Raw genomic sequence first — 60,948 nt, forward strand, 5'->3', positions numbered from 1 at the left:
TAAGCCAAGTAGTATATTGTGACTAGTATTAACCAGGGTCACATTCTCTCAAGCCAAGCAGTATATTGTAACTAGTGTTAACCAGAGTCACATTCTCTCAAGCCAAGCAGTATATTGTAACTAGTGTTAACCAGAGTCACATTCTTTTTTAAGCCAAGTAGTATATTGTGACTAGTATTAACCAGGGTCACATTCTCTCAAGCCAAGCAGTATATTGTAACTAGTGTTAACCAGAGTCACATTCTTTTTTAAGCCAAGCAGTATATTGTGGCTAGTGTTAACCAGAGTCACATTCTCTCAAGCCAAGTAGTATATTGTAACTAGTGTTAACCAGAGTCACATTCTTTTTTAAGCCAAGCAGTATATTATAACTAGTGTTAACCAGAGTCACATTCTTTTTTAAGCCAAGTAGTATATTGTGACTAGTATTAACCAGGGTCACATTCTCTCAAGCCAAGCAGTATATTGTAACTAGTGTTAACCAGAGTCACATTCTCTCAAGCCAAGCAGTATATTGTAACTAGTGTTAACCAGAGTCACATTCTTTTTTAAGCCAAGTAGTATATTGTAACTAGTGTTAACCAGAGTCACATTCTTTTTTAAGCCAAGTAGTATATTGTAACTAGTGTTAACCAGAGTCACATTCTCTCAAGCCAAGTAGTATATTGTGACTAGTGTTAACCAGAGTCACATTCTCTCAAGCCAAGCAGTATATTGTGACTAGTATTAACCAGGGTCACATTCTTTTTTAAGCCAAGCAGTATATTGTGACTAGTGTTAACCAGAGTCACATTCTCTCAAGCCAAGCAGTATATTGTGACTAGTGTTAACCAGAGTCACATTCTCTCAAGCCAAGCAGTATATTGTGACTAGTATTAACCAGGGTCACATTCTTTTTTAAGCCAAGCAGTATATTGTGACTAGTGTTAACCAGAGTCACATTCTCTCAAGCCAAGCAGTATATTGTGACTAGTATTAACCAGGGTCACATTCTTTTTTTAAGCCAAGCAGTATATTGTGACTAGTATTAACCAGAGTCACATTCTCTCAAGCCATGTAGCATATTGTGGCTAGTATTTACAAGGGTTACAATTCTAGTTAAATTTGAATTGAAGTTTTTTGTCACTGTAGCTGATGTGATCTTTTGGATTGATCAGCAATTTAGCAGGTTTGCTGTTACCATGACTATGATGCTGTTGCCATGACTATGATGCTGTTGCCATGACTATGACGCTGTTGCCATGACTATGATATTGGTACTTTGACTATGATGCGGTTGCCTTGACTATGAAGCTGTTGCCATGACTATAATTCGTTGTCATGACTATGATAATGTTGCCATGACTATGATACTGTTGCCATGACTATGGTGCTGTTGCCATGACTACATTACTGTTGTTGTAGCAATGATTATGTTACAGTTATCATGTGAAAAATAATTAATGTTCAAATGAAGAATGTAAGTAAATATTATCAAGGATAATCAAGGAGAATGTCACATATCAATACCAGTTTGGGTCATTTGCAGTATCAGTGTGTGATATGGAAGAATTTTTTTAGTGAAAATAATTCTGTGCATATAAAATGTTGTTAAGTTAGATGTTAAAATAAAATATAAACATTTCTTTTATATAGTAATTGCAAAACAAACTTATATTAATCATTCTTGTTGGAAGAGCAAAGAGGCCTTATCTTACTGTGGGATGAAACCAGAGTACCTAGGGAAAACCCACATGGTCGGACAAGTGACCCCCATACCTTTTTACATCCGTTATGGTAATCCAGCCCCGGATGCCTTAAGAAAAGCAAGTTGCATTATGATTGAATAGCTTGCTTACATAGAGGAATATATTCAACTACAAGTTGTTTTTTTTTCAATACCTATATACATGGATGTAGAACTGACATGACCTATGTTTGTAGATGGAGCCAATCAGAATCACTTAGTCCCTTTTCTGTTTCTTTTCTTCATTACCTTTGATTTTGAGTCATGAAACAGTGTTATTTACATATCAATATTATTGAATACATTATTTACATATTCCCATTTTAAAACCCAATACTCTTTCTATATGCACATTACAACATTACATGATGATATCTGTCTATATACTAGGTATATTTTCCTGATATTTATATACACATGTTTGTTGTCTGCTATAGGAAACCAGTCTGTTTTATCCCCTCTGATGGCCTCATTTTTCTCAGCTATAGGTAATAGTAAGCACATTATAGTTTGCAGCATGAGTAAGCAAGTTGTGTGAACAACCTTTAACCTCACGTTTCTGTGGTGAACTCTGACCTTCCCTTTCTGTGTGAACTCTAACCTGCCGCTGTACACATCAACAATCTGTTACTACTACACACACTACATACCTAACCTGACTCAGTCAGTCAGTCAGTCTGCCAGCTAGCCAGGATACAGTACAATCCAGGGCTGGCATTACTACTGAGAGCGCCCAGCTGATTGGTGCTGTTAGCCTGGCCCAGTTTGTGGGGTAGCTTTTCCCACTGTTGCTCTTCCAGTACTGGAGAACTGTACAAGAAGACACTACTACAAAGGGGTGACCTGGACTGTCTTTTTCACAGAACCACTGTCAGGTGTCTTAATGCCTCATGTGTATACCTACTGGCCATATCTATTGATTACAGACCCACTGGACATTATACTCTGCTGCTGTATCCTCGTATTCATTATTTCTCAACTTTCCTGTGTGCCACAATATAAAATCTTTATTACGGTGCTGTTGACATATCATTGATCCTCAGAGGAGTACCCTAAGCATCAGGTGGTAGACCCTTTCCTGGAAACTGACACATCACACAAGGTAAGGCTTCATCATACCAAGAAAGACTATTCAGTGGCTCTCACCTTACATCTCATCTTTTCAGGGATACATCTCAGATAGCACCTATTCACCACAGATGAATAGGGATTCCCATGTAATGTAGCCTCAATCCTTTCCAGCTGCTACAGAACGCAATATTTATGTTGTTCAAATATCCTGTATGTAATAGAAAATAGGAAAAACTCTCTTACTGATAAAGTCATGTTGCTCACTGAAAAATAAATTTGAATGTAATGGGTCTTTAGATGTTTCAGTTGTACAGAAGTTTTCGTAACTGATTAATTAGATCTTTATGTATTTATGATCTGTCCTATTAATACCTCATTTACGGCAGATGATAGAAGGAAATTGTGTTATTTACCATAGCAGTAGGAAAAACAAACCATTGTATCCATATGCAACAGATTAAAAAACTAATACTTAATTATGGAGTTAGTTTCAAGGAGTTTCAAAGCAACGAAAAGCTCTCCTCAATCTTCCAAATAAAAATATTTAAAACATACCATTCAATAGCAGGAGACTAGCAAAATGAACAAGAAAACTGTTAAACTGACACAGACTAGTAAATCAAGAAAGACATGTTAAACTGATGGAGAGAAGCAAAATATAAGAAAACTGTTCAAGTGACGCAGACTAAAAGATATAGAAAAACTGTTTTCCTGACGGAGACTAGAAGATATAACAAAACTGACAGAGAATAGCAAAATATTGAAGTAAAAAAAAAAAGTATAATTCAGGGAGACTAGAATATATAGAAAACTGTTTAACCGATGCAGACGAGGAAATATATAAAAAAAAAAAATAGTTCAACTTATGAAGTCTGTCATACTGAAGTAAATAATGACTGGTATATGTGTGAGATTGTCTGATATGCTGTTGAATAATACCCATCATAAATAGAACAAATAAGGCTGTCAATACTTTTCACCAACAGATGGTTAATTTCTCAGTTACAGCCTGCAGGTCATACAGAGAAATAGCAATTACAGCATTACTGATATCCTACTTTATAATCAATACTGTACAATAAAAATGCATTTAAAATCAGGATTGGGATTGTATGTATGATAAAACATTAAGGGATTGAAGGAGTTCTTAGATGGAATTTTATTTGAATTTTTAGGAGGTAGTATAAATATCTTCTCTGTGATATAATACTGACAGCTCTTCAGAAATGGCTGGTGTTTAGAAATGCCATATAATTATGCTATTTTACAGTATTATGATATCTGTAAATTGATACTGTGGTATAGGGATGGCTTTTACTTGTGTGATGTGCGTTAAATTTGTGTAAAATGAGAGGTGATGTTTTCAACACAATCTTTTGAATGCATTCAGTTTGTATTCAGACCAGAGGCTTGTAGCGCTGCAGTGCAGGTGCCTGCACTAATGTAAAACTCTGCAGATTTTCTCAGCCTACCTTTCCAGGTGCATTCTCACCTGTTCAAGTCTGTGTGAAAAGTCGTCAACTTTTTATGTCTGAAAATGTTTGTCTTTCATGCATTTACATATTGCATGTGTATCTCTATGATAAAGATCTGAAATTTCCATCTTACTAAAAATTAACGTAGAAAGCCAGATAGAAGTGAAGTGTAAACTCATGACGAGTTGGTCTATTAGGTCCTCCTTCATCCTCAATTACCAGTTTGATTTAATCCTGTCTGACTGCTAGCAAACTGCAATCAGCATAAGTAAAGAAGATGGTTATTATGTGAATTCAAACACCTGCATCATTACAGAGGTTACTAAGAACAGTGCTGCATATTGTTCTTTTGATAGGTACAACTCAAACATTGTTTGATTCATGAAAAACTTAACAAAATGGCTTTTAGATTGTTTCACAATAACAAGTTGTCAAACACAACTGTCAAATAGAACTGTGAAACACTTCAAATTCTTCCTGATTTCTTTTTTGCATCACCTCCAATTGATATATCCTCTTAACATCAAAGCAACACAAACTGAAGGTCAATCTCAGGTCTGCAAGTACTACTAATGGATCTGAAAGATTGAATGAAGATCCTCGTTAACTTGCAATAGGATAACCAGGTTAATGATCAGTTAATTTGCTGTGTTGTTCTATTTTCACTCAACCAGGTTCAGGTTAAGTCAGGTAACCAGATTAATCATCAGTTAATTTGCTGTGTTGTTTTATTATTACTTGACGTTAAGCTTAAGCCAGATAAAAGAGTTAATCTGTAGTCAGGAAACCACGTTAATCAAGAGTTTCTGACTGTGTTGATCTACAATCAATAACCGGGTTAATCTCAAGTCAGGTAAACTGGTTAATCAAGAATCAATTATCTGATTTACTGTGTAGATCTACAATCACTTAACCTGATTAATCTCAAGTCAGGTAAATATGTTTATAAATTAATTTACTGTATATATCTGCAATCATTAACCCAGGTTTAAACAGGTACACAGGTTAATTCTCAGACAAATAAATGTGTTGAACTACAATCACTTTGCATGGTTAATCTTTGGTCAATTTGCCCATATTTTTTTTCTTCACAAGAATTTGTTTGTAATCAGTTAAATTGTTTATCTCCAAATCAGGGAAGTCAAAATTTATTAATGCATAACCAGTGTGATACAGTAGCCATTTCCTGGCAACAGAAAACAACTTCGTATCCAGTGAATTACAGTAAACAGTCTATATAACCTGATTTACCATTTCAAATAACAAGATATTATCAAATTATCTCATGAATATTATAAGTTTATTAATGAATTTACTTCCTGGAAGGTTTACTACCTTAAGTCACTTCAGACTCTATATTTTCTTGTCAATTAACAAAGTTGATCTTCCATGAAGTATAATGAATTATATATAGCTTGTTCAAACATAAAGAAAAGCCACTAGTCAATTCATCCCCTCATACAGACACAGACAGTATTTGTTCATATGTGCAATTCACAGGCAAATCAAACCCATATACACATTTTTATGAGACAATGGCTATTTACATTTTCAAAAATAACTGATAATGGTACACAAAACCAGGCATGATTTGATTGGCAGTCAGTAAATGTAGCAAGGTAGTCTAAGTTCAGTAGAGTGCAGAGGGTTGAACTACTAAAACCAGTATAACTGCTTACAGAGACAGAAATAAATTTTAGTCACAAATCTTGTGACCTGAATGTGATGAATTGAAACAGCAATGCCACTGGTGACATATTTGTGTTTAGACAGTAATTCGCTGACACAAACCTCTGTTGATCTGATTTTGTTGAGACAGTGATTCACAGACACAAAACTCTGGTGACCTATGTGTGTTGAGACAGTAATTCACAGACACAAAACTCTGGTGACCTATGTGTGTTGAGACAGTAATTCACAGACACAAAACTCTGGTGACCTGTGTGTGATGAGACAGCAATTCACAGACACAAAACTCTGGTGACCTGTGTGTGTTGAGACAGTAATTCACAGACACAAACCTCTGGTGACCTGTGTGTGTTGAAACAATAACTCACTCAATTGAAACAGCAATGCCACTGGTGACATATGTGTGTTAAGACAGTAATTTGCTGACACAAACCTCTGTTAATATGTTTGTGTTGAGACTGTCATTTACTGATATAAACCTCTGGTGACCTGTTTGTGTTTAGACAGTAACTTGCTAACACAAACCTCTGGTGACCTGTGTGTGTTGAGACAATAACTCGCTAACACAAACCCCTGGTGACTTGTTTGTTTTGAGACAGTAACTCACTAACACAAACCTCTGGTGACCTGTTTGTGTTTAGACAGTAATTCACCGACACAAACCTCTGGTGACCTGAGTGTGATGAGACAGTAATTCACTGACAAAAAACCTCTGGTGACCTGTGTGTGATGAGACAGCAATTCGCTGACACAAACCTCTGGTGACCTGTGTGTGTTGAGACAGTAATTCACAGACACAAACCTCTGGTGACCTGTTTGTATTGAGACAATAACTTGCTAACACAAACCTCTGATGACCTGTGTGTGTTAAGACAGTAATTCACAGACAAAAAAACCTCTGGTGACATATTTGTGTTGAGAAACTCATCCTGTCAGATATCACATGGAGACCTGTGTTTCTTACTGTTACAACCCTATGTTATTCAGTTAATACTAAGGTGAATGATGAACAGCATTTTCAGAGCCACAGAGATGATGTGACCTGTTTGTAAGGGCTGGTTATAAGAATCACAAGCCAAAATTGATGAAAAAATGGGAACTCCAAGTGGTTACCACTCAGTGCTAAGATAATAGATCTGATCCCAGCATGGAGGACTACCGTATTCTGGATGGCAAACAATCATAAATTTTTAAACATTGTAACAATGATGTATTAATAGCAAAAGTACACTGCAATTGGGTGGCAGCATTTTTCAGTTGCGTGATGGAGATATTAGAATATCCTCCAATGCCTGCACCATTAAAACCAATTAACTGTGAAATTCCCTCAGTCTAATAATCATATGATGAATGACGCAGACCAAAATAATAGAGTGTTATTGAATGATGAAGTACCATTGTTTAAATTCTAAACCAAATTGATGTTGTTGGCAGTTTATTTAGGGGACAAACATCTGTGGTTTCTTCTTTGTTGATGTATGTTCGTGATTAAAAGCCACTGAGTTCTTACTATCATAGTTTTTTTGTTCTGTTTGATTAATCTGTAAAATTCCTTGTTACATCATGCACAAAATATAATTGAGTTTACTTGGTAGTTTTGTTCTGAATAGTTTACATTGTTATTAGTCCACAACCAGTTTCACAAGTCACACAGTTGTCGTTATTTTTCCAAGAGCTGTTGTCCTTTGTAACTTTGATCAAGTTGTTCTGTATATTTTCTAGTAAAAGCAACACTTAAAAAGTATTTATGTTTCCTCTTTTGAAATTTGGGAATTCCAGGGCAATGGGCTGATAAATGTATTTCAAGAAAAATATTTCAATAAATGTTTATTCAAGATATGAAAGGTACTAAATGCTTAGATTGTGTTATTTTTTTCCATGTGTTTGATTTTGGACTAACTTTATTATGCTTGAAATTAAACTATTCACAAAATTTAGAACTTTCTGAGAAAATTGATAAAGATTATCAACTACAAACCAATGCTGGTTGATGCTGTTTTATCTACTGCCATTTGCTGTTTTAATTGGAGATAGCCCAGTTCATCACATGATCTCTCTGAACCTCGATTTAACCAGACACTTCATGATGATTTCTAAATTTTCCGGCATTGCGCACAAACGAAGACATTGTTTAAACTCACGGAACGATAATGATATGAATGAGTGTTGGGTCGCTCCTATTTTATTTAATTTTTTTGATGTTTTTTGGTAAAATGGTTGTGCAAACTTTGAAATATTAAATTTAACTTAAAGTGCACAACTTTTAACAAATATTTAGCTGTTATAATGCTGTTTATTGGTTATGAAATGAAAGTTGTTGAGATATTGCATAGATTCTGACTATAACTGCTAAAGTTTTGAATTGTGAATTTAATCATATTCTGTAAATGTATTTAAAAGCTGATTTATCATGTACTGTAGACAATCACGTAAACTTCATCATTGTCATAATATTCTGACTAGAAGACATTTAATTGGACAGATTCTGAAAGTAATTTGATCATTACTGTACAGAATAGGTTCCTCTGTGTCACTGCAGCTCCTTCCATGAAGGTACTACAGTTCATTGAAATCTGTCAATAATTGTTCAGCACTATCTATTTATAGATTTCAGCTGGCCCTGTTTCTGTACAATTCAGCATATCCTGTTGGAATAAACTGGTGAAAAATAAAACTTGTCTTACATTTCTTCAGGGTGTTTTATTCTGTTGATGTAGACAAGGAAAAAATGTTGTCAAACAGACTTACATTGTTCAAATCTTCATTGCTTAACTCAGGAAGAAAATTGTAGATTTTATGGTAAAAGCAAACTACACATGTGTATTATTGATATATGTTTTTGTGAAGAAACTAAAACTGGGGAGGTTAAAGCAAAGAAAATAGATTTCAAAATATTCATAAATTTCGTATGCGGTTGTCCTTTTTCTAATTTTAATTTTTTTTCTGCCACTCAAAATGTTTTTAGATCAAATAATGATGTGATGTCCCAGTTTGTGTAGGACATTAGATGCAGATAAATCAACTACAGCTTGGAGATTTGTGTATCTCTCAACCAACCTCTCTGATGTTTATTATGTAAATGTCAGTCTTTTTATACCATAGGAGGGCTAAGGGAAAATTTGTCGACAATTTTGTCAGAAAGCGTGACACTTCAAGACCAAAGACTTGCATTTTGATTTGAAACAGTTGTTGCCGTTCTTTTGATGTATTCTTTTGTCTGTGGACCAAAACTTTCTGGAACCTTGAGGATGGACTGCATCATCAGAATGTTTTATTTACAGAACTTGAACACTGGTTTCATGCTTGATGTTTTTATTTGATTAAGTTATTTGGGTAAAGTTTCAAAGACTGTAACCTAGTGCATTTTTATTGTTTCTGTGCTGTATGTATATTGTCAAGCGTCTAATGAACGTGACACATGTCAGAACAGATGATTTTATTTAGGATAGTCACTCTTGTCAAAGAAACCATTCAGACAATTTAATCAACATTTCCATCATCATGCCTTATACATATCTTACTCTGGATTTCTCCCCTTGAGTTGGTATCATGCCTTTGATGTCAACCAACTAAATGTAAACATTAGCATTATACTAGACACAATAAGCAATTAGGAATTTACACAGTGCATAAAACTATATATATATAATTATTTTGCTCAAGTATATCTTTAGTCTACTGGGTATATGAAACTGAGAAATTCAGGTGACAATTTCATTCTATTAAGAACACCAGAAGTCTTTTGACTGCCTCATGGCGATGTACACGCATCACAATACCCAGGATCATCACCAAATACTGACCTTTAAATTGAATTTGAGTACACTAAATTGAAAAAAAAATTCTTGTATACTGTTTTTTTACTGTGACGACTTTTCAAAATGTGTGTACACTGTCTAGACAAATTTTACTACAGAATTTTCCTTTGTCAAGATAATTTTTTATATTTATCCTACTTTCTAGTATAAATTGGATCTTGATACCTGTGCTGTTTGGGATTATGTGTTGTTATTGATGGGAAAATAGCTATTGTTACCTGGTATGATAGGTTAATTATAGGGTGCAAATATAACTTGAGAGACCTGTTGAACTTGTATTGTTAGAATGTCACGTTTTACTACAATATACATGTTACTACAGTGGGTTCGGAGACTAGAATACCTGGTACAACAGTCAGAATAGTACTGTGTCCATACCAAGCCACATAAAATACAAGATTTAAGGTACTATAGTGTCATATGTCGATAAGTAATGGTCCCAGACTTCTTTGATCACCGATTTCTACCTACTAAATACCATTCATTCACAGCTCAAAGTCATTTACTGGCAGAATTAAAATTTTGTACAGCCTAATTTGTAATGTTATGAATGCTTGTCATTGAAGTTATTCTTCTTAATTACAACTGTGTAGAAATCCTGAAGATTACAGAAGTAATACATCTGTGATTGGATAACAAAGGCCATGCTCAGACGAAGCTCTCTGTCTTATAATAGCCATATCTGTCCCACACTCATTATCTTCTTTGTTCTGAAATTCTGGAAGGGAAATATACACTACTGTATTGTTATGGGACTTCTTCATTCCAAAGACAAGATAAAGGTAGCTAATGTTGGGGTGAGATTCGGTGCATTTCTGACTGGCTAAATGACCTTCATAGCGGACATTTAACACTGCACTGTGTGCACCAACCCACCCTTAATGTGAAGTCCCAACCCATTGCCCTGTACCCATAATCTCAACCCTCTATATATCCACTCCCTGCATGTCCTGTTCCCCAAAGCCTCTTACAACCTTGTCAGTACCTGGCACCCATGCAGTGATAGATTCCTTATTTATGAGTGATAAAGTCTGATTGTATGAAACCTTGAACGTGTGTACATTTTGTACTTGATCACTATTTAATGTTTGGATCATCGCTATCAAAAAACAACAGATCCTGCAGACCAAGCTAACGACCATACCACATGTATTCAGGTCTACACACCCTTTTACCAGCCACACCCACCAACTAGCAAATCCCACTTGTAATTCAATGACTGATAAAAAGTAGGTGTAAAAAGCAAGCATTTTTATAATCACATTTAAAATTGATAAGATTTTGTGTTGATCCAATTGTGAACTTTTGACCTGCATTTGTAGATTAATGCCACGCCCATCAGAACAGCCACCCACCACCATAACACTTCAAATTGCCCACACACCTCATCAAATCCTTCCTGGTCGTACCGAATCATCAGCTCAGTCTGTCCTTCTTCATGATCACTGCTAGAATATATTTGAATATGATTAAATAGGTGTTTTGATTGATGCATGCATTTGATGAAAACAAATGTTATATTAATGCTTCATATCCAATTAACTGCCAGGGTCATTTAAGGATGTGCCAGGGTGGATGGTGGACCACAGACCTGTGTCCTGTACCTGGGGACTGCCCCATGTAGATTTTCAATCCAGGACCTAAAGGTGGGGGGTTAGTGATAAGGCAGTCAGACGTCTGAACCACTCAACCACCACAGCCATGTTTTGAATTATTATTGATATAGAGTAACATATTTATTTAAAATGTCAAGATTCTTTGGAACTTGCATTTTTTTTCAAATTTTGGCTTGTCATGTGCTTTGAATTATAATATAAACATGCTTGTACAAATTTCAAAAGGGGTGTAAAACTATGGCTAGACTATCAGTTGTCTTTATCATAGTGGAATGTGTGTGTAACACAGTAGTTACTCTAGATACCTAAAACTGATACAATGATAAAACGTTTGACATCATTCCATTCATACGTCACAATAGCAGGGTGACATCTGGGTGTTATCTGTACAGCAACCTTTTGTGTGAAGATGCCCCTGTACCTGTTGCAGCCTTGTACACTGATGAGGTACCTCATGGGGTAAATGTAACAATCTGTTGCTCTTTCCTGGTGGTCCTCTCAACCCTATTAACTTACAACAATTGTTAGTTGAGTTGGCACACAAACAGCTATTTAAATTTGATTTGTTTGAAGATAAATCCTCCTTCTTTACAGCTTTCAGGATATGTTTTAAAATTCTTAACCTTACATTTGATATAGTTATGACTATTTGTTCACAAGAATTTTGAGGTAATGATGTACATTTAAATTATAAGGTATCTTTGTTTGTACTTGGTGTCTGATAGCTCCAACAGAGTTTGGAGTACATCTCCATATTGTCTGAATTGACTGACAGGTTTATAGGAACTTCAGTTCTCCTACATTCCTTGACCTCACTTTCTGCACTGTCATCTTCGTCGCTGTCACTATGCTGGTGTTGTAGACATATCGCCCACACAAAGTTTGTACATATCAGGCACTTTAATCTGGGGCAAATCATTGAATCTGCATGTTTACAATGGAGTATTTTAAACTTTCTCACACTAGGATGATGTAGACAAGAAATAAATCACAAATAAAGAGAGGGGGTACCTTGTTTATATGATTGATATCAATCATCCCAAGACACCATATTAGTTCTACATAATGTACAATATAATGAGCAAATAACCTGCAAATGTGCATTATAAGTCCCTCCTTGTGTTGGAATGATTAAATTCACCCACACCTCTGTTAGTAAATTTCAGATTCAGCCTCATAAGTACACTGTGCACTTACAAAATCATCGGAAATACAAGCTTTCATCAAGCATTCCTAACTTTCCTATTTCTGTATATGATACCATTCATAATGTGACAATGATTTCCATAAGTAATTTTGGTATTATGGAATAAAATGGTCATATTTACATAAAAGTATTCTTAGATCTTGTGTTATTAGAAGATGAGCCACCTGGTCATTCCAGAATAAAACCAACTATTCTAAATTATTTATGAATGCTAAGTTTATTTGCTAAAATCTGTCATTCTGTCTTTTAAGAACTAATGTTATTTGTCTGAATTGTTAAGTAGATAATGAATTTTGTGCACTTTTTCAATTCAATTTCAATAGAGGAATATAGAGTGGAAATCTTTGACCAATCTTTGTGAGTGAAAAATATGTAACTGAACCAAGGGGAGTAGCTATAAAACAGGCTGAATCAAGACTGTTTTATATTGAAATTACAATAATGAGGTTGTTTTATCATTTAGTATGTTCTTTTTGCTCCCCATACTGGCAATTTAGTATTATCTTGAAACTTTTGTAAAAAACAATGTATAGATAGAAATAGTTGGGAATCCTTGCTAACACATGTAATTACATATAAGAATGAAAACTTATAGTTGAGAGGAGTTGTGATTTACTTCAGATTTTATTTTACAAGATGTTATTACATTCATGGGATATGGAACTGATGATATTCACACCTCTGTATAACCTGGTCTTGGACAGAATAGTCACTACAACCTGTACCCTTAATCTTATTGTTCTTTGATCTATTGTCTTAGACTGTTATTGCTCAGTTACAAAACTGCCACCAGGATCTGCATGAGTAAAACATGAATGTTGTAAACTTTCAACAAAGTTAAATATTTCATTCATAATTGAATTATTTTAAGCTTTAAAACGAGGTGGTCCACTTCACAAGGTTTTATTTATTACTAATTACTTAATAAACTTTCCTTTAAGATTAAGATATTTCATTCATTAATCTGGATTTGGACTTTACAATGGAATTGCACTTATATATAGTTATGTAGATAGCTCTATTTAATTTGTATAACAATAAGACATTATTAAAAGTAAGAAAAGACTTCCCTTGATGTAGGAATGACCTATCACGATATTAAAATTAATCTTCACCCGTCACAAATTATACATGTGAATTCATTTGCTAGTGATAATGAAAAAAAATAACCCAAATATTCAAGCATATTTCATTGTATGATATTAATTTATTTAGTTTATCCAGTGCATTGCAGATATAGCCCTAACTTTATGTCTTGCCTTCAGTGTGTTTTTACCTACCAAGAGTAAAACTCTATTACAGTTATTAAGAGTGTACTTCATGTCAGAAAAACCAATGCTTTCATGCTGTGATAACATTACAAAAAAAAACACATTATATTGTTGAAAATATGTAGTTAGTAACAATGGATTAATTACAACAATATCTTAACAAGTTTACTGACGTTCACTGACACACCACACTGGTAATGATTAACAACACTACCTGAATGTTCGTTTGTAACTGACATTATTTCCTTATTACCTATTATTTCCTTTTTGTTTCCTTTTATGATATACATGCAGTATGTAAATTCTGAGAAACTGGAAAAGATGTAGAAAATGAATGGAATACCATCAACACCCCCATCACAGCCTTGCAGTACATTTTGACCTTGTTAATTCTGATACAGGATCGTGAAAAGACCACCAGGAACAAGACTCATCAATACTAGAACAGTATCAATTTCAGTGTCTTTACAGATACAGTCCTACCATGCCTGTTGATGAATGGAGTCAAAATATAAAAAGGAGAAAGATTAAAAGACAAGGTGATAGTGTAACTGGACAAGTCACATGTGTCCTAATAACACTTCATCATGATACATTTATTCAATGTGGACAAGTCACATGTACCCTAAACACTTTGTCATGGTACCTTTATTCAATGTGGACAAGTCACATGTACCCTAAACGCTTTGTCATGGTACCTTTATTCAATGTGGACATGTCACAAGTACACTAAACACTTTGTCATGGTACCTTTATTCAATGTGGACAAGTCAAATGTACCCTAAACGCTTTGTCATGGTACCTTTATTCAATGTGGACAAGTCACAAGTACACTAAACACTTTGTCATGGTACCTTTATTCAATGTGGACAAGTCAAATGTACCCTAAACACTTTGTCATGGTACCTTTATTCAATGTGGACAAGTCACATGTACCCTAAACGCTTTGTCATGGTACCTTTATTCAATGTGGACATGTCACAAGTACACTAAACACTTTGTCATGGTACCTTTATTCAATGTGGACAAGTCACATGTACCCTAAACACTTTGTCATGGTACCTTTATTTAATGTGGACATGGTACTTTTATTTTATTAGTAAATTTGATGGATAAATATAGCTTTTATAGGTTACTTTTTCATGAACAATTTAACATTTTCAACTTCTTCTCCAAAACCCCTTGACCGATTTCAAAGGAATTTTACAGAAAGCTTCCCTGGCTAAAGATGAACAAAAATCTTTAATTATATGGCCCCCACCCCACAGAGGCCTGAGGGATAGGGCCAAAAGGATCAAATTGGCTCATATTTCAAAAATCTTCTTCTCAAGACCTTGTTAGGATAGAATCAAATGGTCTTCATGGATGGAAGCATCTTAAGGAGCTTTACCAAAATTATGAATTTCATGGCCCCAGGGTCTCACATTTCTCAGTAGGGAGGAGGTAAATTTACTATAGTTTATATAGGAAAAATAGATTTTTGATCACAATTTTTTTAATTTCCATTGGAAATATTTCAAACTTGGTTAGAATTATGAATGAAGGATGAATGCTTGATAGTATGTCCATATTGATCCTGGTTGACCCCAAGGGCTGATGGGAAGGGCCAAAAGGGATCATATTGACTTAGATTTCAAAAATCTTCTTTTCAACACTCCAAAATGGTAGAATCAAATGCTCTTCATGGACAGAGGCATCTTAAATCTCCCATTGGGAGTCTCAGGTGACTGCAAGGCTGCTAGGCCTTTTGTTTAATGAAAAGATAGAAATAATGATTCCATAATGTGCTGTTTAAACATCATAATGGTGTTGATAATGCAGTATTCCTCCCTCTCTAGTTTGCATGGTATTGAAAGTTGAAATATTTTAATAAGAAATGATGAAGTTTAGAATTGTCAGCCTGTACCTTTATCGATAGACAACCTAGTTAATTGTGTAAATGTAGGAAAGTATGAGGAAGACAATGCTTGGGTCAGATGTGTGTATAAATATTGATGACAATGGGGGTGGAGTACTCTATCCTGTGATATGCTGCGTGAGGCTGATTAAACGGGTTCTATCATGTCGTGGGTGTTGGCCTTGGAAACTTGACCGGCAGTTACTCAATATGTTTAATGACATGTGGAAAATCTGTGGCTGTTGACTGTCAATTTAGTATTGACATTTTATTTTAGCTCTTGGTGTTATAGTGATTACATGCAGGGGTGAAGCTGCCTCATCCAATGTGACTGACACAGCACAAGGCACAGCTCAAAGAAACATAGCTACACTACCTCCTCGTTTCCTTCTCTTGACAATTTGTCATATAAACAAGCAGCTTAATGCAGAAAGTGTTACCCATAGCAACTATCAGTTGTCACATCAATCAAAAATTCAACATCAATACTGGTAGTGTTACTATAGCAACCAACAGTTGTCACATCAGTACAAATACTTGTAGTGTTACCATAGCAACCAACAGATTGACATAAATTCTTGTAGCATTATTCATAGCGATCACTAGTTTCATGTCAACATAAACACTGGTAGTTTACCTCTAGCAACCATCACATGTCACATCAGTCAACTTCAATTTTGGTAATGTAACCCAGTTTTTACACCTCATCCTAAATATATTTAAAGTTTGTAACAGCTGGTTTTACAGAACCACAGAAGGGATCTCCTTGAAGTACTCTAAACAGGTCCAGCATGAATCCTAATTGTGCTTGCTGCATCTACGATTTTGACATGTAAAACTGGTTACTGCTATTTTTGAAAGCATACATCCTCTGAAAACTTTGCAAACAAGTTCACTATGGGTCATTGTTGTACATGGCAGATAGACAAGTTGCTCAAGGTGGCTGCTGGTTGCCATTTTGGAATTTACTTAATTTAGAGCTTGACACCTCCATTGCAAAAGTGTCAAAGAGAAAGATCTTCTTGAAATTTTATGGACATGTTGTACATGCCACATTTTGAAATTACAAATTCATATTGATGCTTATTGTACTGGCCATATTTTGAGTTTGATTGGATGGCAGTGTCAGCAGGCAGTGAAAGTTTAATGATGTGAAGTTGTTGTTACTGCTATTTCCAAGATCTACTAAACAGAAAAGATTTTCAAGATCTCCTAAACAGAAAATTACCATATATTGTAGAACAAAAATTTGTCTTATGATAGTGTATGTTAAAGTAAGACTAGGATATCTTGTTTCCTAACTAAAAGTCAAATGCAATTTAAGTTTCATTAGTGAAAGTAAATAAAAGCTTCTGGGTTTTTTATTGCTGCCACACATGTTAACAACTTTAATTATCACATCCATATTAGCGCCATATGATATTAACAAAACATTATAATTATCACATGTACTGTTATCTCCCTGTGGTATCAGCATAAACAACTTGAACTTGACATTGGTAATAGTTACTCAAAGGTTGATGTGCTCCCTGAAAATAGAAGAAGTATATAGTTGCTGACTTGTCTTGTCTGTCTTTCTATCTGTCCTTTTTTGTGTCCAGAGCATAACTTTGCCCATAGTCAAGCAAAGACCAAGAAACTTGGTGTACATATCAGTTACACTAACACAATGTGCAATGTACTGGATTCAATGCCCACAACCCTTTATTTACAGAGTTATTGCCCTTCATTAAGATTTCATGTCTGGTGCATAACTTTGGTTGCATTTAAACGAGGATAATAAAACTTGGTGTTTGGAATGATAGTACTAAGATGATGAGCAGGCTAACTAATTCAGGGACTGCAATTCTATATGCAGTCAGTATTAAGCATCTATATTTCTGACTATATGCAGCCATAATCACATCATCTGTATGTTCCATATGCAGCCATGATTACACCATCAGTATTTCTAACCTTATGCAGCCATGATTACACCATCAGTATTTCTGACCATATGCAGCCATAATTACACCATCGGTATTTCTGACCTTAGAAGCCATGATTACACCATCAGAATTTCTGACCTTATGCAGCCATGATTACACCATCAGTATTTCTGACCATATGCAGCCATAATTACACCATCAGTATTTCTGACCTTAGAAGCCATGATTACACCATCAGAATTTCTGACCTTATGCAGCCATGATTACACCATTAGTATTTCTGACCTTAGCAGCCATGATTACACCATCAGAATTTCTGACCATATGCAGCCATGATTACACCATCAGTATTTCTGACCATATGCAGCCATGATTACACCATCAGTGTTTCTGACCATATGCAGCCATGATTACACCATTAGTATTTCTGACCTTAGCAGCCATGATTACACCATCTGCAATTCTGACCATATGCAGCCATGATTACACCATCAGTGTTTCTGACCTTATGCAGCCATGATTACACCATCAGAATTTCTGACCATATGCAGCCATGATTACACCATCAGTGTTTCTGACCTTATGCAGCCATGATTACACCATCAGAATTTCTGACCTTAACAGCCATGATTACACCATTTGTAGTTCTGACCATATGCAGCCATAATTACACCATCTGTAATTCTGATGATATGCAGCCATAATTACACCATCTAGTTCTGACCTTGTACAGCCTTAATCACATCTGTATTTCTGATGCAGCCAAAGTTACACATTATTTATCAATCATAATGATATAACACCATTGTGACCATTAAATAGCACCATGTGCTACCAGTTTGTTGACATTTATATTACTGGTAGTGTTCATTTGGTTGTCACATCATTTGAATTTCTGATGTCCCATAAATAGCAGCCACTTGTTGTGATGATGCTGAGTAGGAAGGAATTCCATGCTCCAGTATTGATGAAGCAAAATGGAATTTGGAATGAATTCCATGTGATGTTACTATACAGTATGAATCATGTTAGAGATGTGTACCCAAAGTGTGCCAAGGGAACAGTGCAGCTTGGCACAGGGGAAGGCATGCAGTACACATACAGGTCTACTGTAGGATGATTCATGCTGTGTATATGTAAGGCTGTGGATATAGTATATAGTAGCCCTAATGTGTAGTAGTATGTTGTCTAGTGGAATGGAGTGGGGCACCCTCTGCCAAAAATAACCAGACCCCACTGATAAAAAAAAACGGTGAAAGCGTGAGTAAGCACATGGCTTTCACAGCCCATAGTGTGTAACATCATCCAAAAATGGAAGGCCACTCGGGATGTCTCTAAGGAAAAACATTAATTTATCAGACTGTGTTTTCATTGCATAACTGATGCTTTGACCAATGAAGATGAAGAAGTAGGACATTTTAAAGATCTAAAGATCAGTGTAAAATAGTTGTCCTACAGATAATTGTGTGAAGGTGATCCCCGATACCTGGGGTGCTTGTCAACGAGCCTTACCTGGGGACAGGGCTGATAGTGACAGCAACAATCGTGGCTTGATGTTGTGTGAGACATGCCTGCACTGACTGACTACACCTCGGCATACTTTAGTCAGCTGTACATTGGAATTCTGCTGTTGTTTATAGTAGTACCTTGAAAGACGGATCTGAATTTTGTTTGAATTTAACTCTGATTGAAAAGTAAGTACCTGTGTTATCTCAGCTTAAAAGTGTAAATTTCAAGTTGAATTTCAGTTTTCAAATTCATTTCAACCAACTATATTTTCTGTTGACTATTTGACTTGACATTACAATGGTGGTCTGGTTGCTTAAGTTGGTCCCCATTCTTGTTACACATGCAGTCATCTTCATTGTGAAAACTTACAATGTCTTCTCGGTTAACAGGTCACAGCTGTGTGTAAAATATATTCATGGAAAGTAATAGCATTGGATGGATGGCTGGTTTAAATGTTTGTTTGAATCAAGTTTAGTGTCATTGAAAGATCGAATAGGATAATAGATATGATGATTTAAATCTTAAATTAAATCTCTTTTCAATTCTTTGTATTTTCTTAAACTTGTGATAAGAAATTGTAATAAAGTTTATAGGCCTGTTTAAATTTGAAGTTTTCATGGTGTTGTTAATAAAGCTATTTCTTTTATTCAGTATTCTCATGTTTTTCTTAAGCTATATTCATTGATATAGTTGTTTATTCATTGATAAGTGTTTTTCTGAAAGCTTTAATGCTTCTTTTCCGTAACAGGGGAGAAATATTGAATAGTTACAGTTGTGTTTTAACCTACTGCCGATTTTTACAAAGCCACTGGCAAAAAACTTGTAAGGTAATGAATTGGTGCTATTTTAGGTTACATTCAAGGATATACTTGAAATTTTAAAAGCATTTTGTGAAGCATAATTTTCAAATTTAACTAGCTGATAGAAATCTTGCACCAGTCAGTTCATTACATATATCTATATCCTTGTGTTGCCTGCTAGGTAAGCTACACTTCACATATCTGTACCTTTGTGTTGCCTGCTAGATAAGCTACACTTCACATATCTGTACCCTTGTGTTGCCTGCTAGGTAAGCTACACTTCACATATCTGTACCCTTGTGTTGCCTGCTAGGTAAGCTACACTTCACATATCTGCACCCTTGTGTTGCCTGCTAGGTAAGCTACACTTCACATATCTGTACCCTTGTGTTGCCTGCTAGGTAAGCTACACTTCACATATCTGTACCTTTGTGTTTCCTGCTAGGTAAGCTACACTTCACATATCTGTACCTTTGTGTTGCCTGCTAGGTAAGCTACACTTCACATATCTGTACCCTTGTGTTGCCTGCTAGGTAAGCTACACTTCACATATCTGTACCCTTGTGTTGCCTGCTAGGTAAGCTACACTTCACATATCTGTACCCTTTTGCTGCCTGCTAGGTTAGCTACACTTCTTATATCTGTACCCTTGTGTTGCCTGCTAGGTAAGCTACACTTCACATATCTGTACCCTTGTGTTGCCTGCTAGGTAAGCTACACTTCACATATCTGTACCCTTGTGTTGCCTGCTAGGTAAGCTACACTTCACATATCTGTACCCTTGTGTTGCCTGCTAGGTAAGCTACACTTCACATATCTGTACCCTTGTGCTGCCTGTTAGGAAAGGTACACTTCACATTTATCATATCTGTAAGTTATATGCTAGGAAAACTACACTTTATATTTGTCTATATCCTTATGTTGCATGTGAGGAAAGCTTCACTTACTTACAGTTGAACTTCTCCAAACCAACAATGTATTGAACAGGAATATTTGCCCGGTTAAAGGAGGGTTCAGTTTGCAGAAGTGAATGAAATTGACAGGTCCGGACATGAATTTATTTGATCTGTATATTACATTAACCATTAAGTTTGCTTTTAGCATTTACACATGTCATGTACATGTCTAACTGAACACAGAAAGAAACTTTATAGAGCAAAAATATTTTGAAAGTGTGAAAAAAAAAAAGATACATGTATGCAAAACATGCCTTCACTCGAAAAGAAATTACGCATTGCCCAGCAATGGCGGCACTTACTAACGTTGCACACTGTTGAAACTGGTCCCCTGTTGAATTGTGTGTTTTTTCTGAAAGTGTTTACATTTGATATATTTGATGAACTAGCTTTGTAGTTGATCAGCAAAATGAAATTGTATTTTAAAACAACACTCTATTAATGTTTCCATTTTTAGTACATGGTTAAATAACTTACAATTCGGATGCTAAACTGTAGCTTTCTAACTCTGCATAAGTACTATTCTCACTTTGTTTAGCCCCACACTATTTTCAGTAAAACAATAAATTCATTTGATGTGGTTTCATCTTGTCATTTGGTGATAATTATAAATAATGTTAATTTTAATCCTTCTGATCAGGGTAGATATATTGTGTGCAAAGCTCAGACCCAATATGTATGTACCCGAGGCACAAACCTTAAACAGTCTAACGGTCAGAACTTTGGTCTTGATTGCTCCGGTAAAGCTTATTTTCAGAAGTAGTTTTTTCAGTTTATTTTAATTGTTTTAGACTATTATTTTTTCAAAACTGTTGTTTTGAAACCTGCCTATTGAATTAAAATACGATCCCATTGTACTTAAGAGCTTGACTTAGTAGCTTGTAAATGTTGTATAAGTGTATTATTAAATATCATTTTAGGAAATCAGGGGAGATGATCAAGAGAATCTATAAAGGATTAATTTTATCAAAATGTTCATTTTATTGTGAATTATCAGAATAAAAAGCACTATTCCTATCTAAAAAATTATTTGATTTGAGGAAAGAAGTACAAATCTCCTTTGAGAGATTACTATTTTAGATATTAGAATCCTCAGTTTAAGTAATTAATTTACAAGTGCTACATCCTCAATGAAAATTGTATCTTTTGCATAAAAGACAGATTTTAATTTGATTGGGAATAGAAACTTGTTCAACACTGACAGCTGCCTTTGAACTGGTATCTTTCCTGATTCATCAAGATGGCAATTGAATTAATTAAGACCCAGGTTCTTGTGAACTAGGTTCCTTAGTAGTCGTCTACTGAGCTAGTGTACATCATCATTTATGCTTGTACACACTGAATTTCCATTATAAGATATATAGTGTCATGATACTGTAAGAAGTCCATGTAAATAGCATTGTTTATTGTCTAACTCTGTAAAGCTATGTAGAGAATAGCCTTAAGGTATTAAAACATTTTGTTAAATAGAAGTGCCTGATATCATTATACAGAGACACAGGCCTCGGTCAAGTTTACAGTGACACAGACTTAGGTCCGATTTCACAGGTTTTATTTTATACTTTATACTGACGGCTGAATTTTACAAATTCAGAAACTACACCATAGAAATCTTATCATGAAATGAAGTATAAATATGTCACCATAAACAAGCAAAGTTGAACTTAATCCATCAATTTCAAAGTGTTTAGAGATATTTGCCTAGGGATACTACTATTACTACACATATATAAGATGTCTGAGGTAGTATTTCCACTCCGTGACCCTAACTTAATGTTTTTACCCTGCCTGACTCAGTGCTTGACATTATCAGTGAAAACTTTGCCAGGCAAATTAGGCATGTCTGGGTTTTCCTAAACATCATTACAGCAATATGTAAACCAGATTTGGTTGGGGTCATCCTCTAGGTCAAGTTAGCAAAATTTATTTTTCATATAAAGACTATTTCAGCTCTAGCAATAGGTCATTGATGTCTAATTTCATTTTGATATGGAAGTTTGTAATGATGGAAATTAACTTTATCTTCTTCATCAGTATCATACTTGAAAGGCTGTTGAGGGAGGAGGGGAGGCTGGTGACTGGTAAGTGTACCAGCCAATAACGAGGCTTATTTCAAATCAAAATTCTCATTTAAATGTGATATTTTTGCACTTAATGTCAGAAACATCCTAGTCATTATAAAAACTGCAATATTTTGTTGATTTGAAAAAAATTAAATAATTTTGATACAGTATATCAAATGAACTATTTTCAGATGGATGGGGCTTAAGTGTCAGACCATATGTTGACTGTGATTGGGTGGTTATGGAAATCAATGATACAGTAGATTGTGGTGTACTAGGAATATATCCAGTAAAGGCTGTCCCCTGAGACATTCACACATTACAGTCCCATAAACCATCACATCAAATTACCCCTTTTTCTCCCCAAACTACATGATTTTAACACCCTGCAGAAGAAGTTCTATTGCTGTGATTCCAGACTGAGACTGAAGATCAGTTTTAAGTTTAGCCCTAAGTGCTATGTTTGAAAGGGTTTTAGAGAAACACACTTGGAATTGTTTTTAACAGAATTTTCTCTGTTATACAAAAGACATTAATTTAATGCCATGTTAGCTAAAAGGATATATAAGAGAAATTATAGAACATTTCTTTTTTAATTTTAATTTCAGATTTAATACTCTGACTGGTAATGTAAAATCAAATGAGAATAAGATTCAAATCATATAAAGTATTTATGATGTTAGTGGAAATTCTAATGTGACCAGTGGACTTTATCAGATTTTTTGGGGGGGTTTCCCCAATATTACTGTGGGACACATTTGCCTACTTTCTATGCTTACTGGAGAAATGACAATATTTGCAGGTAACATGATAAACATCACAAACAAAAATAAATAGTATTTTGATCAGGCAAATCCAGGTGGTCCCAAATAGACCCAAATCTTGTGAAGGGCTTACCACTACCATAAGTAATCCAAATCTGCAAGAAGGACCTGCCTACTGCCTCAATGTCCACACATTGTGAGAGGCCTACCCACTCCCATAAATAGACCCACACACTACAAAGGGCCAACCCATTTCCACATCTTTAGACCAAAACCCCACATAGGCCCTGACAAATTACCGCAACCAGATCTAAACCATGCAAAGGGCCTACCCACTACCACAAATAGACCCACACACTACAAAGGGCCAACCCATTTCCACATTTTTAGACCCAAACCCCACACAGGCCCTGACACATTACCACACCAGATCTAAACCATGCAAAGGGCCAACCCACTACCATAACTAGACCCACACTCTAACAAGGGACCTACCCACTACCATAACTAGACCCACATTCTAACAAGTAACCTACCCACTACCATAAATAGACCCACACTCTAACAAGGGACCTACCCACTACCATAACTAGACCCACACTCTAACAACGGGCATACCTACTACCATAACTAGACCCACAAACTACAACGGGCCTACCCAATACCACAACTAGACCCAATCCCAACAGAGGTCCTACCACTGCCATAACTATACCCAAACCCACAAAAGGCCTTACTCATCACTATAACTAGTGAAGTACCTATGACACTAGCAGTCCAACTGGACCTACAACCCACAATGGGCACTGCAAAATTTTACAGAATGATATGATTAGATGCCTTTTGTAAATTTTCTATCAAATTATTTCATTCATGATTATAATCGTTTCACCTTAAACTCATTGATGGTACACATGTGGGTTAGTTATACCATAGGTAGATAGATTTAAGAAGGATGCTGTTAGGTCTAGATTGATTGACAAGTGAGTTTGATAGATCCTGTAGGGCCACATGGATGATGTAATGGAGGTTAATCCTAAATGATTACCCAGGTCTTCTCGGCAGTCAGGCATAAACCATAGGCAAGCCACCCAGCAAGTCAACCAATATTCAGAGTCAGATGGAGAGATTTTGTCACCAGTCTGCAGAACATTATCACCAAGAAGGTATCTATCTCCTTACCAACTAGGAAAACATAATGTTTAAACTAGCATGATACAGGAAAGAATTACTTTTTATTCCGTGCAGATGAACATGAGAAATGCTATAAGTGATATTTTTAAATAGATGACTTTGATTGAATAGGTAAGTTAAAATATTGATATAAACTTGAAACCAGCAGGTGCTGTCTACTAGCATGTAGGGCGTTTTCATGTGTTCAGCTCATCCCTAGTTATTTGTTAATCAGTTTTTTTATTACATGTTTACATAATATATTATATACTCTTTATACTCGGCAAAGTATTTGAGAAGATATTGTCCTGCATTTGTAACAGAACAGGATTCTATACCTTCTCTGAATTAAACTGTATTATAAAAGGCTAATTAATGGGGACTTCGAGCTGAATGATAATTTTTTCGTGGCTTATATCCATGTAGTAAAATTTTGATGATATTCCTTTTTTACACCTTGAAACAAAATTATAATGCATTGAGTTTATGTTATAATCATAGCCAGACTTCTAGCTTCATCAATTTCATGTCAAATGTAAGGTTGAAATTCAGATTCATGGAAAAAAACCTTTTCTTATACCAGTCAAATTTTATGTTCATTGATATACTGTATAGTGGATATTATCCACAGCCATTAATAGCACAAATTTAAATACACAGCAACTATTTCTACAGTAAATCTTAATGAGAAGAGTAAAATTATTTTTACAAGTTTTCAGTGATTGAAAGTAAGTTGTTGGTATAGAGTGATTACAACAACCATTCGCACAACTCTCTCGCCATTTTTATTGTCAATTTTACTTCTTTTGCAAACCACATGATTTAAAATTCTTTACGTTGTGTGTGATAAGAGTGTTGATTTGACATGAAGAACCCTCGCTTATGGTGAAGGCTACAGTCCCATAAAATGGATGTTCGAAGTACCTTATTGATCATAATGTATATCAAGATTGAGGAATTTCGTCAGATACTATGCTACTAATTTGATATGCAGTGATAGTATCATGTAATGGATTTCTAAGGGCTTAATGTCAGAAATTGTAGGAATGAAAGGAGGCAAATTCAATCATTGAAAAAACTAAGGTTTCAAAACTCATTTTGATGATTAAAAGCCCATATTTAAGGTGAACACGTGCTCCTGCTAACTGGAACTAATTGTTTGCATGGTGTAACGGAGGTATTTTATCTGAGAAGGATCAAATAATGTGCTTATTTTTGTTTTTTTGCATAAAGATATACCAATTTGTTTTCCAAGTGTTTGGATGGATACCCAAACTGCTTTGGAATGTATGTTTATATCTGAATCCCAACCTATCTCAGAAATATTTACTCAGAAAGCAGGCAGCAACAAACCTGTTTTGATAAATAGAGAACTGTAAAATGTGTTTATCTGCTGAAACTTGTCATTTAAATTTGAAGGTTGTTAACTTATAGGAAGTGACTCACTTCAGATGTATTCTGCAGTAGGAAAGGAATGTTCCGTTTTTGTACCTTGATAAAAAGAAATATGTTGTATGATTATTAGAAGCTCTGTCAGTACATTTTTTATAACTTCAATCATGTTAACATTAACAGATACTAAGTCAGTAGGTTACAGCTTCTTTGTATATGACACTTGACCTCTCTGTCACAAATACAGGACGGATAATGGTTTTTAATCGTAATAACAGGATAACATTTTTATGGGTTACATGTTTGATGATATAGATGTTTGATTATTGCTTAGCCTAACTTATATGGATGCAGCCAGTCACTGAGACAGGGTGTGGTCACTACAGAGGTCGGGACAGTCAATAACCATTTCAGCTAGTCACTGAGGCAGAATGGTCACTACAGAGGTTGAGACAGTCCATAACCATTTCAGCCAGTCACTGAGGCAGAATGGTCACTACAGAGGTTGAGACAATCCATAACCATTTCAGCCAGTAACTGGGAAAGGTATGGTCACTACTGAAGTTGAGACAATCTGTAACCATTTCAGCCAGTCACTGAGACAGGGTTGTGGTCATAGTACTATATCACTATATTAATTGTACAACTTCTTACTTGAAGTAATGAGGAATGGGCTTAGATATAACAGTTGTTGGCATTTCTACTGAAATTATAATATATGTTATTGGGCTCATTGCCGGATAGATGAAAGTGGCATGTGTTGCACTGCTAGGTAGGGTGTAGACGAATGACCATTGAGCAGGAATACATTACTTACACTGCCACTGTTAGACCAGTACTTGAAAACATGATACAGTTGGTCACTTCACTGCAATCTAGGTCAATGTAAGGTCAGTGGTCACTATCATACCACTGGTCACTACCAGTACCTCTGAACTAGGTCACTTTGAGATTATTGGTCACTAATTTCTGGGTCACTGACACCAGTGGTCACTTTGTGGTCAGTGTGAGCCTTAGCTAGTTGTAACATGCTGTGTGACAGACATTAGCCAAACACAATTCCTTGCTGACAGCATCATGTGTTGATTCTATTGATCGGGAGAAAATCCTGCAAGATTGGTGAAAATTGTCAAGTGGAAATGTATGAACTAGTGAGATAAAGATCTAAACACAGGTCTGGGTTGTTATCACCTTGTGAGTCATTTGTACTCTACATTCACAAGATCTCAATAGTTTTTATCTGTGATTATATTTTATCCTTATTATTGGGCTTGAAAAAAAAAACCTGGAATTAACTTTTTTACCCCAATCCCAGCAGGGGGGTTTTCGTGGCTGCTGGGAAAAACCAGCGTCTGTAGAGACAATAGAGCAGTATTTGTTAAGTGTATATGACCCTCGTATCGTATGTCACTCAACAGGATGTCACAGAACCATAGTTTTCTTGTTTATGTCTCTACAGGATACTAGACAAATATTACACATCAGCCTCAGTAAATATATATTATTGCTGTATGTGTATGTGTGTTTGTAGTGTTTCCGACCTCAGCATTTCCGACCCCAGTGTCGTGGGTCTATGTACTATTCAGGACGTATTATTAACACAAGTCTCTTACAAGTGTCACAATAAGATAGCAGAGAAAGTATGCAAGCCATTCCACTACAAACCTTGTAAATTGACACGCTGTCGAGAACCTGTAGGGTAGGTATAGCCTTTAATACTACAAGCCAATTCAACATTGCCTCTTGTTTAAGTCAACATCATTGTTCTTATACAATATATTATATATTATTTCTCCATTTCAAGTTGTGTAAATAGGTTTCCTTGGTAGTCAAGTGGAAGGGAAATGCACCAGGTTCCGGGGGTAACAGAAATAACTTGTTTGACCCTGTGTGTACCAGGAAACTGTGCAGAAGGGTACTTGTAGTGTGATCGTGAAGCTTCTATTTCTATCTGTATAAAAGTGCAAGATATTAAATTATTTGAAGCACTTGATGAACAGTTTGATAAAGAGGACTGGTTACGTATATGCTAATGAGCTGCCACTTATTCCCTGACAATGTTTTCGCATTTGAAAGATTGTTTTTTAATTGGACTGGAAGGATTGAAGGTTTGATTGCAGCCGATACTACAGGTATGCATGGTATTTTGGTTGAATGCACATCAGTAGATTGACTGTTGTTAGATATGGTGCATATTACTACAATAGAAAAAGAACAACTGTTCTCTTGTTTTGTTAACAGCTGTAATAAGTAGGTCTTTAATGGAAAATTTTTTCCAAAATATCACATATCAAAAAAAAAAGTGAAGTTATTTAGACTTGTAAAAGGATCGACATCTCTTTTTATTCTGAAGTCAAAGCTACATTTCATTTTGATCCAGGTACCTTAACATTTTTAGAAGAAGAAAATTATTGTTTATGTCTGGTGATGTTGTGTAGCCTACTGCTGTGCATGATTTTTTGTGACCTCTAACAGTAAGGACATGATGAAAGTAGATATTGTAGCTCTGTTGAACAGCTTCTGTTCCAGCTAAACATCTCTGATAATTATCTATCTCTGTGGTAAGTTTTATTATGGCCCGGTATCATACACTATAAACAGTGAACAACATGTTTTTCATTGAAAGTTAACCTACTGGCTTATATATAAAGTTTTACACATCACTTGTCAATTGTTTTTTATTAGTTTTATACATGTCTTTCTCTTCATTTTCACCAAATGACTAGTACTACTTCCGCAGAGCTTGACAGCCCAATGAATGTGATTAACATGACGAGGTGATGGTAACACTACTACAACATCACCACAATCACGTTGTCCCTGTAATAGTTCTACCTGGGCCTCATTATATCAGCTGTTCTGATTCCGCTGTCTTTGTATCCTCCTTACTATAACTGTCACGTTTCTTGCCTGCATGCCTATTGCCAGGGGCGTACCTGGAATGTGACGTGTGTTAGGGTTGTCTGCAGGGATCATACTCCAATATGGTAATATCTAGAGGTGTTAATGTCAACCTGTTACCCTGTTTACTTAATATCTTGGTTGAGATTCTGGGTAAAATTTTGGAGAATCTTTATGTTATCTGCATGGTTTGTTGTTATGAGGCAGACTTGCAACTTTCCTTGTTACACATTTCATAACCCTGACATATTTCTCAAGCACACCCTTGTTACTATTTTGATATTGTCTCTGTCATTTCACGTTTTCCTCTCTCACACATATCAATGAGCAGTGTCAGATGCTGTGTTGCTATTCTGACACACCTGACTCAAATATGCAGTACTCTGGTGTACCTCTAACACAGATGGATTCTGAAACATATATGTGTAGTGTTGTATGTATGAAAACAAGAGAACTTGCATAGAATGGCACTTTTGAATTATGACATTTTGATGTATATATAATATGTATTGTTTAACTTGTGAATACTGTAGATGGGCACACCTATTGTATATATGTGTACACTAACATTAGTGATGTTATAATATGTGCACACTTCTGTGATGTATTTATGCACACTTATACACCTGTGATATATATGTGCACACTTACACACCTGTGATGTATATGTGCACACTTACACTCCTTTGATGTATATGTGCACACTTACACTCCTGTGATGTATATGTATACACTATCACCAGTGATGTATATGTGTACACTATCACCAGTGATGTATATGTGTACACTATCACCAGTGATGTATATATGTACACTATCACCAGTGATGTATATGTGTACACTATCACCAGTGATGTATATGTGTACACTATCACCAGTGATGTATATATGCACACTTACACTCCTGTGATGTATATGTGTACACTATCACCAGTGATGTATATGCGTACACTTGACTCCAGTGATGTATATATGTACATTGATACATCTGTGATCTAATTGCGCACCCTTTCACACTTGTAATGTATATGTGTACACTGACACACCTGTGATGTATATGTGTATACTAACACATCATTGATGATTATTTGCAAAGCAACACACCTATAATATCTGTGTACACTGACACACCTTAAGTATATATGTGTACATTGACACACATGTGATGTATATGTGTACACTATACTTGTGATATATACATGTACACTAACACAGATGAGTATGTTTAGTGCAGACTTACACACCTGTGACGTATGTGAACTACAACACACCTGTGACATAAAGTGTACTCTGACTGGTATAGATGAACACACCTGAAGATTGAGAACACTTGTAGGAGTAGCTGCTACAAAGCTATACAACAGTTTTGCACAGACCATATAAAATACATTCTGTTTTACATGCTCTGTAATTGTTCGTTTGCTGTATTTTAACATCAGCTGACATATAAAAAGAAATAATTAGATAGATTGTCTGCTATTGTCAGATATATTGATCTGTGTTATTTGCCAGCTTAGGTATATAGGGCCCAATCAATGATGGCCATGTTAAGTTGGCTATTACTCATTTTTATGGCAGGTTTATTCATCAGGTTTGTGCAATGGTAGTAATATAGGCAATGTAATTTGATGAGACAATTATAAAGAAAGATAATCTAATAGGATAATAAAAAGTATATAGGTTAGTCCTTTCCTTGTGTGTTTATGGGAAATTAGCATAGTACTACATCAGTTTCTAAATTTAACTTGACCACATTATATATACACAGTGGTAAAGTATATGTTGGTATGTATAAAAACATCAATAGAGTTGGTTGTTGAGGAGGGAGATGAGGACAGTAAAATATTGATATGTCTATGACTCTATACTCTTGTCAGAATAAAATATTAATTATCACAAGAAGAGTTTATAGGCCTAGACTGAAATATTAATTAGCACAGGTAAAATTTACAGGGCGAACCATTCACCTTGTGTATAGTGGATAAGTAAATATGTGGGTGATTGATAACCCACAGTACCAATTGACCTTCCTAGGTCATAGTGAGGCTTAGTCTACATGCTTGGCTAGCATTACATTGTGACTGACATACTTTACCCAATTACCTGCTGTTTAGGTATATACCCATATAGATAAAAAGGTCCGGGTCACACTCAAGTATTCAGGGTATAGCATACACAGGATCTAAAACGGGCTATAGACCCGCAACAAGGCTTTTACAAACTGGTTCAGACTTATCTCACAATGTGTGCCGTGTATAGTACAAACACACAAAGAACCAACAAGTGACTTCAAAAACATTTTGGGAACTTCACCAAGAAGAATTGGCTTGACATTTTTCAGGTTAAGCTGGATATATTGTGCTAATCTCATCCCAAATTTTACTGTGGTTTGATCAGCATTCCTTCAGTGGATTTATACTCCGGACAAATCTAGCATATTTATGCTGACAGTGTGATAATTCGTATGATAAGTAGATGACTTTTTATCTCAGATGGAATGTTTGATCATTGTTGGTTTGGGTGTCACCCTAGAGTGAGAGATTTCTGAAGACAGGGTTGTTATTTCTCGGGCCAAGGTAGGTTTGTTGTTTGTCAAATAGGACAAGTAGGTTTTGCATATTATGGGTCTCTCAAACGACAAATGTGAGCTTAGAATTTTCAATTTTTTCTGTTTATGACATACAAGAGACATAGATGATGCGGTCTTAATTTCAGAGTTACATATGTTTCTTTTGCATTGAATTCACGGTTCTGGAAAGTATCAAACACACCATAGGTGATTGAAGAAGGTGTAGGGGTCAGATAACTACCTACTGCATAAATTTTGGGGTTAGAATATAAATCTCTTGGGCAATAGACACAAGTTTAGGGAGTAAAATGCTACCTTGGATGAGTGGCACATGTTTTAGGATACCTATCCATTGGGTGAAAGACACATGTTTGGGGGTTAGAATACAGATCCCACAAGGGTCAAAGATACAAGTTTGGGTGTTAGGATACCTATCCATTGGGTCAAAGCTACAAGTTTGGGGGTTAGGATACAGATCCCACAAGGGTCAAAGATACAAGTGTGGGTGTTAGGATACAGATACCCCTCGGGTCAAAGATACAAGTTTGGGGGTTAGGGTACAGATCCCCCTCGGGTCAAAGATACAAGTTTGGGGGTTAGGAAACAAACCCCTCGGGTCAAAGATACAAGTTTTTAGGTTAGGATACAGATCCCTGGGGGAGACGTGAGGTTTGTCTACATAGTGAAAGACTGAAGTTTCCAAGTTAGAATACAGCTCCCTCTGGTGTTAGACACAAGTCAATGGGCTAGATTACAGATCAATCATAACAAGGCAGAGTTTGGGGTTTTGTTTTTCAGGTAATAAATACAAATTTTGAAGTTGGTATCCTTGGGCACAGACACATATTAATTTCATCCCTAGATTACAGATCTTTTGGCCAAAGTCTTGATTAACACTAAATTACTTAAATTTTCAGAATACCATCAAATCCTAGAAAAGAAATGGGGTTTGGTTTGTGTTTTGGATTTCAAGGAATTCCAGCTTACAGCTAGGTTTCACCAACAGATTTAAGTTTAAATTTCATGCCAAGAGTGATTTGTTGGTCCTTCAAACACAAAAATGCAGTTTGGTCAATTGAGTGACAGATTGATTAATTAAACTATCACATTCTATTGATATAACACATTTTATCATTGATCCTATGTAGGAGGAATATGATTGTCGTTTATGTGTGTATATGGAAGTAATGAGATGTCATTTTATACTGTATGAAACTGAAACATGAATTATTTCCTGTATGTCTAACTCACTTTATACTTTTTTTATGAAAGTTATTTAAACACTCTAGGTCCATATCCAGGACAATCTATTCTTGTCTGAGCCCTTCTTTCTTCATCTATGACGCAAAGTCCATGTGTCAGAGTTATGTCCCTTTTAGGATATCCTTGTATGATCAAGTATATTGATACAAAAATTGATTTTTTTTAAACGTGTCATTATTTTTCATTTTATTGATTTTGCTGGCAGACATACCGATATGCTGCTTTAATTTTCATGATTTTCTTTCATGAATTTTTATAAAGAAGTTTGAGGCATTCATTAGCATTAGCTACAGTGCTTTATACATTTATAAGTTGTAGTCCGAACAAAATGGCATGTTCTGTTGAACTTAGCCTGAAATTCTTAATTTCGAAATTTCATTTCTTCAAAGGTGTTATTAACTGTTTTATTATGTGATCATGACATGACAAGTCCTTCTGGCTGAACTATATACCTTTAATATTTAGGAATTCAGTGTTGGTGTAGTATTTGGCATGATTGTAAGTTGGTTAGCACTCAGGAATTCAACTTATATTTCATACATCTGTTTGCTCATTCTTATTTATAGGCTGGTAATCAAAGCAAGTAATGAAAACTAGACATGTACTCGCAAAATCAATTTTATCATCCATCAAATTTAGAGACTTCTTGTAACCATGGCATGATTTATTTCATAACATAATTCTTATCAGCATATTAGGAAGGCCAAATGAAAAGTAGTCGAAATTATTGAAACAGGAGAATGCTTGTAATTTGTGGAGATACTGTGAAAGGGATAGTGTATTTTTGTGTAAGCAAAAGTCACACGGTCTGCTTACCTCCACTCTATAACAATCTGTTTTCTCTAGTATTGATGCATAGCCAAGTTTTCAGCTAACAAGCATAATATGTAGACGAAGACATAAATAGGGTTTTACAGGTAAACAGCAGGTGATGTCACTGTCACACTGCATCAGACACACCCCCAGGTATCGTCTTCTATTTAGTTGTATTCAAGTGCTAACGCATAAATTCCTTTTGTATTTTTTTTCTTCTAAATTTATGTTATATTTGTGACATGATTTATATTGAGCATTATTGTATAATAGAATAGATAACATGACTACGACACTATACATCATTTGTATAATTTTGAAAGTCATTTAATTTTCCTTGAACAGCAACAATGACTCTAAGGAAAAAGATATAGATACCAGTGTAGTGAAGTTTCAGGACAAAGATTTCATTAAAAATACATTTTACCTTGTGAATGTTTAAACGTTATTCAATATTTAGTGGAACGATTAAAGGGCTGTTTGTAATACATCTTTGATCAGAATGGCCTGACCCTCATATCAGACCACAGACCTGAGACTGATACTCCCAACACCAGATTACAGACCCAACACTGATCTGTACTACCAAACGCTAGTATCAGACTGCAAACCTGAGGGCCACAGACCTGAGACTGATACTCCCGACACAAAATTAGACCCAACACTGATCTGTACTCCCAAACGCTAGTATCAGACTGCAGACCTGAGGGCCACAGACCTGAGACTGATAATCCCGACACCAGATTACAGACCCAATACTGATCTATACTCCTAATCACCAGTATCAGACTCCAGACCTGAGGGCCACAGACGTGAGACTGATACTCCCGACACCAGATTACAGACCCAACGCTGATCTATACTCCCAAACGCTAGTATCAGACTGCAAACCTGAGGGCCACAGTCCACAGACCTGAGACTGATACTCCTGACACCAGATTACAGACCCAACACTGATCTGTACTCCCAAACGCTAGTATCAGACTGCAAACCTGAGGGCTACAGGCCTGAGACTGATACTCCCAACACCAGATTACAGACCCAACACTGATCTGTACTCCCAAACACCAGTATCAGACTCCAGACCTGAGGGCCACAGACGTGAGACTGATACTCCCGACACCAGATTACAGACCCAACGCTGATCTATACTCCCAAACGCTAGTATCAGACTGCAAACCTGAGGGCCACAGTCCACAGACCTGAGACTGATACTCCTGACACCAGATTACAGACCCAACACTGATCTGTACTCCCAAACGCTAGTATCAGACTGCAAACCTGAGGGCTACAGGCCTGAGACTGATACTCCCAACACAAGATTACAGACCCAACACTGATCTGTACTCCCAAACGCTAGTATCAGACTGCAAACCTGAGGGCTACAGGCCTGAGACTGATACTCCCAACACCAGATTACAGACCCAACACTGATCTGTACTCCCAAACACCAGTATCAGACTGCAAACCCAATGGCAGTAAATATGCATTATTGAAGGTGCCTGCAACCATTGACAGACTGTCAGAACATCTAGGTGCATTTGTGCAAAGAGAAAAGGTCAATGGTCTTACTTTTGTAACTTTACTTATTCTAGTTTACCTCCTGGTAATTATCTTCATCATTTACAAAAGATGTAGAAAGTAGGCTACTGCTCTTCAACACTAAATATTCTAGATTACTCTTATTATACTCACTCTTTACTCTTGACTGAAAATAACTAGGAAAGGTTCCTAATGACTACCCCCAAGAGGACATTGGTCCTTTCCACCTTCACCTACAGATGACCATGACTACCACCAACAGGACATTGGTCCTTTCCACCTTCACCTACAGATGACCATGACTACCACCAACAGGACATTGGTCCTTTCCACCTTCACCTACAGATGACCATGACTACCACCAACAGGACATTGGTCTTTTCCACCTTCACCTACAGATGTCCATGACTACCACCAACAATAGGACATTGGTCCTTTCCACCTTCACCTACAGATGTCTATGACTACCCCGAACAGGACATTGGTCCTCTCCCCCTTCATCTTCAGATTACCAGCCATGTGATCTTTGGACTAATTGTTTCTACTTTGAAGTACACTAGAAATACTTGTCAATAGTTTGCTATTCATCTATCAACAGGACTCATGGACATTGTACTGGTGCTAACTTTAGAATTCTATATTGATTAGTCCAAATAATAATTAATTAAATACCTGGCTGCCTGGTGGCTTGTAATGAAATCTGTTGACTGGATGGGTAGTCGACCCTGCTGGCTTAAAGGCAATTACTAGTATTTGTTGTTAGTATTTGGACAATGTTATATAGTTACTTGCTAATATTGGGCAGTGTGGAACAGCATACTAGTATTGTTTGATGCAGAATTTATACATATGGATTCAATGATACTTCAGTGATAGATGTTGATGCAATGGATAGCTTTGTTGTTTTAAGATTACTGATATATTAGGTGTTCAGACAACTGGAGAGCGATGATAAATACTTGATATTAACAATCATTAGTGAGATATACACAGTGTCGGACTTATTAAAACTGACAACTGACCTTACATTGTTCCTTCTCCAGTCAATAGATCTCGTTAGAGCTGTGATGTGGCCTACAAATAAAAGCCATACTATACCTTGTGTGATTCCTGAAGATGTGTGAGGCTGCGAAACAACCTCACTAATTACATTTGTCATGGACCTGGACATTGCAGACACAATCCATGCCATTACGAGACGCAGCAAAACTCTGGACAACTTGAAGAAGTTGAGGCCTAAAACATTCCATTTTTTGATATTTTTTTTAGTTGAACAGTTCTCTGATATTGTAATATGAAAGAATAATTACAGAAAGCAACCTCTCTGCCTCTCTTTCTCTCTCTCTTTCTCTCTCTCTCTGTCTCTCTCACTTTCTCTCTCTCTCTCTGTCTCTCTGTCTGTCTCTCTCTCTATCTCTCTCTCTCTCTCTCTCAGCATTCATCCTACCACTACACCTAAGGGAAATTCTCATTAGCCAAGACTAGTGTGATAACCTTAACTCTCAGATTTTTCAGTTATATTTGACTATGATGTGTAATATATACAAAGCCCTTGTATTATTGTACCATTTGTCTAGAAATAGAAATATCTTGAGTTAGGTAATGTTTCCTTAATGAAATAGTAGGTAACAATATAGTGTGAGTTGCTTACAAAGAAGATGGTTACAAACAGGAGGAGGTGTCGAGACATGCCTGCAACTCTGGTATAGATTTTGTAACCACAGTACTCAATACCACCTACAATTCCTGCATGTCAAATATGGTCATGACTCATATATGTATAGCCATATTTGGTGAATTCATGAAAGTAAATGCTTTTACTCAGGAGAAATGAAAGACCTATAGTTAACCTATGATTGTCTCGTATAAAGGGGACAAATATATGTTTATAGATAAGATGTTGAGTTTGGTGTCTTAATTGCTGGAAGTTCATGCTTGGGAGTAATAGGTTATAGATTTATTTCCCTATAACATTGAGGCTCACCTCCCAGACACCTCTCATATAATCTTTATAAAGGTATAGATACAAAGCCAGTGGTATCAATTGTTGAAATATGCAAGTGAACATATTCTAGAAATTATTTTATCTTTGACATCTGCAAGCAGTATTTAAGATTTGTTGTTGTGATGAATTTGTGTATATCTGGAGAATGTAGATATCTGTATGATCTTGAGAACAGAAAGTTAATGTTACTTTAGATTTGCATGGCCTGGTCCTTTGATCTGCATCGTCTTTGATGAATACTGATAATAAAGTTAAATTGCTGCTGTTCTAAAGTTATGGTGAAAACTACCAATGAAAAATGTGGGATGAAAAAATCTGGATACTGCTGCAATCAGGTTGTTCACAACATTTGTGTTTGTCCCAAATATACTTGGTAAAATACTTTGATGTACCATTGTGTCAAACAAACAGAAATTAGTTTGAAAAATGGAGGTGGAAACCTTACAGACCAAGGTTCATCTAGTTCATTTAGTCCATGCTCATTATGCAACAGATAGATAATGTGATGGATCAATGGATGCGGTCTGGATTGGAGCCACTATAATGCCCACTGAGTCAGATTGTAGTGTAGCCTTTGTCCTTGTCTAGTCACCAAAACAAAACCCATTGATACCTCAGTCGGACTAGATTACTTCTACTCTGTAGTTGGAATATCAGATAGACTGTTAGAGTGTTGTCTGCTTTTTGTTTTTTCCACTAGATTTTTGTTCTGCTATAGAATGCCTGATAAATGTATGGAGATAAAGGTCTATGCCATCAGACCTGTTAACTTTGGAGCCAATGTCTCCGGTGGTGGCATTCTTAATTCTTTATTATAATCTGACCTCAATCGAATCTTTTATCACAGTCAGTCTTATCACCAGTGGCAATTTTTTTTTCTCTCTTTTTTTTTCTACTTTAATTTTTGAAGTCGGGACCTAAGAAGATAAGATATTTGAATATTAAAAAATATGACCTTTTACATATTAAATTTTTTCATTTCATTGCTTTATTTTTCCAGAGGTATAGTGGCAATGCTGATCTAGATCTTTTAAGTAGAGTAAGTGACATAAGCAGCAATACTTTTTCTTGCAAATCATAAAAGTAAAACACTTTTTAATGTAGATGGGGTCAAAGCACCTGCAGCCAAAAAATAGGGGGAAAAATGAAGCTAACTATGTTCTTGTCAGTTTTACAAATTGTTGTTATTCCAGACATCAACAGAAGCCAAAGTGAGTCTACTCACATATGAACCTGTAAACATTAAAGAAGTAACTGATCGCTTTTTCAAACTGGTACTCTTTCAACATTATATGGCATACCAAAACATCACTGGTTCAGCAAGGGCCACAGTTGTATGTCTTCCATGTCTGGAGCAGTTTTAAGAGAGTTTTTACAGCTGACATTTATTTCTACAGGGAATCACCTTTGTCTAGGGCTCAAGTTTAGATATTGAATTATCATGTTTGAAATCTGCTAAGCGCTGTCATTTTAAAGAATGATAGGTTTTAAAAAGAGTGATAATTGATTCGTGATTTTGTAGATAGATATCTTTCAAATTTGTTTAGAAAAGATATAAAATTACACATTGAGTATGTATTGTAGATAATACTGGTACCAGGTATACAGACTGGGCTCAGGAGTGAAAGTATTGTTTATAGACTAAGTATGGCAAATGTGGCAGAACCAGAGATTAAGCCCCATGGTGTGTAAGTAGATGAAGGGAAAAGGGTTGGAGCTCAGCTTCCTAATGACAATAAATGGAAATTCACACTAAAGATCTGTTTCATGATCTATTGACTGTTATATTTTCATCGTTTTTTTTTTTTTTTTTTTTCGGTTTTACACATCTGTAGATATTTTTGTTTTTGGTTTTACACATCTGTAGATATTAAAAAAGTAAGAATATTTCAAGAAATGTGTTTGGAAACAATTGTGTCGAGATATTAACTTTCGATTTATAAAGAATGTAGATCAGCCATGCTGATGACATTTTGTTTGGGTTTCTAAAGACGGCTCTAAAGCATAATTGTAATTAGTGGTTCAAATTCTCATGTTTCCTTGCCATCAGACTTCATCCAGAACAGCTATAGGAAGGTCAGGCTTTATATAAAGACAGGTGGAAACAGATAAACATGACAGACTTCAAACTCTTTGTTCTTCAATCATATTTATCCAGTCGTACACCATGGTTTGGATCTCAGCCCATTGTAGGAAAGTTCAATAAAAATAATTGACACGAAATTCATTGACGGTTAAACCATTTGTATCGCTGGCCTGCTTTCGAAACCTTCATACAGAAATAAACAAAAGAGTAACCAATTCTAGTGTGTAAGAGACTCAAATTTTTTTTGCTATAAATAGTTCCAAGTCTGTTACTAAATTAGATATGAGGAGACTTTAGTGGACTAGCTCCCTTGGTGAAGTGTTAGCACTGTCTGTAAATAAACCTTCTCTCATCTCTGTGTTTAAAGCTTTCAAGCTAATTCCTCTGATGAAAGTTGTTTGGCAGCTTCACAAGTATTCCTGTACTAGGGTGTTTTACACCTGATAACAAGGGACAAAAATCTAACACAGCTGTGTTCCTTACTCCTAAATCTCTTGTCGAAATGCCTATGTGTTTTATTTCTGGTTTTAACATCATCCAACATTAAACATACACAGCATGCTGGTCAGATTATCCAAAACGATCATCTTTGATCATAAAAAAATTCCAAATAACTGTATAGGCCATATGCATAGATTAACATCCAACTCAGCTTTAGTAGAAAGCACTGCTGTAAACAATGACTGTCTGCTTTCATTCATAAATCTTGGCTTCCTGTATATTATCCCTTTAACACATGAGTTTGGATCTCAGATATTCCTGAAATCTGACTAAAAATAAAACAATGAATTAACTTGCAGTATGAGAGTCTTTTCTGAGATAACAGAAAATCATGGTTTAAGACAGCTGGAAGATTAATTGTTATGATATAACAGAAGCACAGAATTCATTTTGTAACTGATTAAGTTGAAAGAAAATCATGTTTTGTATTGCTAAATTTGATTATGCTGTGTAACAAATATGAAAATATGTAAACAAAAAACTACCATTTGATTGGTTTGTCTGTGTTATGAATCCGCTAGCTTGTAAGTAAGTATAATTTGTAGGAAGCCCTAGTGTTCTGCTATAATTGGATTGTAATGCACTAGATGACATGCCGGTAAATGATCACAGATTCCAGTCAAGGCTAGAAACAGGAAGCAAACGTATCAACCTTTGGCTAGCCTGGTCAGCACAACAGCCTCAAGGCCATGTCCTTACTGGTCTTGAAAATTAATACAGCGTTGTTAACTTTGATGTCTTCCTGGAGGTTGTCCAATGTAACAAGGAAATTTGACCATCCTATTCGCTGAATTGGACAAAATTGCTTTTAACAGCAGTGTTTTCAGCACACTTGATATGTCTAAATGACACTTTGTCAGTATATTTCAAAACTTAATTTTGTATTTCTTTTATTCAGTACAAAGTTTCTTGGTAAGACTTTTTTTTAACATATTTTTTACACTATTGACATACAGATGTGATTTAAATAGAATTATTATTCATCAGTGTGAAAAATGTTAAGGCCCACAATGCAACACATCAATTTGATAAGTGTTATCATTAGAATTTCTTTTTATGTGACTAGTGACTGATGTAACTTTGTGTCGTGACAAAATCACAAGAAAATTAGGAAGCTATGCAGACAGGGTATATAGATTTCTCGTTATGTTATCTTACAGAGTAGTGTAACAAACATGTCTGATAACAACCCACTGTCCCTCATCCTGAAGGTCATTTGTTTTTAAATTCAAAAGTATGGTTTGACATTAAAGAAAGACAAGGAAAGACAACCATGCAGTAAGAAAATTTAATGAGTCAGATGTTAATCTGGAGGCTGGACACGAGAAACAAGATTTAGATTGCTACTAGAAAAAGTTTGAAATATGTTTTGCTTACATATGTCTCTGCTCAACATACGATATTACAAATGAAATTGAAGGTAAACAAGAGTTGGCCATTTACTGACATGTATAGCTGTTATTGTAGTTATTTTAATTGGATTAAGTAAGGGGAGATTATCTAACCATCCCATACTCTGGAACATTTCCTGATTCAGGTAGCTTGTATTTTAGTCATTAGTCAGATAAAGCAAGGCAAGATAATCTAACTATCGTTAGTCTAGCTTTATTCTGAGATATTTACAGGCAATGATGACAGGTTTTCTCGTCCGATAGGCAGATAAAGCGAAGGGAGATAATCATCACACCACCTTAACCAAGTTTTGTGTTGGACATTGACTGCATTTGATGGCATGTATTCATGTCATTAGCTGGGGAAAAAAGGTGAAAGGAAACTATAGTGCAACACTGACGATCAGTGTTAAGGGACATTTACTGTGCTGATGACTAGTGTTCTGGTCAGATAAAAACGAGAGTTGTTGTATTGTTAACCATCAGATATTGTCTGGTGCACCTTATTGATATCGGCTACATCAGGATGACTGAGAGATAACCAGAGGAGGACAGAAATCCAAGCTTTGCTTCCCCATCTTGTATCTCCCAGATCTATCAGAATGGGTTCCATCCACTGAACAGGTCTGACAGAAGTTTTCACTGCCCACACTGCCAGTGGTCAAGACATGTCGGCTAAATTATCACTAGGCAAACTGTCATTGTTTACTGAGGTGTTCAATACTATGTTTCAGTATCCAGAGAAAAGTTGATAACTCTTGATTTTCTGGAAGGCTTTAAGGTAATCAGTCAGCTCCTAGCTTATCTGTCAGAGATGTACAACACCTGTTTGGTCTGTCAATCCCCATCAGTGAAAGTTTTGCATTAGCCTCAAAGTATGGACATGGTTGTCATACATATTTGCCATACAATCATAAGCTGGATGGTTACATGTGATAGACACATGCTTCTAAAGAGTCTTTCTACCTAAAAATCATTTCTTGTAAGTTATTTATTGACCTGAAATGTGAATAACTGTATAAGTTAAGAGGGAGTTATCTTTACATTTAAATGTCTTGCTGCAATGTATCATATTTGTCTTGTCACAACCTACAGATTAAAAGCATTCAGTAGATAAAGAAAAGGCAATTTAAATTCAAATGAGTTCAAGGTGTTTGTTAAAATCTGTTGCAAAATGAAGCCAGAAGAAAGATAGTAATCAAATGGAATAGAAAATAGGTCAAGTGAGGTGTAGATCATTGACACCATTGTTTAATGGTTGGCTTATTGGTGCTTCTTCTGGCTTCATCCTTGTCAGCCTCTGAATCAGCAGGCCACCAAGCGGTGTGTGTCAACGGTCTCCTTTAATGGCTGAGATTGGATCAATGCTTGTCTTAGTGGAACATGAGTCGTTGACATTTCAGTGAGCAGTGTGTGACCAGTGGCGCTGTGCGATTAGATGTGCTTTAGGTTTAGCTGGTCTTGTCACACAGCAGCATGTCTACATTCTTATCTAGAAACTGGTCAAATTAAAACTCATATTTATCCCAGTTTGTGTCATTGTAGGAAAGGTAATGGTGGTTTTGTGGTAGACTTCTGAACGTGACCAAACTATTTAAACTGATGTGTACTTGTACACCAGGGTGTGACTAACTGATGTGCACAGTGTGACTTTTACACCATGGTGTGTCTAACTGATGTGCACAGTGTGACTTGTACACCAGGGTGTGACTAACTCATGTGCACAGTGTGACTTGTACACTAGGGTGTGATTAACTTAAATGCAGTTTGACTTGTACACTAGGGTGTGATTAACTTATATGCAGTTTGACTTGTACTCTAGGGTGTGACTAACTGATGAACACAGTGTGACACCAGGATTGATGTGTACACCAAGGTGTTTGCAGCAGGTATTCAGTAGTGTAGCACTTGTCAGATATAAATACACAGCAGACTGATAGAAATTACAATGGTCATGAAAGCTGTTAGCTGTTGGATGTAATGTGATTATATCATTGACTATGTGATAAATGTATGGAATACAGAGTACAATCATTGGTTACTGTATCTCTCTATACAAGTCCATTTACACAGGTAGGAGCACTGTTTCAGTAGTAATAACTTTGAATTACAAATGTTTCACCTGTCCTAGAATTGCAACCATAGTCACATATACATGTAACAGCTTTTGTCTGTGTATTTTTATATCAAATTTCTTTAGGGTATCACTATTTCAGATTCGACTAGACAGTTTCAACTTGATATAAGAGGACTTTTTATTACCTTGATAGGATATCGAACTAGTGGGATGTGACCTTGACCTTTTGTTTATAGGGTTATAGGCTGACTAAATGTCCTTCTTATGGTTCAAGTATGCTTAACTTTTGCCTTGACATTTGTAAGATTAAAGGTTATACTCAGATCTGACCTTGACCTTTTTAGAGTTCATGTGTATATTGAAGGTGGTCACAACCCATTAGTAATAAGACATAGGCAAACTTTCAATTTTCTCCACATCAATAAGCATTGCCCTCAGATATATTTTCATGTTCTCTCAACCATAAAGGACAACCCAGTGTTCCTAAAAATAGCACAATCTTCAGCTTTCTTTAGAAGAATCATAATGTTTATAAAAAACAAGGCTGCATCAACAAAACAAAGAATGTGCCAAGTTGTGTGACAGTATAATGTAAATATTTTTAACAACCATGAAAGCAAGACGATTCTTTTAAGTATAAAACTACAGAGACAATTGCATAAGGATTACCTTCATTACCTATGTTTAGTTGTTTTTTTCAGATGTCAGTGGAATAAAGTTTTCAATTAGAGATATAGACAAAATGAAAATTGTACTTTCATCAAGTCTATCAGAACACTGACATTTTCCAGTTTCCATTTTAAGATATGACCTTCATCTTTGTAGAATTCAAGGTTGTTTAATATCTGACCTGAAAACTTATAACCGTGGCATTTGTAATGCCTGAGGATGTACAAAGATGTATGTACAAGTATAATTAATGGCTGTAGACTGGTTTGTGGGCTGACCACTGACTATGTTTATGCTGCACAGCTGGTTAAAGTCAATACTGATATTGTACTCCACAGCTGTCAACTATCTTTCCATGATTAGTCCCCCAATTGTACTACTACATAGGAGTTTGCACCCCCATCACTCATACCCTAGCTGCTCTAGTCTATATTTCATCTCATCATTATTGTCTGGGACATATTCCCTACAAAACATGTTCCTTACACCAAAATCAGATAAGAACAACACATATATTTCTATCTGACCCAATAGTTTAAACTCGGAAAGAAGTTAGGGCATTATGAATGGCTTAAATTGGTGTGCAGTTAAGTTTTTAGAGTGATACATAAAAGTATGATAAGGTTGACCTTTATTTTAACCAAAGTATTTGACATGCTTAGGCATGAGAAATCAGTATCACTCTCATTTTTAAAAAGACTCTCATTGAATTTAACTGTTAGAAAGATGGCTTTAATCTGCCTGTCAGTATGTCTTGGTTGGGAATAGTTGACATTGAGATGCCAGTAAGTGTACTATTTGAAACTTAACTTAAGAGAGAATATATATTGCTTCAGTTTTCAAAAGGATTCCATAGCTATATATATATCTAAATATTGGATAGAAATTTTCTGTTTTTGTGACCTGTCTTAACTTTTACATCAATTTCACTGATTCTATAGTGAAATAATTTTAGACATTTTTTGTGCTATATTTTGTGTAATCATTTTCTTAGTAAAGTTCATTATTTTCTCAACACAGTTTCTCCCCATGTAAAAGTTGAAAGGTGAGAAAGTATCAGAACAAATGCCAGTTAGATATTTGTAAGGACATGTGATGTAGAAGGAGCCTGGTTTAGGTCATTTTGTTGGGACTTTATTTATGGGTAGTGGTTATTTCTGGTCTAAGCCATTGAGAAACATTGCCGTTTACACCAGAATAGTTGGTCCATTTTAGAACTTAACGATTGCTGGAAATTGCTGTAACAATGTAATGGTGAAATCTTATTCTATATTAGCTATATTTGGCCTGTTATTAGGCTGTACTGGATAGGTAACGCCAAACGATTGTGTGACCATAAATAGGCACTGTATATTCCTTCATACGTGGGAGGAATACTCGTAACTACGGTGACAATGGTGACGTGGTGCGCCGGGTCACCATAGTGAAAACAAGTCCTGTATGGAAGTGATTCCATTTCTGTTTGATTTGTTTTCATGTTTGTTAATATCAATTTGCCACTTTGTGACCAGAATACATAATTAGACTTGTACAGTAGTAATTGGTGCTATTTTTACTTATAAGTAACTGTCATCCTACACATCATCCCACACAGACTCACTAACAAAAATTCAGTCACAAGGTTGGATCACCATTTGAGTAATCCATACATTTGTAGTAATACTGACCTCTACATTACCTATGTGTAATTGTTTTCGAGGCTCAGTGGATATATTTCTTCATTCAATATTATTAGTATCTGATGGAAATTTATAGATAGCTGCACATGAGATCTGATAGTACTATCCGGGAGCTTGCTTGATACACTTGCTTTAAACTCTGTAAAGTTTTATGAGACTATTATAACAATCTAAATTTGCTATATTCTGTGTATCTCTTTCTATGTTAATATCACAATGCATACACTATGAAGTTATGACAACACAACTGAAAATGAAAACCTTCAGCCAGTCACAGCCCTGCTAGGTCATATCATACCATTACAGTGATAACATCTAGTTATATAATAAAACTTATTTTACAATTGTTGTGACATAAAATTGATAGTTTTGTTACAGAGTATTGTAATATTAATATTTCTTATGAGAGCAAATCAAGTAACATTACTATTAGTATGCACGGTAAAGTAGATACAGTTTTACTGTATTGCTAACTTGTCCATATACATAGAGTTTATCATCGTTTATAGTTATCCATTTGTAGAAATACCCTTTAAGCTGTTATCTCTGTGCATATGTGCTTTACAGCCATGCATAACCAAAAAAATGACTATCAAAGAGAATTCTTTTGGAAAAATTTCAAAATCTGATGGAGAGTAATGAAATGTAATTGGTTTTGCTGTGGTGTGTTGAGAAGTGTTGCTGTGTGTTGCTGCAGGAGTATGGTGTGTAATGGAGCACTGGGGAGTAATTCTACACCTTAATTTGACTTCATTTGTGCACAAGTTAATTATGTGTAAGGGATATGTGTCAGGAGTATTAATTAGAACACAAAGGGAGGTAACTCCACATTGCAGTTCACTAGGAGACAACAAAAGTGTTTGGTGAACTCTTACCAGTTGTCAAGCATTGCTTCTTTTTATACTGGTTTAAGTTCAAGATATCCAGTGAAAAAATTGTTCAAATAAATCTGGAAGAGTAAATGAAAATAGGGCATCATGACAGGAATTAAATGGAAAAGGCATTTGAAAGGTTTTCTTATAACCACACCCTAGTCAGAATGTTGTAGAGATACCTAGATGTATTTACATGTTTTGTTTGACCCGGCTGGGCAACGCAACACCTATAGATATGTAGGGCTAATGTAATTATAGGAGCTTCAGGATGACTCATCCAGCTTGTAGTCAATGGCGAATGTGAGGATTGATCGGTGGCTGGTGTCAGTGGGATATGTTTGATATATCTTTTGTAAGATATCGACTAGCTTGTGACATAATGCTGAAATGTTGTGTGGATGAATCGGCCCCAGACAGTTCCGTGCTATTTCTGTTGTGTTGTTAGGAGTTATAAACATTGCACACACATTTTCTCCATTCACAAAGTGCTGCTATTACAAATATGAATGGTTTTTTTTTTCTCTGTAAATAATTTGTTTGCTTTGTTTGTGATCATTTCTGAAATATCCTGTTACTGTTTGTAAACCATTTAATTTCCTCTGTGTTCAATTGGTGATCTTGTAATAAATATTTCTTGTAAATGTTTCTAATCTTCTTTTTTCAAAAGGAAATTAAATCTTATACGTAACATTTAAACTAAAACAAAATAATTAAGATAACCTAAGATGTCTATTTAGATATCCTGTGTAATGACCACCCAGATATCCTGTGTAATGACTGCCCAGATATCCTGTGTAATGACTGTCCAGATATCCTGTGTAATGACTGCCCAGATATCCTGTGTAATGACTGTCCAGATATCCTGTGTAATGACCACCCAGATATCCTGTGTAATGACCACCCAGATATCCTGTGTAATGACTGCCCAGATATCCTGTGTAATGACTGTCCAGATATCCTGTGTAATGACTGTCCAGATATCCTGTGTAATGACTGCCCAGATATCCTGTGTAATGACTGCCCAGATATCCTGTGTAATGACCATCCAGATATCCTGTGTAATGACTGCCCAGATATCCTGTGTAATGACTGCCCAGATATCCTGTGTAATGACCGCCCAGATATCCTGTGTAATGACCGCCCAGATATCCTGTGTAATGACTGCCCAGATATCCTGTGTAATGACCATCCAGATATCCTGTGACTGCACAGATATCCTGTGTAATGACTGCCCAGATATCCTGTTTAATGACTGCCCAGATATCCTGTGTAATGACCGCCCAGATATCCTGTGTAATGACTGCCCAGATATCCTGTGTAATGACCATCCAGATATCCTGTGTAATGACCGCACAGATATCCTGTGTAATGACTGCCCAGATATCCTGTTTAATGACTGCCCAGATATCCTGTGTAATGACTGCCCAGATATCCTGTGTGATGACTGCCCAGATATCCTGTGTAATGAATGCCCAGATATCCTCTGTGATGTAAGTGCAGATATCACCTGTTAGATGTGATCCAGTGTTATTTTAGTGGGTGATTTCCTTATTGAATATTCTGTTATTTACTTAGAAAGCAGAATTTCCTGAGTGGTGGTGTTACAAAGTGGGACTACACCTGTAATGTAATCTACTTGAATCTGTGCTTGGAATTCTGCTGTAGAATGTTATCACATTGAAGTCAAGTCAGGGAGGTATTTCTTGTTTTATTGCTATATAGATCTGGTGATAACAGTTTCTCCATCTCTTACAACTTGAAAATGGGAAATTTATTTTGTCGATAGTAATGTGTGATTATATAAAGTGATTGTATGCATAACATTGAAATCATCGAGCCCAGCTCTATAGCTTTTCTTCTCTCCACACTAAACTAAGCATAAAGGTGTAGGCGAGAGTTTGCATAATAATTATCTTCAGGTAGCGTATTTGTACTACATGCTGGCCAATACACAAGTCTGGGGCTTGAGACTGTCGATCATAATGTTGACATTTCCAACGTTTATCATTCCTCCAATATGTGACATGCATGCCTTATGATATTAATTACATAGTATATATGAAATTAATTACTTGACAAAGACAATGGTAATTGGTGATAGATTTCTGTGTCAGAGGGTTGACATGACTGCGATGGCAGCGTTGTCACCTGACCAACTCTTCGTGATGTGTGGGCGTGTGTCTGTACTCAGAAACCCTATTGCCAGCTCCACAATGGCTACCACTCATAAATTCATAACTTCAACTTAATTTGGTTGAACTATTTGATATATATTCTTAAATCTATGCTCTCAGCAAACATGACAGTGACAGCTTTTACGTTTGACTTACTAGAAAGTAAGGTTATCCTATATACAAATCAGAAGCTGTAGCTAACCAGACTAGAGTCTACAAAGGTTGTCGGCTCAGCCCTGAAGTAATGTTTAGAATAACTTCTCTCAAGAGTAAAAAGTTTGGTAGTGTCAGTCTATAAACCTGTGAGATTTCTCTCCTGGTGTGAAACTGTGACGTTTGTTTGTTTGACAAAGGATCCACCTGTGTCAGGTAATACCTTCACAAATTCTACTGCAGACTGCCCTGTGATTGGTGGAAATTTGGCAAAGAAATCGTGGAGTTGACCTCCAATGTTACTCATCCAGGGTTGTAGTATTGTACACCTTTTGCTATGTCATCATAAAGTATCACAGGTACAGCCCTGTAGTATAACCAGGATAGCTTACCTGTGATAACGAGATAACAGATTAATACACCTTCACCACTGGTGTTGTGGGATGGTGTATTCTGGTGTCAATCTATGAGACAATACCACCGACATTTTAACCACAGATCTGTGAAATTTAATGTTTACATATGAGGACTTGTTAGTGGAACAATCAGTACACTGAAAACGGGATATGGAATTCAAGGTAATTGGTTCCTCTCACAGGTTTGTGTTAACAGGTATACAGCAAGCACAGAGGAATTTAATGTTTCATTTTAAAGATGATTTTGTGAAGTCATCTGTGTACTGTGTTTGTGTAGTCCATGTGTAGATTGGTTTATGTTATTTGTAGGTAGACTGTTTGTAACCTGTGTATAGACTCTGCTTGTGTAACACATTTGCAGACTGTTTGTATAATCTGTGTGTACACTGGGTTGGTGTAGTCCATGTGTACTCTGGCTTTGTGTAATTTATTTTAAGACTGTGTGTAGAATGTGTTTGTGTAATCCATGCTTAGACTGTGTTTGTATAACCTATGTGTAGACTAAACATACAGAGAACCCTTTTACTACAAAATTTGATGACATTTACAATGTTTCCTATTATATTCCTATGGAAAATACATTAATAAATGTTTGAAAAAAACATCATGCAGTGTACTTTAAAGCAGGAAACAACAATATTACAATGTATCCTATGTTTATTTAGTGTAGTTCGGTATTTGTTACACTGTACACTCATATACCTATAATAGATTTATGCTCTATCAAGGACCAAAACATAGTTACGAAAAATAGGGGGTGGGCTTCTTGGAAGACAATGTTACAGTATATGTTAAAGTTTTGACTGAGCAGTAGCAGACATTGGTGGGCTGATTACCTGTAGGCGTGGACTTAATGCTGAATAAATACAGTATGACAAAATATGATTTCATGTAATTAAATATTAAACATGATGCAGCAAGCCATGTGACTGTTGTATCTGTAATATTGTTAAATGCGATAATTGTCTCCTTGTAAAAACTACAAGAAAATAATCTATCTCTAGAAAATCATCAGTGTTGAGGTCTCCAGATGTTAAAACTAGAATATTTAAAAAGTGAAGACCTATTGGCCTATAAGGCAGAGTTGATGGTAAAAGGTGTGATCAGATACTACCCAGTTTACTTAGCATGGTAATACAGTTTGTTCACTGGTGATGAGGGGCGCCATGATCAATAAGAGGATTTCTCCTACTGCCTTTTCATGAAGTTCCAAATTGCTTTTTCTTGTCATGACCCTAACTGAAGTACATTCCCCTCATGGTTTCATAAAGCTGTTGACACATTTTACTGCCTGCTGTATATGAACTGCTTTATTATCAGTACAATCAATACCAGTATGTACTGTTGGCACGTTTAAGGGTAAAATGAACTGCCTATAATCAACAGTCCTTAAAAATCGTTTAAAATAACAATACATCATACATGTTATTCTTGTGCTTTGAGAGATGTGTTACAGTTCAGTTACCTCCTAATAGCATAAACTATCAAAAGGATAGTGAATTCTCTTCTTTAATACTAATTTCTGTCTACAAAAGTTGGTATCAAACGTCATTATAACTAAACCAGCAGTTAATGTGTAAATACCATCTGTTAACAGCTTCTCATTTTTCATGTAGTGGAGAGAAGACTTTAGTTATTTTTAACAATCCACCGCTAGCACATATCATGATTGCTTATTTAAATAAAGATGACAGAAACATATAGACTGCCTTTTACAGTATTGTTGATGAATAGATGTTATATGGTAGTGAAATTAAAAATTAGAAAAAACAGAATTATTGAATCGATACAAATGATGAAAAATTTATATACTGGAAGAATTACTATTGAATCAGTAATCAAATAGATAGGTATGTAATATGAATGAGTAGAATTAACAAATGATGTATTATATACAAGTAATAGAAGACAGCAGGCCTTTGAGAAGCTGAATATTTTGCTACATCTTTGATTTTCAGGGTGAGAGTTTCTTAGGGAATAATTGTTGAAGTTATATTATAACTATGAAGAACTGGCCCAGAACTGGTTATAACAGTGTCAAATTATGGAATAATGTTTAGGAATAACTTTTTGTAGTTTTATCGCATCTCCTAGTAATGGAATCATAGGCAATAACTAAAATCACTGTAAAGCTTGTTTACCAAAAGCTTGCAGCAGAGATGATGAAATTGGACTATGGTTTACTTCAATTGTTTTCGTTTCAATGTGTCTTATTTTTGCAATATTATTCAAACTCTAAAATTGACAAAAAATAGAAACACTTAAAAAATAGATATCTTTAACAGTAGGCCCTATAACCTTAACCAATACTAAGTTTGTGATTTTTATTTACAGAACAAGAACTATTTGAGGAAATACCATACAGCAACAAACATTCTGCAGATGAGCCATGTCTGAAACAACATGGCTGCTACAGTAGATGGCCAAAGACTCGGTTATCACACAAGACTCTGTGTCAGCTACTAGCCGGGCACCCCAAAGGTGTGAATGGTGCCACTACACAGCCACCTCAGTCCCCAACCAAGGTGGACAAATTCTTCCTAGAGGAAAACAACAATATCACATATGACGTTGAAGGGGTATCATGCCCTGGAAATGACATCGCAGAGGACAAACGAATGAATGCAAACAGTCATGGACATAACAGGAATTCTAGTAGATCTACTAACGGCAGTGTTGTGACTTCAGGTGAGGCTTGGACGTCAGATGTGTCACCTAGTCCAGGCCAAAGTGGGGGTCCTACTCGGCAGCCTCACCAAGGCATGCTGAGTGGCCGTCCATCTAGCCAAGAATCTTCGTCTCACACATCAACCATGTTAGCATCTGCAGGCTCCCCGGCAAACTTGTCCGGGATTTTCCGCACACCTGCAACACATGTGGATTCCACACAGAGGCATTTGTCAACAGGAAGTCAGTTCTCAACTCTTTATTCCTCCACAGGTGGAGGAGGCGGTGGTGGAGGTGGTGGATCTTCACCTCTATCTTACTCTAACTTACACGGGGCACATCCAAGTGCTGTGGTAGCCGCACAGGGCTCACACATGCAGGCCCCTTATAGTGCTTTTTACCCCCAGTTTCCATCTCACAGCGGATACACACATCGGTCTATGTTGGCTGCCCATTACCCACACATAGAGTCCTACTCAGCTGTCCTACAGAGTATGGGCAGTCAGGTACAGCACGCCTCTCAAACCCAGCTACCTCGTAACTCGTACCTACCCGGTCAGATACCTCAGTACTCCATCCTTGGGGGCAATCAAAGATCCCTGTCTGTGTCCACATCTCCAGGCCCCCAGGGGGCACCACGTCACTCTCCAGCCGCTGGGCAGCACTCTGGGGAGTCAGCAGCTAGAGATATAAAGTCTCCCCTGAAGTACGAAAGGGACATGGAGGGGCACTCGGGGGGGCGTGAATATTCACCACATTACAAGGACGACCGTACACACAGTCTTTCATCCATCGAACTCGGCAGCGGGGGTAAGTCTGTATCATTTAAGGATTTGCCTCCCCGTCACGATTCTCTGTGTAGTAAGGATCAAAGTGACTATAAAGTGCCTAGTGGAAAGGAAGGCAGTCGTAAACACCGAATATTGACTCGGCCCTCGGATAGCGTCATAGAAAGTTCCTCCGTAGATGTACAAAGTGGCTCATATAGCAGCAATAGATCATCAGATCAACCGTCCCCAAAACGATCAAAGGCAGGCTACGGAGCCTCATTGCCCCACGTCAACCCCCATGGGGCAAGTGGGGAGCAGGGTGTGGTAGAGGTCGGCGCAGGCGCCCCCCAGTCCTCAAATCTACACTACCCCCCTCACTTCATGAAGGGGTCAATTATACAGTTAGCTAATGGAGAACTGAAACGTGTTGAAGATCTGCAAACAGATGACTTTGGACAAAGTGCTGATATAAGTAGTGATCTCAAAATAGATTCCAGTACAGTAGTGCGTATGGAAGAGAAAGGTGATGGCAGCACCGTCGTCTTGGGTTTTGTGGTGGGCGAACACCGAGTACAGGTGAGTTCTCGAAATAAAATGTTCATATCACAATTATCAGAAATATTCATACTGATAAAAGAGGTCGATGATTAAACAAATTACATTTTGTGATTTAGTGGCTTTTATTTCCTGTTGAATTATTATCACAAAACCAGACACAGTCTTTAAAATTATAGGGTAATTTTAAGTGCAACGGAATAACAGGAAATGAACATTTGATTTCTTCATTTTTGCTCACAATGAAGTCAGTGGTAAGCTGTGGTTGTCTTGCCTATTGCCAACCCTACTCTAAGTTTCTGAAGAATACATCGGTCAATGTTTCATATATGAACATCCGACTTGGTATCAAGTACATCTTCGTCAGAAACTCAGTTTAGTTCTAAAATAGTTAATAAAAACAAAATTTGTTCATGGACATCATACTTGACATTTTGGCACATCACTGTGGGGCATTAAGATAATTAAAAGAGAAGTATGTGGGTGTAGCACTGAAGCACACAGTCCTCACAATTAACCAGTAAACTGAAGTCTCTAGAGAATGAGTTTAATAAAATAACCATCTACTGTGTAGGGATCTTATTGTGATGAAGGAGAAGAAGGGCATTTAACTATCAAGTGATATTTATATGAAAAAGTAATTTTACTTTAAAATGAAATTTGAAACAAGGGGCATAACTCTTACAGTTATAGACACTAATTGGTACTTTGCAAGGATTGTTTTTTCCAACAACTATATTAAATTTTGCAAGTTACATTGTTGTACGTTGCAAGACTTAAAAAATAATGTGAAACTAAAGTTAATTACAGTGTTTTGCTTGAAAAACAAAAGTTCAATAAGAAATAGGTCAACATTTGATTTTCTGTAATTCTCTGAGATGGTTACAATCAGATTTCAGTTCATAACATTCAAGATGATTAGCTAATTTTACAGAAATACAACTGGCTTCTGTGTATATAGGGCAGCTCTTATCAATGACTTGTGAATTGATATGTATAGTGTTCAGAATGGCAACAGTTGGAATTAATTTTTAGCTCACGTGCATCAATTTTTTTTATCTTTGTACTTCTCATCATACATCTGTTGCTGTTTTTCCTTATGATACAAATTATGAATCACTGAGTTATGTATGAGTCAGCATTGGAAGGTACAGTAAATAAAAGATGTGTGGGATTGCCTATTGTTTTATTCAAATTGATATATTTATAAATACATTTTTGATGTAAAGATTGCATACTTATTTTACTTCAAGTGTAAAAACACATAAGAAAAGCATAGAAGTTGGGATATGTATTGAAGGTTTTCCATCACAACAATTCTGACAGTTTTACAGATAAAGTAAGCAGTTATTGCATACTTTGTCATAAAAATTCATCGATTAGAATAGTTGTTTTTAAGTACTTTATACCAATCAAGAGATTCTTATAATAATTAAATAGGGTCATTCAATAAATTTTTTTGTAAAGATAAAACAATATTTTGGTTGGAGTTATTGTCTCTGAGAACAACTAGTTAAGCTATTGCTAAAAACTACTTTAACAGTTTTAACAAGTGACATTTGTTGGTTTTCTTTATAATTGCTTTTTTTTAACTTTCAAAATTTAGATTAAAAATAGACTCCATTTGGCTTAAGCTTAAAGACAAAATCTAAGTGCAATAGGTATATATTGATGATACTTAACAAAGAGGGAAGATGTTTATATTTTTTTTAATCATTGTTGAGTAAGAATAGAGGGCAATGTCAACAGCTACATGTAGGCTCACATCTTTAAACATTTGTAAAAATATAGAGTATGTTAAAAAAAAGTGTCAATGGCTACAGACATTGTAGCTACATAATGTGCATCCAGAATGAACAGGACAGTATGACCATTTTTAAGACGTTATAGTATTAGGTTGGGAAGTTATCATGATGACAGGGTAACCCTCATTTGACGGTTAATTGAATGTATATCTACCAACTCCTGACTGATGTCAAGGATACTTACATCTAACTCCAAAACATCACAGCGCAGACTTCAATATAAAATATCTTATCTTGCATGCTAATTTCTAACTTGGAAAATTTTCAATTTCATTTATGAAGTTGCTAATCGTAGTCAATTATGAATTGCATATGTGTGGTTTGAAGTTTTTGACTGAGAGATCTGTGTAATCTACCAACAGGTGCCTAATGTGTTTGTGATAATTCAGGACTAATTGAATTCATTCAGGTATGCTGTAGTCATACCTTGTAGCAGTTGATTAATCTAAGTAAAACAGGTGCTGGGTTAAGCACAGAGGTCAGTGGAAGGGTCTCTTTTTCAGTCCTGTTTAAGGAAAATTCATACACATCCACACACTAACACTTACCCAGGTAAAGGAAAAAAATCCTCAAAACTAAACCAGTGGAAGATGTTATAAAGGCTGGGAATTTCTCTTGGGCAATTCAGATTGGTTCTGTAGAGGCCAGTGGTATTTGTTGACAATATTATGAGTTATTACCCAAGAAGTTCAAAGCAGAAAGTCCTTTTACTAGCAACCTAATGCACTAATTTGGGGTTTTTATTTTGCTAATTGAAAACTTTTGAAACAGAACAGTGGGGAGGTATCCCAAGGGAAAGCAGAATATCTCCACTCTGTATTAACAACATGGACGATAAATTTCATTATTCATTTATTTGTAGTAAAAATCTAGTTTTCTTGTTGGTTGTGACTCTGAGGCATAAATATGCACCTTTGAAATATTACCTTACTTATCCAACATTTTTAAAAATTAAGGAATATTTCAAATTTTTAATACAACTCTTCTATGAAATGTTTGCAGATCTTTGGAAGGAACACTGAAATTTTGTATGTTATTGTAAATTTTTTTCATCAGTGACAATATTTTATATATATTATATAGAACGAGATGTATTTTGTATTCAATATATGACTGAAAATGTATTCAACTTGTTCAGTTATTGCAGTGTAAACATGTAATACTTAGGCAGTTGATACTTGATTCTTGTCATTGATATATTATACAATTGACCTCTTGTTCCACACAAAGTGTAGCTGAGTGAAAATGAAATCTCTCTTAAAAAATTTTTTTTAACTGTTACCAGGTTACTGTGGAGGCGACAGTAGAACACCCGTTCTTTGTGTTTGGGCAAGGCTGGTCCTCATGCGACCCCGACAAGACCCTTGAGCGGTATGGCTTGGAGTGTCATAGACTGTCTGTTGGAGATATCTGTATATCTCTCACACACAAGGAGGTCACCGCTCGTGGCGCCGAGCTATCACAACAGCAGCTACGCCATCAGGAGGAGAACAAGCATCTACAGCAAAGCAGGTCCCCTACCTTGACTTTCCAGACCCCAAGGTCAATAAACAAGTGTTCCCAAAGTCAAGGTCAAATGTATTGTAATGTGTCAACAGCTGACAACATAGAAAAGAGTCTGCAAAATTCTCCAATGGACACTGCAGCGGACATAAATCAGGACCAGCATGCAGTGGATAGTAGGCCGCCTCGGAAACGCCACTGGTCATCATCGGACCACAATAATGACAGTGTTCACAATGACCAGAAAAAGCAAGAGAAGTCCTAATGTACCAGATCAACATCAGGAACAAATTTTGTTATGACACAATTTCTTTTCATATGGATTTTTATTATTTAACATATTCAACATTTTTATTTTGCCCACAGATCTTTGTCTGCTCATCTGCTTATGTTACAAGTTATTGTAATTGTAGACGTAAGAAGTGTCACTCTGGCCTTGCCGGTTCAAACATTCCCCTCTCCAACACCCAGGGATGGTATCCATCCCAGTAGTTACAATTAGATTACTGTATACATCTAGACTTGACAAAGGTTTCAGTTCCATAGACAGCTAAATGTATTTTAAAACCTTAGAACTCTTACAAGATTTCACTGCCGGTGGGTGTATCATTCTGGTGCATATTAAATATTTTGTTTTGCCAAAAGACTGATAGATAAAAGCATTATGAGGATTGAAGCATTATCTGTGATGTGAGGGGACTATATGGCTGCCTGTTGATAGATATACCGACTGATGAATGCTGTCAGCCTACCCAAGACAAGAGTTGTAGTGACCCAGATATTGATCCGGCTCTGGTAGCCTCTTGTATTATTGGGATCAGCGTGACACTTGTTACTTTCTATGACAGCTTCCTGCATTGATATATATTTTGTTTGTTTCCATATGATTGAAAATGCAATATGTAAAGCTGGCTTCATAGGCTTATAATGTGATGTTTAATAGCTGTAGTCTTCTCATTATTCAATGCAATTATTTTCTAGGTTACACATTCTTAGCTGCTACTGTTTTGTTCTACATATGTTCAAAGTGTGTTCATTGTCATGATGATTTGAACTGCCCATAACTCACAATCTAAAAACTGATAGCAAATTATTCTGTTTCCTTTCATTCACAACATAACAACTACAAACAAATGAAAATCAATTTGGGACAAGATGTTGTACAGAGTAACCCTGGTGACATGCTTGAATCAAGTTCAAGTTATCTCCCTTAGATAAGTATCACACACCAACAAATTTATGACCTACCTGGACTAGCGTTTCACCTTGTCTGATACAATAACTGTGTGTGTATTCACATGTTTATACTGTTAACTGAAACCAAAAACAAAACAAATTTGTTTGCTATCTTAAAAGAAAACTCATTAAGCAAAGTTAGTTTACATTCTTGACAGAGTTATCACATTTTGTCAGTGATGTTTCTTTATCATGTTTGAAAGGTTATTAGATAACAGGAGTAGAGATCTGAATGATACACACATATCAACATAGAATGCCATGTGACTGTACACCTTGGAGTCATGTTTTGTTTAATCATACCAATACTGTCTTAACATTTTCAATGCTGTGTGATTATTTCATTTATCATATGTTTTATGATAAGATTGGATGAAAAAAATCAAACTATATGGCTGCCAAAATTAAATGTTGCATAGGTTTCAATTCTGAACTATAGAGCTATTTTTTTGTTTGTTTTTTTTTTTTTTTTCCTAACATCAAAAGGGACAACTGAAAAAGAAAAACATGTAATATTGCATTAGAAAGGCAATTAGCTTTAGATAGAACACTATATATCAGGTTTTTACTACAATGTCTAATACCAGATCTATCCATTAACAAGTACAGTGTATTGTAAAATCGGATCCAAAAATAACTTAATAAATATCAGGCATATTTATCCTTGAATAAGTCTAGGTTGCCCAACACCTGACTTTTGACTCCATGTCCATGGATGGCTTATTGCAGGATAATAAAAGTAGCATATGTTTGTAGATTGACTTATTACAAGACATGGCTTACCCCAGACAAGTTGAATGAGTACACCCTACAGTTAGGGGCCTGAACATGTAAACCTGTCTATTCTCAATGGTTAGCGAGTACACCAGACAGTTAGGGGACTGAACATGTAAACCTGTCTATTCTAAATGGTTAGCGAGTACACCGGACAGTTAGGGGACTGAACATGTAAACCTGTCTATTCTAAATGGTTAGCGAGTACACCGGACAGTTAGGGGACTGAACATGTAAACCTGTCTATTCTAAATGGTTAGCGAGTACACCAGACAGTTAGGGGACTGAACATGAAAACCTGTCTATTCTAAATGGTTAGCGAGTACACCAGACAGTTAGGGGACTGAACATATAAACCTAGCAACTCTGAATGGTTAGTGAGTACACCAGACAGTTAGGGGACTGAACTGAATGGGTTAATGAGTTCACCAAACAGTAAGGGGACTGAACATATGAACACATCTGTTCTGAATGGGTTAATGAGTACACCAAGCAGTCCGGGGACTGAACATGTAAACCTGTCTGTTCTTAATGGTTAACTGGTACACACAATTAGGAGACAACATGTGAACCTTTCTGGTGTGAAAGGTTCTGGTTTATATAGGTCTATATAAACCATATATATCTATATGACTCTCATTGGGGAATGTGATATCACAGTCCATAACTCTATGATTCAGATTTATTTGTTGTAGTGCAATCTACCTGTGATAAACAGTCCGCATTAGCTCCAGGTGTGATGTATAGTGATTTTGTTTCCATCTGTTTTGATGTATTCATTTTGGTCAAGTGGCTTACTTATAAGGATGTCAGAATTAATGGTGCAATGTGATCATCCTCGACTCCATTCTTCCTCGCTTTATTTCTCTTGTTCACTTCAAAAATATGTAAATAGGAATGTTTTATAATTAAGCATATGACGTCTTTGTTTTTGCTGATACTGTTGATAGTGTGAGAATTATGTATTAGATAGGTGTTAGATTTTTCAGTATTATATCAGGATGTTTTGTATTTGGTGTTTGATGAAATACAGCAATGAAGTTTTATAATATTGGCTAGATAAATGTCCTGATTAGGTAATAACAAGTAAATGATGGTGTGAAACATCATGTTTTGTTCAACTATTTGGGTAAAGGAAAATTTTGATTTCTAAATCCAAAGGTGGGAAATCATTGTATGGGTGACAATGGGTGTAAACATAGGAATAATTGTTACCATTTTGCTACATTGTTGGTGAAGTTATTTTGTAAAATGTATCTAGAACTACTGAAGACAAGTGAATGGTATCACATGATATGTTTGGTGAACTAACTGTTGTGGATCAGTATAATTGTATCTATTTTTACCACTATTTATAAAGAAAATCAAAACGATTTAATTTCTTTGTGAGAAAGATAAAAAGTTGGTTGTTGAAATGTTTCTTTTTTTCCCTATTAGGGAAAACGTGTCGAAATAATTTCATGAGATGGCCTTTAAATGCACTAATGTTAAGATGAATTAATGTTTGTCCGCGCATTGTTTGTAGCTTGAGGTATAAGGACACATGTCCCTCAGGGTTCTCATGATAACAAAAACGAAAAAAGTCCCCATGTAATGTTTTTCATGGTGACAGTTTGACTGTTGCCTAATCTATGTTCTCATATGTGTTTCCTTTGTCACTGTGACAACACACGTTGCCAGTGTCATCATACATGGCCACAGTACCTTCTTGCATCTCCAAGACAGTGGCAGCATTTCATGTTATACACTGATGGTGTTGTCGTGGTAATGCTGTCAAGTTGCCTTGGAAATGTTAGTAAGTCTTGTGATTAATTAGAATGTATGGAGACTTTGTTGTTTAGTGTTAGATACTTGATCTGTGAATGTATAAAATAATATAGATATGTACATATATCGGATTGACATGAATTTGTTACTCCGGTTCATCTGTTTTAATATTGTTACTTACGCATCAATCCCTGATTCATTCATCGTCATCATTCATAGAGTTTAAATGTTGGACGCAGCTGTTGTATTTTTAAAAGCCTGTTGTCATCTGTGATATGTTACTATTAAAGTGATACTGTTTTATCTGTTACTCATTGTCCATGGCACAGCATTGTTAAACAGATTGCCCACTTTTATTACACAAATATTTTTATGATTCACATTACAATGGTAAGAAATCAG

The 60,948-nt window shown here is 36.0% G+C and overlaps 1 protein-coding gene across 1 annotated transcript; it reads left to right on the plus strand.

The window, feature by feature from the left end:
• Positions 1–47,883: 47,883 nt before the first annotated feature.
• On the plus strand, positions 47,884–57,034 carry LOC132559688 (uncharacterized). Its single transcript, XM_060224306.1, has 4 exons — positions 47,884–48,216; positions 48,392–48,422; positions 51,804–53,482; positions 56,552–57,034. Exons 1-4 carry the CDS (start codon positions 47,884–47,886, stop codon positions 57,032–57,034), a joined length of 2,526 nt encoding a protein of 841 aa, XP_060080289.1.
• Positions 57,035–60,948: the final 3,914 nt, after the last annotated feature.

Source organism: Ylistrum balloti, unplaced genomic scaffold, assembly GCF_031769215.1.
Source record: "Ylistrum balloti isolate Yb309-2 unplaced genomic scaffold, AGI_CSIRO_Ybal_v1 Utg370948, whole genome shotgun sequence".
In the NCBI taxonomy this organism is placed as follows: Eukaryota; Metazoa; Mollusca; class Bivalvia; order Pectinida; family Pectinidae; genus Ylistrum; species Ylistrum balloti.

What these genes read in the sequence shown, in the direction of transcription:
- LOC132559688 (XM_060224306.1), top strand. Translation starts at nt 47,884, where the DNA reads ATGACTGCCCAGATATCCTGTGTAATGACCATCCAGATATCCTGTGAC. An exon ending in ATTGAAGTCAAGTCAGGGAG is followed by an intron (nt 48,423 to 51,803) that starts GTATTTCTTGTT and finishes TTTTATTTACAG; the next exon opens with AACAAGAACTATTTGAGGAA. An exon ending in TGGGCGAACACCGAGTACAG is followed by an intron (nt 53,483 to 56,551) that starts GTGAGTTCTCGA and finishes AACTGTTACCAG; the next exon opens with GTTACTGTGGAGGCGACAGT.